A 72,089-nucleotide genomic window follows, 5' to 3' on the forward strand; every position below is an offset into this window, starting at 1 on the left:
TACATAAGTGCACTAGTGTGCCTTTCGTCCCCTGTCCAATTGTCTTTCCTTTATCTCATATATCATATATATTTTCTTCCTTTCATATATCTTCTCCTATATTTTTACATATTATCTTTATATATATATTATTTCATGTCTATTCTCTTCCATATGTATTGTGTATTGGACAAATGAATGAATAAATAAAATAAATAAATAAATAAATCATCATAATCATGTTTAAGATTTAAGCCAGAATTTAACCCAGTATCCACTCTTAACATAAGCTTTGAAGCAGAAAAAGTGGGTCGAGGGCTCCACAATTACTCAGGCTACTGCTCAATGTGATAAACCAGAACAGACTCCCTTTTTGGGGTCCCATTTGTATTAGAGTTGGGGCGACTGGATGGAGGTGAGAGTTTACTTGGCCAAATGCCCTTCCTGACGCCACACAGAGTTGGCAACACACATTTTTTCTTTGTGCATAGAAGAGAAACATCTGCTGCTACCTAAGATTGAACGTTCTGATTTGGAGGCAAGCATCTTCACTATTAGACCACCATACTGTTCAATGTGGTACATTGCAGTGAAGTAATGACTGCATCTCAAACGATCCATCTGTTAAACTACTGAATTTTGCAGATGATACAACAGTGATCGGACTCATTCGAGACAATGATGAATCCGCATACAGACGGGAAGTTGAACAACTATCCTTGTGGTGTGACCAGAACAATCTAGAACTGAACACACTCAAAACCGTAGAAATGGTGGTAGACTTTAAGAGAAACCCTTCCATCCTTCCACCTCTCACAATACTAGACAACACAGTATCAACAGTAGAGACCTTCAAATTTCTAGGTTCTATCATATCTCAAGACCTAAAATGGTCACCTAACATCAAAAACATCATCAAAAAAACACAACAAAGAATGTTCTTTCTGCGCCAGCTCAGGAAGCTCAAACTGCCCAAGGAGCTGCTGATACAGTTCTACAGAGGAATCATTGAGTCTGTCATCTGCACCTCTAAAACTGTGTGGCTTGGTGCTGCAACCCAACAGGATCAACACAGACTTCAGAGGATAATCAGAACTGCAGAAAAAACAATTGCTGCCAATCTGCCTTCCATTGAGGACCTGTATACTGCACGAGTCAAAAAGAGGGCGGGGAAAATATTTACTGACCCCTCACATCCTGGACACAAATTGTTTCAACTCCTACCCTCAAAACGTCGCTACAGAGCACTGCACACCAAGACAACTAAACACAAGAACAGTTTTTTCCCGAACGCCATCACTCTACTAAACAAATAATTCCCTCAACACTGTCAGACTTTCTACTAAATCTGCACTTTTATTCTACTACCGTGTTTCCCCGATAGTAAGACACCCCCGATTGTAAGACGTATCGGGGGTTTCAGGGGGGTCGGCTAATATAAGCCGTACCCCGAAAGTAAGACATATGTCTTACTTTCGGGGAAACACGGGGGTATTGCCGCCTCCCTCTCATCTAGCTGCCTTGCCGCAGTCAGAGCTCCCAGTCGTGCCGCAGCCAGAGCCGCGCTGCTTCGGCCAGGGCCGCTGCCTCGTCCGCCGGGTGGCCCAAGCTCTGGGCGCAGTGCGTCACCGCCAGCTGGCACCAGGCTTCGTAAGGGAGACTCTCCTGGGCGCGCAGCTCCCTCGCCAGCGCCACGAACTGCTCCGACACCTCCGACACATTGGGCTTGCGCAGGAAGCGCTTGCGGAGCTTAGACGACACCAGCCGGTAGCGCGTCAGGAAGTCGCCACTTCGGCCAGGGCCGCTGCCTCGCCCGCCGGGTGGCCCAAGCTCTGGGTGCAGCGCGCCACCGCCAGCTGGCACCAGGCTGCGTAAGGGAGACTCTCCTGGGCGCGCAGCTCCCTCGCCAGCGCCGCGAACTGCTCCGACGCCTCCGACATGTTGGGCTTGTGCAGGAAGCGCTTGCGGAGCTTAGACGACACCAGCCGGTAGCGCGTCAGGAAGTCGCCGCCGGCTCCGGCGCCTGAAGAGGCCTTGCCCGGGCCGAAGCCCGAAGCCGAGCCGGCCCCGGTGCCCCGGACAACATAAGACATACCCCGAAAGTAAGACATAGTGGGGCTTTTGGGGATAAAAAGAAAGTAAGACACTGTCTTACTTTTGAGGAAACACGGTAGTTTTTCTCATAATTCCTTTCACCCATTTCCTCCCATGTTGACTGTATGATTGTAACTTGTTGCTTATATCCCAAGATTTTTATTAATATTGCTTCTTCATTGCTTATTTGACCCCTATGACAATCATTAAGTGTTGTACCACATGATTCTTGACAAATGTATATTTTATTTTATGTACACTGAGAGCATATGCACCAAGACAAATTCCTTGTGTGTCCAATCACACTTGGCCAATAAAAATTCTATTCTATTCTATTCTCACCTTTGTGTATTATGTCTTGAAAGGATGGTGGGTTTTTCTGGTAGTTTATCATCTCCTATAAAAGCTGGCTCTCTGGGCAAGACATCTTGCAGAAGATAAGTCCAGTTAAGGAGCTATCTCTCCCTCCTTGCATCATCATTGTTTAATTAAATTATTCTCCGTTCAAATTCACTTAGGCCAGCACCTTACCTGACAGCTTCCTGCCAAGCTGGGCTCACAGGCTGCCCTACCGTGATGACAAAATCTCCATAGCAACAGGGTATTTGCTGGAGTGACGTGGCTGCTGAACTTGCCTATCAGAGAAATTGATTTGAAAGTGAATCTATAAATATTGCCGTTACTTAGCTGGCCTGCTAAACATCATTCCTTGATTGACACAATAAAGATTAATTAAAGAATTGAACTTGCCTGTCTCGGCTTTACAATCGTTTCCAAAGAAATCTGAAGAGCTTTTCTGTGGCATTTTTTGCTCCAGCAGAAAGATTTACTGTCAAGTTATCCGAGGGTGAAAAATAGTTGCTGCTTATCTCCTTCTGGATTGTTCTTCCATTCTTTAAGTCAGTGTTTCCCAACCTTGGCAACTTGAAGATATCTGGACTTCAACTCCCAGAATTCCCCAGCCAGCATTCGCTGGCTGGGGAATTCTGGGAGTTGAAGTCCAAATATCTTCAAGTTGCCAAGGTTGGGAAACACTGCTTTAAGTTGTGCCTTGCTTTGTATTGAAGCATTATCCCTGCCTAATGCTTCATAATGGTGTGTTCAGTACAGGGGTAAAATCTACTTACTTTCCCTACCGGTTTGGAAGCATACGGGTATTTATTTACTTACTTACTTACTTACTTACTTACTTACTTACTTACTTACTTACTTACTTACTTACTTACTTACTTGTTATTTATTTATTTATTTATTTATTGATTGATTGATTGATTGATTGATTGATTGATTGATTGATTGTTCGGTGCACAGCCCTCTGAGCAAAACCCCTGACTCAAAAATCCTTTATTTTAGGAATACTGTAAATCAAACTCTTTACTGATATAAGCACACATAATGAAAGCAGGTTTTAAAAGACTCGGAGAAGGGAGGATTTTCTTTTTGGGAGCTGAATGTCAGCAAGGTCTGGAAAAAAACGCCAAGCTTAGCCTCATTAGGATTCCAATAGATAACAAAGTCCATTTATCATTTAAGCATATGATTTACGCTCACCAGATTCCTGGCAACCAGCATTCATCTGCGAATGAGTGTTATTGAGGCAGAAATCATGGTTTTAAAGCTTTATTCGAGCACACCCCAAGTTTCACATCTCTTCCATTGAACAATGTTGAATCTCCACACTCCATTTCCCACAATCCTTTGCCTTTATTTAGCCTGTAAGTGACATCACACCTCAAAGAGGCTAAGGCTGTACGCTAATACCTTTTACTATGTAACTCCTCTCACCCTCTCAATAATCTTCTATATTGAAGGTCAATTCATTAATTTTCCACTCTTCACCCTCTGACTGAGACCACTTCCCCAGTGTCACATCAGCCCCCTCTAGTGGTTCCTCAAGCTCACTCAAGTCACTTTCTCCCTCACTCTCACTCTGTCAACCCCCCTGGCCCAGGATATCCAAAGGGGCCTGGCTCATCCTCCTCAGAATCTGACATGACCTGAGGTGGACAAAGAGCATTCACAACATTTATTAATCTAAATTTATATGCTGCCCAACTCCCAAAGGACGTTGGGCAGCATATAAATGGCATATAAATGGGTGGCTTACAACAAGAATATTTTGCCTATTTGCCGATGACTCTAAAGTGTGCAATAGGGTTGATATTCCTGGAGGCGTCTGTAATATGGTAAATAATTTAGCTTTACTAGATAAATGGTGAAAGCAATGGAAACTGCAGTTTAATGTTTCCAAATGTAAAATAATGCACTTGGGGAAAAGGAATCCTCAATCTGAGTATTATATTGGCAGTTCTGTGTTAGCAAATACTTCAGAAGAAAAGGATTTAGGGGTAGTGATTTCTGACAGTCTCAAAATGGGTGAACAGTGCAGTCAGGCGGTAGGGAAAGCAAGTAGGATGCTTGGCTGCATAGCTAGAGGTATAACAAGCAGGAAGAGGGAGATTATGATCCCGCTATATAGAATGCAGGTCTTAAGCATAAAACGTATCAGGAAAGACTTAATGAACTCAATCTGTATAGTCTGGAGGACAGAAGGAAAAGGGTGGACATAATCGAAACATTTAAATATATTAAAGGGTTAAATAAGGTCCAGGAGGGAAGTGTTTTTAATAGGAAAGTGAACACAAGAACAAGGGGACACAATCTGAAGTTAGTTGGGGGAAAGATCAAAAGCAACATGAGAAAATATTATTTTACTGAAAGAGTAGTAGATCCTTGGAACAAACTTCCAGCAGACGTGGTAGATAAATCCACAGTAACTGAATTTAAACATGCCTGGTATAAACATATATCCATCCTCAGATAAAATACAGGAAATAGTATAAGGGCAGACTAGATGGACCATGAGGTCTTTTTCTGCCGTCAGACTTCTATGTTTCTATGTTTCTAATATTATGTAAAAAACAATTTAAGAAATCATTCAAAACCCATTAATAAAAACATCCACACTTTCTGTGGCCGGATCTGGGAGGTGTATAATTTATTCAATGGCCCCAGGCCTGCCGACAGACCCAAGTCCTTAAGGATTTCCGGAAGGCCAGTAAAGTGGGGGCAGTACGGATCTCAGGACATAGTTGTTCCAGAGAACTGGTGCTGCCACAAAGAAGGCCCACCCCCACGGCCTCACCAACCGTCACTGCCTAGCCGACGGAACCTGGAGAAGACCAACTCTGTGAGCCTTTATCAGTCAATTGGCTTTCCACATGCTGTTAAAAAAAGAAAATGACGGCATCTGCCCAGGTGGGTGGAGCCTCACGCTGCCACCGCTACCAGTTCTCTGAACCACCGGCCTCCAATGTTATCAGTACATTTGAGTCAGGCTGAAATGGTAGTATTTCATCCCTGGTTCAGTAGCCAGGGTGACAAATATTTTCTTTTAATTGAATTTATTATTATTATTATTATTATTATTATTATTATTATTATTTATTAGATTTGTATGCCACCCCTCTCCGAAGACTCTGGGCAGCTAACCACAATATAAAAAGACAATGTAAACAAATCTAATATTAAAAACAATCTAAAAAACCCCAATTTAAAAAACCACTCATACATACAAGCATACCATGTATAAATTCTATAAGCCTAGGGGAAGAGAAATTTCAATTCCCCCATGCCTGATGACAGAGGTGGGTTTTAAGGAGCTTGCGAAAGGCAAGGAGGGTGGGGGCAACTCTGATATCTGGGGGGAGCTGGTTCCAGAGGGTCGGGGCCGCCACAGAGAAGGCTCTTCTCCTGGGTCCCGCCAAACGACATTGCTTAGTTGACGGGACCCGGAGAAGGCCAACTCTGTGGGACCTAACCGGACGCTGGGATTCGTGCGGCAGAAGGCGGTCCCGGAGATATTCTGGTCTGATGCCATGAAGGGCTTTATAGGTCATAAACAACAATTTAATGGTTGTTTTAATGTATTATTAATTGGATTCATATTATTGTTCTGTTTTTGTACTTGCTGTGAGCTGCCCCAAGTCCTCGGAGAGGGGCGCATACAAATCCAATTTAAAAAATAAATAAATATGAGAAAAGTACAACTTTAACTAACAGGCTATTTCTGGGGTTTTCTCAAAATTTAAACCCTCCAATTCAAACCAGCTCCTGTCCACGGACTTTAGATCATACTATGGAGAAATAGTTAATAATTATTTCTCCCTGTGGATTTCTCATGTAAATCAAAGGAATTAGGATAGAGGGGTTTGTGTATTAGACCAAACCAAGAGTCTGAACCAATGTTGACTCAGCCTTCCATCCTTCCAAGGTCAGAAAAATGGGGACCCAGATTGTTGGGGGCATTATGCTGACTCTCTGTAAAGCAATTAGAGAGGGCTGTAAAACACTGTGAAGCGGTATAAAAGTTGCTAAATTGCTAAATTCTAAAAGAACAATATTCTCAATAAATATCTAAGTGATTAATTAGGTCATTAAAAATGTAAAGTTTAGTGCCTATTTCATTCCCAACTTCAAATTAGATTAGCGCAGTGCCTCTCTCTCTCTCTCTCTCTCCCTCCCTCTCTCTCTCTCTGTGTCCACATGTGCTGGACTGTCTGTTAAGATCCACAAAAAGGTTCAGAGGGAGCCTTGTCAAGGAAAGAAAGCTCACATCCTCAGCCAACGTCAGAGCAAACAGCCTGTTTTCGCCCACCAAGACACCAATTTAAAGTAATCAGATCACAATTGTTCAGTTTGAATACACTGAAAATTATGTAACTCTAGCACCTGCAGGGCTAAAGCATGGTATTTTATTCAGGAACATTTCTACACAGTTAATTGGCCGTATTTCACCCATGCCACCCTCCCCCCCCCTCAATTGTCTTCCATCAGATCTCAAAGCTAGCACTTAGTTACCATGGTCCCCTATTACCCTGGAAACTGTTAGATACTTCTGTATTTTTAGATTTCACAATTGATTCCTTTTTTGTTTTTTTGTTTTTGACAGAGGATGAATTCAGTTAAAAGCACCACCCTCCCACCTTATCTCAAGAGTCACATTGGGTAGCTGAATGGTATTTGAGGCTGGGTAAGGGAAATAAAGTAAGGAACAATGTTCTAGTCACCTTACAAGAGAAATAAATCTATGCGTGGAGCCCCTCCCTGGAGAGTTTGCATTCAAAAGGCTGACTGGATATTGCAGGGATAAAAAATGTAGGACAATGGGAATGAAAATCTCTTTAAGTAGGCTTAACTGGAGGGTTTTTCATTAACTCCAGCAATAAACTCAAAAAAGATTAAAGGGAAAGCAACTTCATTCTAGGGTTCCTCAATTGACTTTCAAACCACTAATTTTACAAAGGCACAGTTTTCACAAAAATTTCTAATGCTTCTCCTGTAGGGTTATCCAAATTCTTCTCATCTACTTTCTACTTCTACCAGTTGTGGACTTCAGTACTGTGGGTAGACTTTCAGCAATGTGTTATATACTCCCTCTAGTGGAGAAACCCCACCACCACAATTGTATTTTATTTTTAGGTGAAGTGATGAGTCAAGAGCTGCAAAGTGCTGAACTTGTTTTAAGTTATCTAGTATCAACATTTTAAAATTGTATTGTTGAGTTCTACCATATTTCAAGAAGTGGAATTTTTAAAATCTAAAATGGGGTGTTATTTTACCTTAGTTGTATTTGTTTTAAGTCTGATATGAGATTGCTTTGTAAGTGGAATACTGTAAGCTTTTAAAGATTAAAAATATTTTGCTAAATTATGAAGGTAGTCTCTAATCCATTAGAAAATTAAATAGCGTATTTTTCAGTGTATAACACACACCAGTGTATAAGATACACCTAGATTTTAGAGGAAGAAAACAAGGAAAAAAGTATTCTGAACCAAATGCTGCAGTACTATATTGTTTAATAAAATACCAGTTTAACAGAATACTTTTTACAACCAAATATACTGTTTAAAACCATGTACAGTGGTACCTCTACCTAATAACGCCTATACTTAAGAACTTTTCTAGACAAGAACCGGGTGTTCAAGATTTTTTTGTCTCTTCTCAAGAACCATTTTCTACTTAAGAACCCGAGGCCGGAAAAATTTCCAGGACATTTGAGACCGGCACAAAGGCCCAGCCAGTTTCCTGCTATTCCCCCTTTAATCCCAGCCATCTCGGGCTTTTCTGGGCTGCCAGAGGAGCCTTTTGGTGGTGCTTAAGGAGACTTTGGCAGCCCAGAGCGAATGAAGCATTTTTTCTTTCTCTGGGTGCTTGGACAGGGAATAAAGCTCTGCCAGTGGCCAGAGGAAAAAAACATTCCCTTTGCTCTGGTCAGCCCAGAGTAAATGGAGCGTTTTCCTTTCTCTGGACGCTTGGGGAGGGAATAAATCACTTTGTTGTGCTGACTCCCTCGTGCTACTTCCCATACATCTGGCGCGAGGTTGCCTCCCGGAGCATCTGGGTGCGGAAAGGCAAAAGGGGGCGCTTTGCCCCAGCCGGATCAACTTGGCTTCAGCCAAACCGAGGAGTCGCCACAGTGAAGGAAAGATGCTGGCTACAAAGGGAGCAAGCGAGAGGAGAGGGTAAGCCCTTCAGCATGGGAAGGAAGAGGAAGCAGGTAGCAGCAGCAGCAGGAGCAGCTACCTTTCGGTCAAAGGAGCGGGAGGTTCCCCCCTCTTTCCTGCCTGGGTTTCTCTCTCTGGCGCAGTGTATGGGAGGCAGCCTCGCGCCGGGTGTATGGGAGGCACGTGCTCCTCTTCGCCACCTCAGAGTCCCTTTTTTAAAAAGCCTTAAAGTTTTGGATTTTTTTGATTCCCCTCACCTTCTTCCTTCTGCACTGACTGTTCTCCTCCTCTTCTTCCTCCTCCTCCCACCCAAATTCCGAGCTTTTATTTATTTCCTAGTAAGTTTGCATTATTTGCTTTTACATTGATTCCTATGAGAAAAATTGCTTCTATTTACAAACTTTTCTACTTAAGAATCTGGTTACGGAACGAATTAAGTTCTTAAGTAGAGGTACCACTGTATACTTTTTACAAACTTCAAACTTGACAGCTTCAACACTTGTGGACTTCAACTCCCAGAATTCCTCCTTCAGCCATGCTAGCTCAAAAATGGGAGTTGAAGTCCACAAGCCTTAAACTTGCCAGGTTTGAAGACCCTTGCACTCCTAACTCAGGGGTCTTCAAACTTGGAATGTGGTCTTCAAACCTTCACCGAGGCCATGGAGAGGAGACCCACTTTCCCCCAGAGACGGGTGCTTCCCCCATGGCTCAACCGGTCACATCCCTTTGAGGACCAGGGGGAGGTGGGTGTATGGGAAGGTCTCTGGCTCTGACTACCTCTGACTCTCTCACAATGCCCCGAGATTGGGAGTGGTACATAGGATTGTCCTCCTGGCACCCAAGGAGCAGCGCTGCCGATGCGGTGGCTCCTCTCCACGGGCTATTTCCCCGTGCAGGGTTTGGTGTAAGGATGCCACCGAGGGACAAACCGCAAGCGGATGGATCGGCCTGGCCTTCGCCTACATGGAACTTTTCCCTCCGAGCAGATGTGGATGATTCTTATTCACACACACACACATAAACGGATTTTATCTGTTTAGGGATCCGCCGGAGGCCACTCTGCAAATAAAATAGGCTTTTTAACCACACTTCAGAAGCTCAGCACCTGTAAAAACATACCATTGAGGGGTCTTTTTTGGGGGGGTGGAAGACACTGCTTATCCTTGTCTGCAGCCCTAACTAGCCCATGGCTCTTCGGGAAGAATCACAAATTCAGCGACCAGGGGAGACATGATAGCAGTATTCCAATACTTGAGAGGCTGCCACAAAGAGGAGGGGTTCAGGCTGTTCTCCAAAGCACCAGAAAGCCAGACAAGAAGCAACGGATGGAAACTGACCAAAGAGAGATTCAACCTGGAAATAAGGAGGAACGTTTTGATGATTTGCCAGCGGAGGTTGTGAATGCTTCAACACTCAACACTTTCAAGAAGAGATTGGACTGCCATTGGACTGGTGTAGGGTCTCCTGCTCGAGCAGGGGGTTGTACTAGATGACCTACGAGGTCCCTTCCAATTCTAATAAATAAATAAATAAAACCTTATCAAAAGATTGGGTTAAGAACATAGAATAATAGAGTTGGGAGGAAGTTTGGAGGTCTTCCAGTCTAACCCATGCTTGAGCAGGAGACCCTATCCCTGCTTCCAGGCTCTTCTTAAAAGCTTCCAATAATGGAACACCCACAATTTCTGAAGGCAAACCAAGAAACTGGACAAGTGCTACATTCACATGTGAATATATATGTATTTTTGTATACAAGTGCTGCCATGCTTTTGGCTGAGAACTTCAAATAAACGACAATAAATCTGAGTGCATGATGCAATGGGGAGCAGGGATCTGAAAATTTATTAAACTTGAGATAGCATCTCAGATAAGGAGAACTAAGGAAGTCAATTGCAAGTTAATCCTGAAACACCGAGAGGCATCTGTGGATTTCATAGTCTGCTTGAAAATGAAGAAATGGAGACATGCAAATACTGGTACAGGTTGCAAGATATCTGCATGTTGAAAGAAGTGAAATTAGCTGAGGGTAAGAGCATGGTGAAGCAGGAGATAGGATCAAAATGAATTGGTACTGAATGCGAATCAATTGAATACAAAACAGTATGAAGGAAATTGAATGGCGTTTTTGAGAATGATGGGGTTTGAACTGCAAAACAAATATATGAAGAAGAGTAAATGGATCAAGAGGAAAAAGACCGAGAAATTCATAGATGAAAGGAGTTAATAAGGTCCAAAAAAGAAAAAAAAAACCAAGGAAGAAATGTAAAGAACAAGAGACTTTTTGGAGTATTGACATAATGAAAGCAAAGATGGTTTACTAGTAGAGAAGTATGGAGTGCTAAGCTGATATTGATGTAAACTAGATTTACAATGTTTCATGTTCTTGTTCTTATCTCATACTTTTATTTCTTTGGCTTATCATTCTTATACTTTTTTTGCACTCTGCATAACTTTGCATTCCTGAAAATTGTTTCGGCAAAGATAAGATTTATGTGCTATAATAGAATTACCTAGAATATGTTTGTTTTAGAAGTATATTAGAATTAGTTTATATATGAAGAATTATTATGAGAAGAATTTTGAATTTATATTAGAATTAGTTTTAAATATGAAAAGTTTTAAATATGAAAAATTATAATGAGAAGTTTAACAAATTATTTCTTAACATTTACAATAATGAATTGTATTTAAATATGTATTCTCTTTTCTGTATTCAAATTTATACTTTTGAGATAAGCGGGGAAAATACAACCCCACTTTTATGTTAAATGTATGTCTGTCTGTTCGTCTATTTTATGAAAATTAATAAAAATAAGGGGGGGGAAAGGAATAGCAGAACGTGTGTGCAGGTGCGTATATAAATGAATCTAAATTCAAAAATTGAAGTGATCGAGATTATCTTGTATTACAAACCGCAAAATGCAATTTGTTTTTTTTTTAACCACTGAAGTGGAAAACTAAATTCAGTTTGTAGTTGGTGCTGAACATGATAAATGTTTATTATTTGTTCAAAGCCACTTTTTTTGTTGATTTTGCTATTAGATTATTTAAATTTGACTTATCGGCTTGATTTAATGTTTTTAGCTGTTTGTTTCTCTAGCTTTGTACACCACCCAGAGTCCACTAGAGTTGGGTGGCAAGTAAATTTGACAGAGAGAGAGGGAGAGTGGGAGGGGCGGGAGGGAGAGAGAGAGAGGAGGGCAGGGGGAGATGGAGAAGGAAAACAGATTGATAGAAATCTGGCCAAAAGTAAATTAATTGAATCTGTTATATCACCCTTCTCACTGATAGGAACAAATTCACAAAGCGGATTTGATCATTCTTATCAACAATACTACAACAGCCACTTGAGAAAAGATATAGATCCATTATTATTGTAGCAATGGCAAATATAAAAACAAATCCAGAAAAATACTGAAAAATCTGCAGTGTGCTGTGATGATGTTTACATCAAGATGTAGGGTAAGATATGTGCATGATTTTGCACCTCACTTTATAAATTTGTCTAATTGTACAATGTCAACTATGTAAAATTTCCCTCTTTGTAGAAGAACTTACAGGGATCTAATTAGTGAATAAAGTAGAATGTGGGAGGAATTAAATGAGGCACAGACATGATTGCAATAGCAATGCTTAAAACACAGAAAACTGTTCAAGGAAGATTGAAAAGCATTGCCACAAACTAGTTAATAATAGTGCATCAGCTAATACTAAAAGGTAAACCTTACAAACAGGTTATAGAAGGAGACAATAAAACTGGAAGAACAACAAAAAAATGGTCAGAAGCTATGTATGATTGTGAATCTAAAAATATGAAAACAAAGAGGCAATCATTGTTTTTGCTTTGCTGAAACTAATACTTGTTAAAAGGAGTGGAAGGCTTTGATCGTTTAGGCTCACCTGCTATTTTAACATTGTTTGATGACTCCAATAGCCATATTGTAAAGGTCAACTATTCCTTGTATTTTTACGATCCTGAGATTTCTTCGGAGACCCTATTCTGATTCCTCATGGTACATGAGACCAGGTTGAGAAGAGAGCACGGGGGCATATACATTTATCTTTTAAACTATTCTTGTCCCGTTCTCATGTTAGCTTAATAATAAGCTGGTATAAAAAAATACCATCTGGCCTAAAATATTTTAAAAGGATTTAGGCTGCATGCTGTCAGGTCCTCCCATGAGATAATTCTTCCGCAGCTGTACCTTCCCATCTTTTTCCTCCAAGAAAGTGATGACCAATGGCTTTCTTCCCTCCTGGAAGTTTAAACTTGTGCTTGTCTCTCTGTCTCTATGATCAACCCTTCATCCAGACATATTTACTACATACTCTACACACAAACTCCGTACCCACCACAGCCAGTTAAGTTTAATTTATATTTAAAACTCCAAGGAATCAAAATGCACAGGGACAAAGAAAACAACAGCTTTTAAAAGAAAATATTTCATCCAAAATGCTCCAAGTGACACAACATGGAAAAGTGCACTTCGAAGCATAGCAGAGAAAGGCATCCTGAGATCATTTTGAAATGTCATTCATTTCCTGTCCTCCAAAACAGTTCCTTGCCCATTTTGATAATGGGGTAAACCACGCAGGGCAGGTAAAGTCAGTGTCTTTTTGCAACAGTACTTTGTCAAATGCATTCACTAGAAAGTTACTTTTGATATAATTTTGCTCTTTCTTATATAAAGGCTATTTTATCTAGCTTGAACTTTTAGTTTGTCCAGAATCAGACTGCTTTCTCTGAAATGTGTAGCTTTATATGGTTTCTGTCATTTTCTTCACATTATGGAACGTGAACAATATCATAGACTACAGGGCAACTAAATCCAGGGGGATTTGACCAGGCAAAATATATTTGTAAAAAAAAAAGTGTATAACGTATTACCGGTAAATCTCTTTCACAATATAGACAAAGAAAGCTGGACATATTATCTTAGTACATTTTGTTAAATTAACAACTACACATGGACAAGCAAAGGTAGCAGTTACTGAAAACTTAAATGTCCATGCTACAGCTGTATTATCCTGCTTGAACTGGTGTGAAGAAATCTTGGAACTTGGAAAAATAAATCCTTGCAGAAATAGGGATAGCATTGTAAGAAGATGTGATTAAAATCCTATGAATATGTTATTTTACTGTGATTTTTTAAAAATATAATCCATCCAAACAATAGGTGCTGTTGGCCAAATTAAAAATGAAAGAAACAGTTAGGTTATTGGTTCTGCCTCTTGCTTGTCCCTATATCCTACCATATTTTAGGCTCAACCTTTGCAACAAGAAACATATTGGTGTGGTAGCATCTCTACCTGAGATGTGCAGTAAGTTGCATGGCAAGAGGAAGAAGTAATTTAGAGTGCTGGAAGCAGGAATACTGTACTTGATGCATCTCTTTAAACTAAACAGTATTGCTTTGGATAATGAGATAGTCAGCATACAAATAAACAAATAAAATAAAAATGCCTTTTCTCAGGATTGTGTGCGAGTCCCAGAAATGCTACAACCTCTCCATATTTTTGTGATTTAAATCCAGATTTTTCACTGTTCCAAATTGTTTGAGAAATTTTCACTATCCACTGCAGCAAAACATTGTGGGAATGAAAAAGAAAGTTGAGGAAGGAGCCCTTTTAACTGGGTCTTGGGAAGGCAAGTTCCCCAAAATGTTTTGGAAAACAGTATGGGGGGAAATAGTTTGAAATAGTGACATTTTCTTTCAATGTACTGTGGACAAAAACAGCATCTTGAATTCTGATATATTACTTGAAAAGGGACCTTTAAAAAGAAAAAAACCCTGAAATTATATATAGCAACTGGTAGAAGGAAATTGGTGATGTTTTTAACATTTAGAATATGACTTAAAGTATAGAAGAGACAGAGACTGATATATATTTTTATACATTCCATGTTATTTCTGATTCCACTTCCTCATTGCAAATAGTACGGTAGCAGCTTTGATACTTTGAAACATTTGTTCAAATATTGTTCAAATGTATATTGGCTTCAGAGATCCAAGATCTAACATCAAAATTCATCATTTTGGCTCAGAGAAGTTCATATTGATTTCATAGCACGGGTGACTCAAAGTGCACCATTTGTTCTGGAATTCCACAACATATTAGATTCCACTGGCCCCAATATTTTAATTTCAAATTACAATTGCTCGATAGCTGCCATACTCTGTTGGGGACAAAGGAAATTTAGTACAAATATTCTTAACAGTAACAAATAGGCAAAGAAAAAGGGTTTAAAAGGTTTGGAACAGAAGAGAAACAGAATCTAATAAAGTTCTATCAAGTGATTATTACCAAGCCATACAAGAATAAATGGATTAAAGAATTCAAACAAAACGCTTACCAAATGTGGTATAATGTAGTGTATGTGTGTGTGCGTGTGTTATGTTGTGTGTGCGTGTGGGTGTGTGCGCACAATTTCAATTCAAATAATTCAAATAACCATGCAAATAAACATTTTCCAAATACTTTTCTTACTGGGTCTCTACTAACAATGACAATTCATAAAACGATAGAAAGTGATAGAAATAAATCTCATAAACTACCGAGAACCTGTAAAACTCAGTTAAATCATTACTAAAGGTTGACAAATAATATACAGTAGATGGGTGAGTTGCACAGAGGTTCTGACATACATACAGTATAAAGAGTGGTGAAATCCTTTCTTTTACTATCGGTTCTGTGGCCGTGGCTTAGTGGATGTGGTGTGGCTTGGTAGGCGTGGCTTGGTGGGTGTGGCAGAGGGAAAATATTGCAACATTTCCATCCCACCCCACTCTGGGGCCAGCCAGAGGTGGTATTTGCCAGTTCTCCGAACTACTCAAAATCTCCAATACCGGTCCTCCAGAACCATTCACAGCCTGATAGATTTCACCCCGGGTATACAGGTATTAAGTAGGAGTATCCATATTCTGGAATTCCAATTCACATTTTTAATGTGCAAACACAAATTTCAGAATATTTGTTTTAACTATAATTTTTCCTTGGTATCCACATTTTTTTTTTTTAAAAGAAGTCAGTTATGGCAAAAGACTGCCATGAGTGAAAATAGGCATAAGGATGTCTGCCAAAGAAAAGAAGAATTGTCTTTTTAGGAATGCAGTAATTTCACATACAGCAAGAATGGTTTCCTCCCCCAAAAGAGGAAGCAACAGTCTCCTCCTATAAGGCAGCAGGTACATCTCTTTAAAGGTGATACACAAATATTTTTACAGGTGTTCCATGAGTCAGAATAATGATACCAGGAGGAGGAAAAAGATCCCAAAACAATCTTTCCTGGTTTAGTAAACTAATTTGCATTGGACAGAGCAATATCCTAAGGAGTTCACTGCAAGATGGAAGAGACAAGCAGCATCTCCTCCCTAAATCAACAGCTGTGAGGACAGCGAATAGAGAAGAGGTAGCCTTCTTCTTTTTAAGAAGAGGTAAGTTGTCAGACATGATGGGTATGGCAAATACCTATGCAGATGACACCTTGCAAATAGGTGACTATATGGTTGAGAAACTGTAAAGGAAGTGTTTCTCGTTGCTTATTCAACTATGAGACTTGATATAATGGTGTGAAGCAGTTGAGCTGTGTTCTGCTGAGCATTTGCTCAAGAAAAGGAAGACACCGCTTCACCAAAGTTGGCTGTTGATACATTGAGCTATTTGTATCAGCTCATGTAAGCTGACTCATCCTCCAAGTCTAAACAGAACTTGGGAACAAGTAGCTATTATCTCATCTTCTTGGAAATCCCCTTTTATTCCTATGCTTAGTCATATCTGTCCTACGGGAGACTCTCCTCCAATCATTTATTCTGCAAGTTAGATTTCCTTGTTCTACCATGTCCTGTTCAGAAGTAAAGATATTCTTCCTCCTCCCAAAAATGCAGACAGTTGTTGCAGTCAGTTATTCTAAGGAACAGCACATGCAAGATTGCTGAGGAGAAGCAATACTTTTTCATTTTCTTTTTGGTATAACTGTTAGTGCCAGATGCTATGAATCGTCCCATTCAAGTCAAGGGATGGGGGCTAAATTGATTACCGATATCACAAGTCACCTGTTTCCTGGTTCATTCCATGTTCAAGATCTCTTATTTTAAAATGTTAAATATATTCCTAAATGACAAAACGCTGCAAGAGGTAGTACTTCATTCACATTCTCTCTGTCTAAAGGTTATACATACTGATGTATAAGTGGATACTTACTCCAATCTTTGAAAAACTGCTCTCTAAACTCAACAAGTATCTATGCTGAGGACAGTTGGAGAGGTACTAAAAACAATCAATAAAATTTTAAATGAACAATCGAGCTTAGGGTTTCACAAATCCAAATGTTAACAGCAAATAAATAGCTCTTTGCTGCCATCAAGTGCTCTTATAGATTTCTGCAGAACTAATATAATATCCATAATCAAGGTAACATGTTAAAATGCTTGACACACTGTACCTCTTTTTAGCTATTTTCTCTGGCAGAAAACAGAGAAAATGTACACTACCATATTGTGATGATTGCCACAAAGAAAGGAAATTGCTGACATTTCAGTATTAGAAGCCACTATTTTTGTCTCTCCTCCTGAGCTCCCATGAAGATTCAAACAAGTCATTTTATGACTGCAAAAGGATGACTGTAGTGTAATATAAGTGAAAATGTAAATACATAACAATGTAAACCTTGCAATAATTCTGGCTAAAGGAGCTAAATGAACTTGGGAGCACCGATTATGCTGCTGAACACTGGATTTATATATCAACACTGAAAACGAGTGCTTTTTATCAGCTAATGAACTGCTCCAAAATGAAAGATTATGTAAAACTCAAGTCTTGTTTGCCTACAATAACAGTTTGCCCATTTTGTGCTTTACTGAACACTCACAAACGTAAAAACTACTGTTACTAATGTTATGACCAGTTTGACTGAAAGAAAACAAACAAGAAATAATGCAAAAACCTGAATATCACAACAATGGTATTAAAAAAATGTTTCATTCTAAGCACTGTAAGAAAGCACATTTGTTCCTGAAATTGAGATTAAAGCTTTTGTCTATATTTATTCTACCTCATACAAGCAACACTGGTTGAAAATATAAAAGGCAATGAATTCCTGAATAAATATTTGACACTTTCTGGCTTATGTATAAAAGTTTTATACTATAAGTTGTGTGCAGAAATGCTAAAAGTTATTTGTCCTGAACTTCATTACATTTAACTTCACTGCATGGTGCAGAGTTTTAATATTATGAAAGAGGGAAGAAATTACACATACTGGTAATTCCATAAACCTCTATCATTTTCTCCTTGCCATTTTTATAAACCCAAAAACCAATATTGTAATCTTTCCACAGAGGGGAGCTGTTGTCATTTTCTACACCTTTTGTAGTTTTGCAATATCTTTTTATATGCACATATGCTGCAAACAGTGTTTCTATTTTCACTGATTTGTCCAAATAAGTGTGCATACAGTTGTAACATTTAACAAAAATGTATTTAATAGGGCTATGAGGACTTGATTGAAAATATCTCTGATGGAACATTAGATGGCAATAAATTCTAATTATTTGCTGTTCTCCAGTGGCTGGTCAGATTTTTATATTTTAGATCTGGGAGTCCTATATGTAAGGTTCACTCCCAGAATGGATTATTAACAGGTAATCTGTATAACTTTTTCTCATTACAAATAACAACTGCTGGAAAGGGAGATTGATTTGCATTAGGAATCCAATAAAGTTATTCCTTAATTTCCATGCAATAGTCCTACAAAACATTAATCTGAAAGTTTTCACTGATGCTAACTGGAATTTTCCTTTTATATCAAATATTAGCTGGAAAAAGAAAGTTTTTGCTGAATTTCAATGTACAAGGAAAAACTTAAATATTATCCCCCATATGCCCACACCTGATTAGTTCCATTTTCTGTTTCAATTGATACATTAGTTATTAAAAATCAGCAAAATGTTTAATTATATATTTAATACCATATTTTTGATTGTATTCATTCAGAAAAAAGTGAATTTCAAATAAAGAATTTGAATACCAATCTACTCCCCTGAATCATCCTGGGAATGTTGAAAACACAGAAATGAGTAAGAGCCATGTGAAATACACTAACGTTCCTCTCATTTGCAATAGAAGTTCAAATAACATTGATGAAAATCATGGACGTTGTTTTTAATTAGTACAAAAATAAGTTAGAAGAAGCCACATTTTTAGCAGTGACGGGAAGAAAAAAAATACTACGCCAAATATCCAGGAACCACATAACAGAGCTGTCAGATCCTTTAAACTCAAACTGACAACCAAAATGAAAGATCTATTAAGGCTGTAATATATATCTACAAAGCTGAATGCAGGCCAGTAATACTAATGTTCTTGAAAGGTGTCAAAAAATGAGCATCGTACACACGCACACAGACACAGACACAGACACACGGGCAGAGAAAGAGAGAAGGGGAGGAAAGGGAGAAGAAAAGGAAAGAAGGAAGGAAGGAAAAGGAAAGAAGGAAGGAAGGAAGGAAGGAAGGAAGGAAGGAAGGAAGGAAGGAAGGAAGGAAGGAAGGACAAGGACCAGAAGATAGGAGTGGTGATAAATGTGTCAAGTGACAGAAACATCAGGAAAGAGGAGTATGAGATGCTGGAAAAGAACTTGGGCCTGAAAGAGGAACTAGAGAGGATGAGAAAAATAAAGGTCAAAATGGTCCCAAGGGCTGTGAGCAGGGTTGGGTTCTAACTTACCTCATTGCTGATTTTCTTCCTCCCGCACCGCATGGGCGCGCCTTGTGGGCTTACGCATAAGCAGTGCCGAAAAATAATATATATTTATATATATATATTTAAAAGCCTGAAAAAAACCCTGAAAGCAAGATGGCAACGCATGTGCGACGCCGGAAAGTTGGCTTTTGTGCATGCGCAAAAGAAAAAAAAAAACAGAAAAAAAACCTTCCCCCCCCCCCCAAAAGATGGCACCGTCCATGGATCGGCACTGACAGAACTGGTTCTGTGATGTCATCGTGACAGCACCAGAGATTTGCTACTGATTCAGGCAAACTGTTCCGAACCAGGAGGAACCCACCTCTGGCTGTGACTCTTAGGCTCCAACATCAGAGCTCTCTGCCTAATTAGTACAGTGCTGGGAAGAGCTAAGAGACTGCACAGAACCCTTAAATGTCCAAGCCTCTGGTAGAAGACATAAGATTGAGGAAGATGTAGACAATTCATAGGGTGAGAAAGGAAATTCATTCTCATTCTCTCTCTCTCTATGTCACACACACACACACACAAACAAACTAGGCTGCAATGGGAACGTGAACAAATAATGTAAATGACAAGTGTATCCAGGGCAGGCTAATTTAAACATTTGCAGTAGAAGTTTTCTCAAAACTAGACTTGATGGAATGGGGAGAAGGCGAATTTATGACAAGCCTCTTGCAGGAACTTTAATTATCCAGGAAAGTACTGCTAACAGTCACTGCGGAAACAGAGAATGTACAAGAATGATTGCTGTGAACCTAATCCATTAACTTCTGTGCAAATCACTGAGAAAGAATCACGACTTCCAGGAGCAATCTAATATACATGTTGTGAGAAATAAAAGACATGTATAAACAAAAAATATATAATGTAGAAAGAGCAGTTGGATAAAGCTGTGCAACTTTCACTCTGGAAGGGAGCACACCTCCCCCTCTAATACTGCAGAAATATAAAGGTTTTCAGTAGTCAAGTCAGACTCCAACCACACTTCCTTTCCCTATGGAATGGAGTTGTTTCATATCTAAACCCATTGTAAACAGGACAACTCAATAATAATTGCAGAGTGTTGGCAAAGAGCAATCAACTAACTAGAAAGTACAGCAGGCGTCTACATTTTTATTCTCAGCAAAATCAATCTTCCAACTTCTAAAAGGCTAATTTCATATTTAGGGCATCCTTGACAATTTTTTAAAAAAATCTGCTTAATTGTTTGCCAAGTCTTTGGCATTAAACACTGCCAAGGAGGAAAGAGAACAGCAAATACACTGTGAATATTCTCTTTCTCCTTGCGGAAAAAGAACCGACAGATGTCCAAACCAGAAGTTCAGCACAAGTGGAGGGATGTGTAACTGACTGGAAGTAGAATAAAAACAATTTCTTTAAAGGAAATTTCTTTGTAATCTTAATGATCTCTCTGCATCTCATAACAACAATGCAAAACAAAAGAGTTAGTTTAAAGAGGCAACTTTGGAAAGTATACTTACTAGGACACAAGTCCCACTAAACTCAGTATAGATTAATTTGAACAAACATGTTTAAAAATTAGTAAACGTGGTAGCCTGTGCTAGGAAAAAAGTTTTCAAACAACACGCCAACGTGTTATGTTGCATATCTAAAAGTTGTTACTACCACTTAAGATCTTGTGAATAAACCTAATAGGCAAAGATTTGCTTCATCTTTAAAGACTGGTGGCCTTAATGTATACGGTATTCATAAAATGGTGCTAACCTAGTAAAAATCAGAGTTACCAGGATTTATCTAAGTTTCCTAAACTTTATAATCTTAAATTATTGTATTTATGTTAAACTTTATGAAACAGTACATTTTAAGGATTACTTTTGTTGATTTTATTAGAATTCTGTAAGGTCCTTGTTTTTCTCTGTTTGGTTGCTTTCTTGCAGATGTTTTATTACCAATTAGGTACTACCATCATTCTATATAAAATCTGAATTCTTATAATCACCTAACATCAAACTGTACTGTCTCTACCAAGTAAATAACCCAAGTAGAGAACAATGGAAGATTTGGATGGTAGAAAGTAGTAATTCCTGAGAGCTGAGTAGCCACATCCATTGTTTACATTTAGAATAAGTGGAAATGTCCATATCACTTATTACAAAATGTCACTCAGAAAAACTCCAAAAGAATTATTATTTTTGGCCAGCTTGTCTGGATGTACTGATTAACTTCAATTTATAATATGACTGCAAACAAAAGCTGGAATAAATTTATAAATCATTCAGTTTACTATCCACCAACTGCTTTCACATAACCACTTCTTTGAAATAATTCTTACAGAAAACAGACCAATCTATAAAAACTAAAATATCAAGGCAACTCTGAAGAAGGGGTCCAAAGGTTTGATACTTAGATTGTAATTATTCAGGATTCTAACTCTTTGGAGAGAGCGATCCAGGCTCAGCCATTCCTATATGTCCTGCTCCAACCATGATTCACTTAGTTTTGTCATCTTTCCTCTACTTTTAAAAAACATTTTCCCTTTCCAATACTTAACATAAGCAAAGTCACAATAATTCCACCCAAGCAAAAGAGGCTTCTGCATAGAAAGACCAGATACTGGTAGCAAAGCCAGCCACTTTCATTCTCATCACTATTAATCTTTCCCTCAAGTCACTGCAGCCCGCCCCCACCCACCCCCGCCAAGAAATTCTTTGCTAAAACCCACTTCACGGACAGTGAAGATGTTGCATTTACAGCAAAATATCACTTCTCCTTCTTTCTTTTGCCGAAGCAATTTTGAAACGATAGTTTTCAGTACCAGTCACCTTGCTTCGGACACTTCCCAACAATTCCCCATAGCAGCTAAATCATGACAGCAAGTGTGAATCATGACAGCAAGTGCAAATTAGAATTTCAATTGCACCATATTTTTTTTCACCAACCCCTCTGCCAAAAGTGGTTCTAACCCTAATTAAAGAGGTATTCCAGCAAAGAGTTTCTCTACTAGGGTTACACATGGAGAGGGAATCCCAAAACAACAGGCTATATACAGACAGATTAGCATTTTCCATCACAGAGATGAAGAGTATATAATTCCTGAGGATGGCCATCCTCTGATCTGTGTGCCAAATTTCAATCACCATCTCGCCTGGGAATGAGCTCTACAAAGCAGTAGCTGTTATGTACATGGTCTCAGCTCCCATTCCTTGGAGAGTGTCCCTCACAGTGGCAGAAGAGTGCTCTGGGACAGACTTTCAGCTGGATTGTCCTTAGGCTGATTCACCAACAGCAGCGGAGCCTGTAGCTTTCTTCTTGGGACGGGCTTTCACTGCCTTCTGTGCAGGCTGTAGAGCAAGCAAGAGAGGCACAACATTACATTAGTTGCAAAAAGGGTAATTTTGGACCGGGAGTCACTGCTCACAGTCACTCATGCCCTCATCACCTCGAGGCTCGACTACTGTAATGCTCTCTACATGGGGCTACCTTTGAAAAGTGTTTGGAAACTTCAGATCGTGCAGAATGCAGCTGCGAGAGCTATCATGGGCTTTCCTAAATATGCCCATGTCACACCAACACTCCACAGTCTGCATTGGTTGCCGATCAGTTTCCGGTCACAATTCAAAGTGTTGGTTATGACCTATAAAGCCCTTCATGGCACCGGACCAGAATATCTCCGGGACCGCCTTCGGCCGCACGAATCCCAGTGACCAGTTAGGTCCCACAGAGTTGGCCTTCTCCGGGTCCCGTCAACTAAACAATGTCGTTTGGCGGGACCCAGGGGAAGAGCCTTCTCTGTGGCAGCCCCGACCTTTGGAACCAACTCCCCCCAGATATCAGAGTTGCCCCCACCCTCCTAGCCTTTCGTAAGCTCCTTAAAACCCACCTCTGTCGTCAGGCATGGGGGAATTGACATTTTCCCCTCCCCCTAGGCTTATAGAATTTATGCATGGTATGCTAGTATGTATGATTGGTTTCTAAATTGGGGTTTTTAAAATTAACTTAAATATTAGATTTGTTTACATTGTATTATTATTGCTGTGAGCCGCCCCGAGTCTGCGGAGAGGGGGGGCATACAAATCTGATTAATAAATAAATAAATAAATTTTGAAAAAAGAGTTTTGTTTACTGAGATAACGGCTTCAAAAACTGAGCAGTGTTGCTAAAAATGCTGGTTCCTAAATCCTCTGTTTTACTACTAGTAGTACTCTAACAACTGAACTAATGATTGGGATCTCTGGAAGTTATATAACAGCAGTAACAGTTTTCAATAAAAACAGGGGTAAAATTGTATACCTATTTTATTATTGTCAATATTACAGCAATGCAGTTTTTATTAGAGGGATTTTTATTGGGAAGGTGAGATAGAAATATAATAAATATCCGAGCAATCAGCTTTAGCAATTTTAGCATGAAAAGACAAGGATTTAAGGAAAAGGAACCTTTCCTTCCAAACAGCCCTTCAGTTTAGGTAGGAGAACTGCTTCCAAGGACTAAGTGTTTAAATATAGAGACAGAAGGCATGGATGAAGAATACAGATGTTTATCGATTCTGGTTTTGTTTTTAAAATGAGAAGAAGACACTATAATTATTAACTGCAGCTTCTGTTATCAGTCCTGTATTTCTGTGGGGGTTACATTTCAATACTAAATGCTATAATTGTCTCATTAAAGAAAAGGGAGGAGAATTGTTTCCATTTTAATTCTTTAAACTGTCCCTTGAAGTGGCATGGAGACTTAGTAATTCTGTTCTATTTTTTTATCTCCTTTCTCCTGGTGAATTTTAATAATCAGACTGAATTCTGGGTAAACAATTTTAACTGAACAGCCTTAAACACATTAATTGAATTTAATTTCTGTTTCTTTCCTGAAGACAAATTAATTATGCCTAAAAAACCCAGAAGATGAATAAAGTTTCATCCCTAGTTGGATAAGTTAGTCCATTTCCTATAGAAGAACTAGTATGGTTAGTTAAATATCTTAATGACAGTGGTGCTTCTGCAGCCAAGATACTGATCCCCAATATTCTCAGTTCTGATTATATTCAGGTGAGAATTTTTGAGGAGTTTCATCTCCAGAGAGTGGTGAAATTAAAATATTTGGTATCAAGTTAAATCATGCCACGTTACTATTTATAAGGAAATGGCTAACACCCATATCTAGACAGGAATGTTTTTTTTAATCAGAGTGCTTTTGTTTAATTAAATTCTGGCTGAGTGGAAAAATAATGTAAAATAAAAATGAAGGGTGATTTATTGGGAAAGGCAGACACTGCATTAAAGTTGTAGTGGTGAAGTTAAAAAAGGAAAATATACCACAGTGAAGTGTGTATGTTTGTGCATTATATGATTCAAGCATTTCCACCCTTTATATTTTAAGAAGCTGCAATCTACACCTAGAGGATCCATACAACTGCAGGCCATCTCACCTCAGTCTTTATTGTTTTCTTAGGAGCTTTAAGGCTCTGGGTTCGTTTGGGAACTTTGTCTCCCGTATCATCATCAGATGGTTCAGTTCTAGAATCAGACTGTGTTCCATTATGTCTCTGAGTCATAGCCATGTCCTCAGATGAAGAGTAAAAAGCTGCACCTAAGGAGAAAAAATAATAGTGGGACTGCTTCATAAAGGTAAAAAAGATACTCAAGGTAGAGAGGCAAGGAAAAAAACACATGAGTATATTAATATAGTAGGAATTGAACTCAAGGTCATGGGAAATATGAAATTAAATGTATAACTATATTATTATAATCCCATAACTGAAATTCCATTCCTTTATAACAAAAGAGCTGCAGTAGCTTCACAACCCATCTATTCCCTCCACTCCAAGCAGCTTTTCTTTTTCTATACCATTTTATAGTATACTTAAATGAATAGTTACATTTCGGATATGAAAAGCCTATTCATACCTCTATGTAATCAAATTCTCCTGTTTCTACCAAATCCCTTTTTCAAGTCAGGTTCATTGGCTAGATAAAGATCTACAAGGGTTATCTGGAAAGTAAGGTTACGAGCAGTGAAGGGCTACAGACTTTCGTATCCATTTTCCTTCAGCCAAAAAATTCAAAACTCAGCAATCAGTGAGAAAAATCTTGGGCACCCATCGTGCATAAATCTTGGGCACCCATCGTGCATAAATCTTGGGCACACATCGCAGCAGAGTTCATGCCCTTAGCATACCCTTGTAGATGGATAGATGCAAGAATACATGCTATGGTTACTATAAACAAGGAGAAGAAAGCTCCCGTTTTGTATCCTGCTCTCTTTTACATGCGGCTGAGGAGGATGCACTTTAAAAATACAGATGAACAGGTGCCTATCTATCTTTCTATCTCACATTGCTACACCACCCATCTTTACTAAGTGACTCTAGGTAATTTACAATAAAACCACATCTTTTGCCAAATATTTCTAGAATATGAACTTTAAATTAATCCATTCATCCTTTTCATAGACTATACCCAGGTGTGGGCTACTGCCCGGACCGCGGGAGGGGGCGGGGAATGCAACGGGGTAGCGAAAATGGAGCTCCACCCCAGAGCACTCAATTCGCTGTGAAAGATATTGAAACAAAATGCATAAGCCACACCCACAACGTGGTAGTAAAAATTTTGGTAGCCTATCACTGACTATACCTAATGTACAGGGGTGGACATAAAAATGGAAACACTTGCCTTTTGGCATCATAATGTTTGAACATGTTCAAATCAATCAAAACTTGACATATTTTAATGTTTTTGTTTTATTTGATATGTTTTTTTAAACTACCTTTTTTAAACAGAAATTTAAGGAAATTGGTTATAACCTTCTAGAAATGGCAGACCTCTCAGACTTTCAAAGAGGCCAAATTGTCGGTGCCCGAATGGCAGGCGCTAGTGTAACAGAAAGTGCCTGAATGTTTGGCGTTTTAAGAGGTAATATCTCAAAAGTAATGATTGCTTTTGAAAGAGAAGGGAAAACATCCTCAGCCAAGCACAGGTCTGGTTGAAAGTCGAAGTCTTCTGAAAAAGACTGTCGGACTCTAACGCGAATAGTTAGAGCGGATCACAAGACCGCAGCTCCTAAAATCACTGCAGAGCTCAATAGACACGTATAGAACCCAGTTTCCACAAAACCTGTTCGAAGGGAGCTTCACAAATCTGGATTCCACAGAAGAGCTGCAGGGTGTTTCCATTGATTTGTCCACCCCCCTGTAGTTTATGCATATCAAAATCACAAAGAGAGTAATTCAAAATTAATGTATGTTAATAATGAGTTACATGTATTTTATACAAAGGCTCTTATACTTGCATTCATAGAACAATATAAAGTTATTTATAAATTAATATGTAAAAATAAGTCTCTGGTCAATTCATTTTTATAACAGGTACAGATTTTTATTTACCGTATTTTTCAGAGTATAAGACATACCTTTTCCCCCTAAAAGAGGTTGAAAATTTGTGTGCGCCTTATACTCTGAATGTAGCTTTTGCTAAGCTTTTTTTCAGCCCTAACCAGGTGCTAAGGAATGAAGCAATTTTCCCTGCTTCCCTTGCTAAGCAATCTTCCCTTTGCCTGTTTTTTTCACTGCTGCTTCCTCTGACAATCAGATGGGCTTCTGGGATTAGAAGCCTTTTTTCAGCCCTAACAAGGTGCTAAATAGTGAAGTGATCTTCCGTGGTTTGTTAGCAAGCGATCTTCCACTGTTTTCAGTCCTAACATGGTGCGAACAAGTGAAGCGATCTGCTGTGCTTTGCTAGAAAAACAATCTTCCTTTTGCCTGTTTTTCTCATTGTTTCTGTGAAGAGAGAGAAGTGTAGTGTTTTAGAAACTGTTTTTTATCTCCAACCAGGGGATAAAAAGCAAGCGCATGTGCTCCAAACCAGCAAACTAATGTGCTGAAGCTGACCGGTTTAAAGACTAGCCAGGTGAATGCCTGTAGGTAAGATTATTTTTTCCCTATTTTCCTCCCCCCAAACTAAGGTGTGTCTTATACTCCAAAAAATGGTACCTGTTTTCATTTACTGTATTGTATGTTGAATTATCTTTTGCGCGTCCATGGGTTGATTATAAACCACCTTCAGTGTTTAATTTGATCAGACATACAAATCAATAAATTTAATAGAGACTAACTTCACTAACCTGAATCATCAATAGTTTCAAGGTGGCCCTTAGAAGACGTATGCATGTGTGACTCAGGGCTTTGCAAATGCATTGTGTCATCATCTCGAATCAAAGTCAAGTCTTGCATGCTGAAACTCCGAAGTTTTTCAGACAAAACCCCCTGGCCCTTTAAAACACAACTTCTGGTTAAAATTATCCACATGTACTACATCAGAATGCATCTTAAGGGGAACATTGAAGCAACATTTGATGAAAAACTAAATACAAACGCAAGAAAAAGGAACATCAATGACACAATTTTGATAGAAAATGAAATGACTGTCTTTTCTCTAACATGAAGAAACAGCCCAAATAGCTAGCTAACAGTAAGAAAATGAATGCAGTGAAGGGAAATACCAAAATTATCAAGCAAAAGGGAATAAGGCAGATATTAAATAAAGATATAAGGAGTTACCTTTGCAGCTGCAGTAACTGCTGCATTTGCTGCCAGATTTAAACCTCGCTTGCCAACACGCATCATAGTTTCATAACTCTTGTCACGGGCCTGGCTAATATATTCATCTATTTCCTAGGATTGAAGTGAAGTAAGGCTACATTTAGGAATTAGCATTATTCACCTAAAAAATTCTAGCATAAGCTGCATGCATACAAGATTCTAACCCTTCAGCACTGCAATAGAAGGCACATTTTCTGATTTGTCATAATGAATCACCTTCTATCAAAAATAAAATAAATTCTCAAACGTATTAGTAAATATTTCCTGATCAGAATGGGCTACAAATTATCTCTAAATAATATATATCACGGGATAAGAAAAGGTATTTGTAGCATATGAGGAAAATGTTATATATTCCATACTAATTAATAACATACTGTACTGTAGTTTCCTGTATAACAATATATAATTTTATATAGTTTCCTATATAATAATATAGCAGTTTGTCAATGCACACCAAAATTCAGCAGGAAAGGGCCACAGAATACCTCATATTGCTCACTCTGATATTCTGAACAGAGATCATCATATCTGATTACAAGCATATCTATTAGCATGAGATAAAAAGATATCAACTGATATCTGATAAAAAATAAGACAAGCTCCTATGGTATATCAACTGATATACCATAGGAGCTTGTCTTATTTTTATTTTAGACTATCAGTTTGATTAAAGTCCCTTATAAGTACCCAGTATGCATTCTAATAGTATATTAGCTACTGTTTTAAGTGATTGGTGTTTCATGGCTGTTTTTCAGATATTTGATCATTCTTAGTAAAGGTTTCATAAGCTGTGTGGGCACTGGAATTCACTATTGATACTTCAATGATTTTAATGATGAATTTACATGAGCACTTCAAGATAATTTAACCCTATAAAACTAAGAGCCAAGCTAGACATAACTTGGATGCCATTTTTTTTATCCGCAAGCCAATTCTCTTACAAAGAATATAAATTTAAAAGGGCCATTTTTAATTTCAGAAAGAGTATTTGGATGAGGAGAAAAACTACTTCTGCTCTTCTACTCAGATTAATTTATTTAATCTCTCTCTCTCCCTCTCCCCCCCTTCTCTCTCATTAGTAGTGATTCAGGCTGGGAGAAAAGTGCCTGAAGTCAGTGACCAAATATGGTGAGGTAAGACTTCATATTGTACCTACAGAGTTGTGCCACTGTGAATAATCTGTACTCCTAGACATATACTATCTGACAACTGATTCCAAATTTCTGATTCTCCTCAAATTGAAAGGTATTATAAACACATGTAACAGTATGCACATTGACTTTCCATCAACTAGCATAAATATATGACATTATATTATAAATATACAGGATATTGTGCTGCATTCATCATTTGCTCCCTTAACAGAAATTAAAAGTAGAGCTATCTCATCAGACCTTCAGAAACAGAATACTTTTCTGCAGAGTCTATTGGGAAAGCTAGGAAGAAGGATATGTGAGGTGTCATTGAGAGTAAATTTCACTGAGTTTAATTATAAAATGCTTTTTCTGTAGCCTTATATTAAACACATTCTTATTTCTGTGTTATTTCTCCTTTATTTCCTTTCCTCACAATCCCAATATGTCTCCTGCTCCAATTTGTTGTAGATTGCTGGGATATTTTATAGAGCATTGTATGAGATTCTACCAGTGACCGGGGGAGTGTTGGAACCCTTGAAAATCTCTATCATACTACTTTCTTGCACAGAGACATATATGCTGGATGCCAGTTCCTTCACTTTGGCTTGCAGACACTCAGTTCTGGACTTCAACTCATTATTATTAACTTATATTATATTGTGATTTTGATATGCATAAACTACATTAGGCATAGTTTATGAAAAGGATGAATGGATTAATAGGTAGGCAGGCAAAGAGATAGATAACAATATGAACACCAAGACAATTTATCTCATACAAATACTATACATGTTACATATATTGTAGCAGAGTTAATAATATTTATAACCTTAAAAAAAATAACACTTAACAATATTTTACCAGAGAAAACAACAATTGATCCTGGAAATGTTCTTTCAGATCTCCATTTTTTTAAATTTAAAGCTCATATTCTAGAAGTATTTGGCAAAAGATGTGGTTTTATTGTAAACTATCTAGAGTTACTTAGTAAAGATGGGTGGTATAGAAATGTGAGATAGAAAGATAGATAGACGGACAGTATGAAGGACAATTAATCTGGTATTTCAAGTGGAGCCACTGAATGTTTTGTTTAGCACCATTGTGATTTATCTATCTATCTATCCGGTTCAGGAGAACCATTAGTAGACAGGTAGCCCAATTCGTCGAACCGGTAGGACAGCTGGCTGACCATAACCCCGGACCAGTCCCCTAGTCATCACTCACTGGCCCCGCCCTGCCCCATTTCTGCAGAGGCAGACAGACCCACCCTGGCCGAGCAATCACTGTGCCTATTTATTTATTTTTATTTATTTATTTGTTTTGTCTAGTACATAATGTAGGGATGAGTAGAAATAATCATATTAAAATACATGAATAAAAGATAGAAAACATTAGAAGTAATAGAGAAGAAATAATCATTGGAATAATAGAATTCATAATCATGATGCTAGTAAAACATAAAGAGACATTAGGACAGGGGACGAGAGGCACATGGTGCACTTATGCACGCCCCTTACTGACCTCTTAGGAATCTGGAGAGGTCAACAGTGGACAGTCTAAGGGTAAAATTTTGGGGGTTAGCGGATGACACTACAGAGTCTGGTAGTGAGTTCCATGCTTTGACTACTCAATTACTAAAGTCGTACTTTTTGCAGTCGAGTTTGGAGCGATTTACATTAAGTTTGTATCTGTTGTGTGCTCGTGTGTTGTTGTTAAAGCTGAAGTAGTCATTGATAGGGAGGACGTTGTAGGAAATGATTTTATAGGCTATGCTTAGATCATGTTTAAGGCGATGTAGTTCTAAGCTTTCTAGACCCAGGATTGTAAGTCTAGTTTCGTAGGGTATTCTGTTAGAAGTGGAGAAATGGAGAGCTCTTCTGATAAAGTATCTTTGGGCATTTTCAAGGGTGTTCATGTCCGAGATGCGGTGTGGGTTCCAGGCTGATGAGCTGCATTCAAGGATGGGTCCGGTGAACCTTTTGTATGTTCTGGTTAGTAGTGTGAGATTGCCTTGCCCACTTTGCCTCCATTTACTGTGCTTGGAAGAGGCCGCCACTCTCCTTCCCTGCCTGGCTGCACATGTCTACCTGCACCAGCCTGCCCTACCAGAGCTCTACCGCCATTCGCATTTTTCCTCCTCCTGCTGCAAAACGAAAGTAAATGGCGGCAGGTTTGCTTCAGGAGGGGAGGCAGCTCCAGCCAGAAGTAGCAGGAGGGGAAGGTTGTCTTATATGTAAATATGGCGTGAAGGTACAGGGCCGCTTCACTTCTGTACTAAGGTTCTAGCAACCCCCCTCCTCTTCCCCCTCCTTCAGGGTGGCGCCACCAGCGCCACCCTCAAGCTCCGTGCAGAGCGGCCACAGGCGCTTCCGGTATTCTTCGGACAGACAAAAGACACAGTGGCGGCAGCGGAGGACACCTGAGAACCTCCGCCACCGCGTCTTTTGCCTATCTGAAGAATACCAGAAGCGCCTGTGGCCGCCCTGCATGAAGCTTGAAGGGGGCGCTCATGGCTCCATTCTCCCCACCCTGAGAGAAGAGTGCCAGGTCCTAAATGGTAGGGAAAGTGCTTTTGGAGTGCAGGCTCAAACGGGGGGTGCGCAGGGCGGTAGGCGGGAGAAACGGGGCTCCCAGAGAGAGAATCGATCATGCAGGAGGCTTTGAAAGTGGTGCAGACGCCACTTGTGTCCGGGTAGTTGCACCCATCCGGTGCTCTCTCTCTCGCACATACACACACACATAGACGAGGGAGCGGAGGGGAAAGGCGGTGACAGTTGGAGCAAAATAAGGTAGAAACCTATTGTAAAATTCTTCCTCCAGTTTGCCAATCTAACGATTCTTTTTGAAGCAACAAAATGGCAATATGGAAAAATACATTACAGTTTAGTTAGATGTGTTCCAATTCCTAAGATTTTTGTTAGAATGGTCAAAGTTTTTGCTAGATTTTTCTGACCCATTTGACTACATAATGGATAACAATACACATTTAAATTTGAAAAATCCATTCACAATATACATATGCAATAAGAGGTTGAGGGCCTACAGTTTTGTTTGCAAGGTTTCTTCACCTAAGCATTTACATATAGTGTTTTACTCAGGAACCAGCAAATTGGTTCCAAGATCTAAGGGAATTTTTTTGTGTTTGGGGATCCCTTTCACTTCAACAGCCCCCTCCAAATCTCAATAAACACAAATGAAAATGACCTACTAGCAGATCTCCCCTCAGATGCACCAATGAACAAAAATACAATCAGAAGAAGTATAGATAAGGTTCACAGAGAATATGGACTTTTACATGAAACATTCTAAAAGCTGTTCCATTTTTTCAATATTTGTAAAAATGTATTCTTAATACAAATTGCAAAAAGGGTCAAAAATAAAAATAGCCAGAGTATTCTGCTGACACTTCAATTTCTGTGCCAAAATATTTTTATTAATTAATGCAGTATTTTCCCCCTATTCCTTAAGTTTGATTTGTAGTGTTCTGTTATCTGTATTTACTGGCTAATAGTAAAACATTTCATCTAGATGTTTTAGCATCTTTTTGGTTGATAGACATATTGTTCTAAGGGCAGAAACAAAAGTGCTTCTTATCCTTTCTTTAATTTCTTAGGCTTACTACTTTCCTTCTCTGATTTGTGGGACATAGTTTAGAATAGAATAGAATAGAATTCTTTTATTGGCCAAGTGTGGTTGGACACACAAGAAATTTGTCTTTGGTGCATATGCTCTCAGTGTACATAAAAGAAAAGATACACTTGTCAAGAATCATGAGGTACAACACTTAATGATTGTCATAGGGGTCAAATAAGTTGGGTTTGGGTGAAACTTGACTTTGGTCTTCAAACCTGGCAAGTTTAAGGCTTGTGGACTTCAACTCCCATTCATAAGGTAGCATGACTGGTGGAGGAATTCTGGGAGCTGAAGTCCACAAGTCTTGAAGCTGTTAAGTTTATAAAAAGTATTCTGCTACACTGGTATTTTATTAAACAATATAACCCTGACAAGACGGAGTTTGGTATTTTATCAAACTCAACCCTGACAAGACTATGGTTATGGGTTTTGCCTCCCAAGGACAATTCCATCTGTCCGTCCATTATCCTGGGGGGGGATTACTGACCCCCTTGGAGAGGGTCCGCAACTTGGGTGTCCTCCTCGATCCACAGCTAACATTAGAAGACCATCTTTCAGCTGAGGCGAGGGAGGCGTTTGCCCAGGTTCGCCTGGTGTACCAGTTGCGGCCCTATTTGGACAGGGAGTCACTGCTCACAGTCACTCGTGTCCTCATCACCTTGAAGTTTGACTACTGCAACGCTCTCTACATGAGGCTACCTTTGAAAAGTGTTCGAAAACTTCAGATTGTGCAGAATACGGTCGCGAGAGCAATCATGGGCTTTTCCAGATATACCTATGTCTCGTCAACACTCTGTGGCCTGCACTGGCTGCCGATCAGTTTCCGGTCACAATTCAAAGTGTTGATAATGACCTATAAAGCCCTACATGGCATCGGACCAGAATATCTTCAGGACCACCTTCTGCCGCACGAATCCCAGCGACTGATTAGGTCCCACAGAGTTGGCCTTCTCCGGGTCCTGTTGACTAAACAATGCCATCTGGCGGGACCCAGGGGAAGAGCCTTCTCTGTGGTGGCCCCGGCCCTCTGGAATCAACTCCCCCCAGAGATTAGGACTGCCCCCACCCTCCTTGCCTTTCGAAAGCTCCTAAAAACCCACCTATGTCACCAGGCATGGGGAATCTGATACACCCCTTAGCTACTATGGTTGTTTATGTATGGTTTGTTAGGGTGGGTTATTGCTTTTTTTTTATAAGAAGGGGGGTTTAAATTGTTTTTTAACATTAGATTTGTACATTGTGTATTGTTGTTGTGAGCTGCTCCGAGTCCTTGGAGAGGGCCGGCATACAAATCTAATAAATTATTATTATTATTATTATTATTATTATTATTATTATTATTATTATTAATAGTAATAATAGTAATAATAGTAATAATAATAGTAATAATAATTGTTATTATTATTATTATTAATAATAGTAATAATAGTAATAATAATTGTTGTTGTTGTTGTTATTATTATTATTATTATTATTATTTATACTACACCATTTGGTTCAGAATACTTTTTTCCTTGTTTTCCTCCTCTAAAATCTGGGTGTGTCTTATACAGTGAAAAATACAGTACATCCTAGAAAAATAATCAATGAATGAAGCAAATGTGGAACATTTTGGCAAGATCCAGTTATCCTATGAAAGAACCATATTTGCACACATACTGATAAAGTTGTTGATTTATGATTTCCATTTGGTTGGAAGTTTTTTAATCACACGAAATGTTTCTCCTAACAAGTAGTCTTCAAATATGACTGAAGTGGGACACTAGAATTTATACTAGGAAACAGATAGAAGTTCCTAGCATGTACACTCAGTAAAGCAACATGCACAGGCACCTGTATCATTAAAAGTGGCTGTGAAATCCCAATCGTTATCACTCAAATGTGTCAACATATTCTGATCAGATTGCAAGTTTACTCTTGCTCAGTGGGACAACCATTCATTCATTCATTTGTTCATTTGTTCATTCATTCATTCGTTCGTTCGTTCGTTCGTTCGTTCATTCATTCATTCATTCATTCAAGTTTTATAACCTCCCATCTCAATGTAGTGACTCTGGGTATAAAACAAAAGTTACAATATAGTACAAAATTAAATATATACAGTAGCAAAGAAAAATTGTCATCATAGATATTAATATAGCTAGGAAAAGGAACCTTTACATACTCAGGCCTCAGACCCAAGCACAAAGGTCTTACAAAAGGCCAATGGGTTTGGGGTCATCCTCAAGGGTGAAAGGAAAATATTCCAGAGAGTGGGGAACATGGCAGAGAACACATGTCTCCTAGTCCTCACCAGTTGAGTATTCCTTGGCTAATGGGGCCCATAGTATGTCCAACCTGCCACACTTAATTGGATAGGTAGAAGTAGAACCACTGTGAGAAGATGGTCCCTCGGGTGATTTAATCTGATCCCAGGCTAATTCTAGTTGCCCTTTATATTGGCAGAAAAAATATTTTACTATTTTTCTATCAGGTCACATTCAACTGTGATATAAATTTGTTTTAGAAATTATTTTAACAGGAATGGCGTTTGGCATTCTTGCACTTAATTTAGTGTCGAGGAGGAGAAGGAGTGCATATGAAGTACATTTCATTGTACAATAATCTTTCCAACAGACTGCAATCTCCTTCATGCCCATTACTTTGATTAAGAAATCAGGAGGGAATTCTTCCCATCAAGTCTTTTCTGGGTTGATGCTACTTCCATCATTAAATAGGAATCCTGCCATTGAGATATTTTTGAATAAGTTCTGTCCAGGTATTAGCTAGGCAATTTTGAAATGTTATTTATGCTCAGCTCTAGTTGCCATGCATTCAGCATGAATAAACATTGGCATGACTAAATTCAAGGGGTTTTTTCTGCAACAGAACCACACTTGAAATGACTCAATTTTCATGTCTGATAATTGGGCAAGTTGCAGTACCTTCTCCTTATTGGAGAGCGTTGGGTGAACAAACTTCCTGTACAGGACGCTGGATCCCTTGGTATAAGGAGAGAGCAGCCAGATCACAAATGCGATTTTCAGCTCGAAATAAAAGGGAAACCTGAGAGAAATGGAAAAGCTAGAATCAAGCTCAGGTTAGAGTCAGACAAAGGTTGACAGTCCAGAATAGCACAGATGGAATAAGCAAAGGGAGAAAAAATGAACTATGGATAGAATAGAATTATCACCACAAAGGTAGCTGCCTTCTATTTTCCCCATAACAACAACTCTGTGAGGTGGGTAGGACTGAGAGAGAGTGAGTGGCCCCAAGTCACTCAGTGAGCTTTCATACTAAGGGAGGCTTAGAACTTAGTCTCCTGGTTTATAGATCAGTACCTTAACCATTATACTAAACTGGCTGTCATTCTTTTCAAGAACACTTTTTTGAAATCTCATTTAAAATTAATTTTTAATTTTAATAAATACCGTATATACTCGAGTATAAGCCGACCCGAGTATAAGCCGAGGCACCAATTTTTGCCACAAAAAACTGGGAAAACGTATTGACCCGAGTATAAGCCGAGGTTAGAAAATGCAGTGGCTACTGGTAACTTATAAAAATGGAAAACAATAAAATTACATTAATTGAGACATGTTTTAGAATATTTATTTTAAAGAAAACCAGTAAACTAGCTCTGTAAATTTAAAAGAGGGTAAACAAATTAACAATATTAACAATAAATTAAAAAGTAAAAAAAGTAGCTCGATCAGGAACAAAGCTAAAACCTAAGAGTTAAAATCCTTCAAAACTGGATTCCTTCTCATCATTAATTGGATTTACATTATTGTTCTGTTTTTATATATGCTGTGAGCCACCCTGAGTCCTTGGAGAGGGATTGCATACAAATCCAATTAAATAAATAAACAAACAAACAAATTAATAAGTGTATCCAAAGAAGAGCTTCAGCATTAGCTGCTGTGAGGTTATCAGCATAGAAAACCAAATAGATAGATAGATAGATAGATAGATAGATAGATAGATAGAAATAGATACAGATAGATAGATAGATAGATAGATAGAAAGAAAAATAGATAGATAGAAAGATAGAAAAATAGATAGATAGAAATAGATACAGATAGATAGATAGATAGATAGATATAGATAGATAGAAAGATAGATAGACAGACAGACAGACAGACAGATAGAAAAATAGATAGATAGATAGAAATAGATAGATAGATAGATAGATAGATAGAAAGAAAAATAGATAGATAGAAAGATAGAAAAATAGATAGATAGAAATAGATACAGATAGATAGATAGATGATAGATAGATAGATAGATAGATAGACAGATAGATATAGATAGAAAGATAGATAGACAGACAGATAGAAAAATAGATAGATAGATAGATAGAAATAGATACAGATAGATAGATAGATAGAAAAATAGATAGATAGAAAAATAGATAGATAGAAAGATAGACAGATAGAAAAAGAATTCCTGTCTAGCTCTGCCTCATAACACATTATTAGATCCTATCCAAGCAAGGACAGCAACTATCACAAAATACAATTTTTTAAACAGTTTAAATCCTTTCAAAGGAGGGGGAGGAGAATCTGACAGCAGGGGGCCTTTTTAATCCGACTAAGGGCAATGCAGAGAGAGCAAGGAATAGTTACTCACCATTGCTTTTCCCCCCTCTCGGTTGGAGCAAATGGCTGCCTCATTTGCTTGAGCCAGGGAGAGGAACTACGGCATGGGAGAGGGGACAAAAGCTGGTGCCTCCTCGCTCTAGCTCAAGCAATGGCACCCTCGTGTGGTGACTTTGTCAATGACCCGAGTATAAGCCGAGGTTGTGTTTTTCAGCCCATTTTTTGGGCTGAAAAACTCGGCTTATACTCGAGTATATACGGTACTCCAACAGAGCAAACATAGAATTAAACGCCAACGATTGTAGCATACAATATTTTTTCATATAACAAGAAATTATCATCACTGTTGGACTTTATATGACCAGTTCTTGCCTAAAAATCACCCAATATTCTCATCCCAGTACATACCCCAGTGATTCACATCTTTTGAACAAGTTGCCAGTAAGGTGTATTAAACAGAACTATTGGAGTAATAACTCTTTCCTCAATGTGTTTTCAGGGAGCAAATCCCTTGATATTACTTCACAAAGCAGAAGATACTGAGGACTTGCAAAAGTATCAGAAACAACTGTTTCATTCAGAGCCAAAATCCAAATGTTTAAAAATTACTCTTGGAGGAAAGAATAATATGTTATTGCCAACTTCAAACATTTAATTTATGAGACATATCATATCTGATGCAAGAAATGAATATTTAAAATATTCATTTAAAAAAAATAAACTTTAGCAGTCAAGAATGGGAAATAGAATACTAAAATGCCTCACAATATAATTGTCAGTTTTAGATTAGCGATTTAAAAATATTATACCATCAAGTTCCTACCAGTGGTAAATAACTTACCAAGACAGAATGATGTCTGTGAGTGTTTCTGCTGTGGTGAAGAAGGCAAACACAATCCAATACATCATCCATTTAACCTGTAACGCAACCATTGCATTAAAAGTATGCTGGATATTCCTCCTTACCTTATATATACACATGATGTACATAAATCAAATTCAGAACATTTTTTTCTCATAATAAAAACAATTTTTTGCATAAATATCACTTTATAAAAATGATGCTTGTGTAAGCAAAGTTTGTCATGCCTGTTTGTAAGTAGTTTGTTATTTGCTTCAAACATTAAAGCCTGGTAATCAGTATATAATTGATACATTATAATTGGCATATACCGTTTTGTAACTGCTATATTTGCTGCCCAATAGCTTGTTTAATGAGAGGTAACATAGGAAGAAGAGGGTACAGTATTTCATCAAAAGAAATCCATGAAATTTTTCTGCCAATGAAACATTTCCATTTCCCCAAGGATATGGAAATGCTTTTTGCAATCCTGGGCATTTTTTCAAAACGTGTTTAAAAGTTTAGGAGTTTTAAGGAAAATATTTGGGGTTAAAGAAAACGAGAGCTCTCCTAAATAGCGTAATAAGTATTTAGGATGAAAACATATCACCTAAAAGACCCATATCAGCATTATGATTCAACACCACAATTAACAGCTGATAGTGTTTTATTACAACATACTGCATATAATAGATATTTGTTTGTCAGAATCTTGGTCGCAGGCCAGCAAGCAGATGCTAGCTCCCCCTGCTGTTTATTAAATAAGAATGAATGTAAGGGCATAAGCAGAGCCCAGCAGCATCAGGATGTGCGACTGTCTGGTTCAGCATAATGACACAGAACTCATGAACATATTGGAAATTAGACTATGGCCTGCTTTCATTGGCTTGCTAAAATTCCTTTCTCAATGTACAGAATAAAGCATGTTATTATTTTTTAAATTCTGTAGGAATATACTGTATCAAGGCTAGTAATTATCTATAGCAGTACTAAACAAATACCAATAATCTGTCTAGATCTCTTCACAAACATCTAATTGTGTGACTGTTGCAAAGGTGCTTTTTCAAAAGGCAACTGGACTTTATTTGTTTTTGATTGGAGATGTTTCACTTCTCATCCAAGAAAGTTCTTCATTTCTAAATAAATGGTGGAGAGTGGAAGGATTTATATGCCTTGCAGCCATCTGGTTTTAGTATCTTTCTGAGGCACTTGGAGGTTCATCTGGACCCACAGGATCATCTGAATAGTGCAAATGGGTGTGGGGCATTTTTGGAAGGTTGCCTTTGGAAAAAGCAACTTTGGGACAACTATGAACTGGATGACTGAGAATCTCCATAGACATTTAAATATGTGACTGTCATATCTTTGACAGCCACGTATTTGACTGCCTTTCCTTATTTAACTTCACCTGATAAAATTGCAGTTATTAAACTCTTAGCGAAAACAAAATCCAAAAGTGATTTTGAAGGTTTCCAGAAGGATCTCTATAACCTGGGTATGTGTTCAGCCAAATTATTAAGGTACTGTGGTTTAAATGTATGTAAACAGATACACAATTGAGCAAAACAACAACAACCCGATCTTCACATCTACACTGACAGAATCTGACCTGTGTGTAACCAACTAGGAAAAAAATATTGGGACCATACTGAATAACTCAGTGAAGATACTGTGCTGAGTCAGTGTATGTGAAGTATAAGATATGCAAATTCTGAAGAATTGAAAGTAAAAATGTCAATATTGTAATGGTCTTATATAAATCCATGTCTGATTTAGAATACTGTAGATAGGTTTGGTTGTTACAGTTGAAATAGGCTACAATAGAGCTAGAAAAAGTGCAAGAAAGGAATATTTGTCTGTCTCCTAGTTGCAAACATTCCAGTAGAATTTAGTTGGCAGCTGTGAGAAACACTGTGCAGACCTAAGATGGGCCTGGTCTAATCCAGCAGAATTGTTTTTTCTTTCTTATAAACATGTGCTTTAATGTTACAAATAAAAATAATTTTCAACACTGCCATGTCCAACTATTAATCTACATCCCCCTTTACCTATCTCCATTGTAAGTTACTATATAATTTTCTTTCCTAATTAGTTAGAGAGCCTTTTTAGTCTCCTATCAAAAAACCCACAAGGAATCTATTGAAAATATTTTTGAACAGCTGATTCAGACTTGCAAATGCTTCTTCTTACTATAAAAAGACAAAGCCTCCTTCCAATTGAGTTTAACTCCTTGTGACTACATCACAGCATTTTCTTAGCAAGAGTAAAGAGCTTACAATTGCTTTTATTCCAGGATGTTTTTCAACTTTTCAGTCTAGCCTATAGACTTTTAATTCCCTGGTAGGCTCTCATCCAAACAGTATTCAGGCTAGGCCTGCCTACTTCTGAAATCAGGCAAAGTTACTGACATTTTGTAAAGCTGTGAAAACAATTTCATTCCGGCAGGCTTTCAAAGCTCAGTAGTGACTGAGTTTTGATGTTACATGTAGCTTCAAATATAAACTGACTTTGAATTGCTTACATTCCTCTTTACAGTATTACAGAGTAGATGTAAAACAATAACCAAATCATTATAAGATGAAAGTAAATAAGGACTACTATAATTTTCAATAATACCGTAACTATCAATACACTGCCTAGTACCACACTTTCAAGAGCAATTTCCATGCCATTCCCAAAGGCCCTCTGAAAGAGCGAGCTCATTTTTTTTCATCTCTGGAGCTGCACTATTGCCAAGAAGAGAGGTCATCAAGGAGTAGATTTGCCCTTGGGGTCCCTCCGGCCATCTTCCTTATGAAACACATCAGACAGGTAGATTCCATTCACAGAAGGCAATTTTGGGGATCCTCGGTTATTAATACATAAAAATAATATCCATCAAAATGAATTGTATCTGGCAACCAATATAATCCCATATTAGGGGTATACGACAAACTGAAACTGCCCTGCCCTGCCCTGCCCTGCCCTGCCCATCAGATTTATATGCCACCCCTCTCCGAGGACTCGGAGTTGTCAGAGTTACTACACCGTGTAGTTTCTCAATGAACTTCAAGAGCAGCAATATGTATAATAAATAACAGCAATCCAAAAGTGAAGTGATAAAAGCATGAGCATTGCACCAAAGCCTCCCAATTAAGGAATGTCCACTATCTCCTTCCACTTCTCAATCAACAATTCCTACCCTGCCACCATCTTCTGTTCTTTAAGCTTGGTTTCTGTCAACTACAAACTCTCCCAAATTGATCAGATTATCCCATGCAGCTTACAATGCTTTCTGCTCTTTCCACCTGCCAGTTCTTACTTCATGGATACTTAAGTCATAAGGACTGGCTTTAACAACACCCATGATTTGGGGAAGGTTATTAAATGCTGTGTTTGGCATGGTTTCATGTTTTATCATATGGATTGTGGACACCGGTAATTTGTTTCTACTGCCTGTGATTAGAAGCAAACTGAATTAAATGAACTTTCTAGTTTCTGGTACACCATTTCATAAAATTTGGGGTATAGAATATATAAATACAATATATTTTTATATTTATAAAATATACATATTTTATAATAAGTACACAATTTTTGGTGGAAAATATTTTTCACTAAATAATTAAGAGGTTAGTTGAGTGATGCTGAAAAGTTGTTGGTATTCCTAGTCTATAGCAATTTAGGCATAGTTTTGTGTCATTATTCTGGGTAATCAACAGATTTTCTTGCCTAATTCTAGTGGCAGAAATGCATTTCCAACTTTAATCCTTTTAAGTCAGGATCAGAGACATAGGTCTGAACCCTAGTTTAGGGATTGACACAGATGATTATCATTGAGGGATAATCTAGCCTGAAAACTGGACAACTGGTATTAAAGGCAATTTATGGATAGCTATCTTTATTTAGTTTTTGCATTTTTAAGAGCAACCAAAAACATTTACAATGCTCACATTCTTGGCAGGGAATAAATTTAGAACACTGATGGCAGAAAAAGACCTCATGGTCCATCTAGTCTGCCCTTATACTATTTCCTGTATTTTATCTTAGGATGGATATATGTTTATCCCAGGCATGTTTAAATTCAGTTACTGTGGATTTACCAACCACGTCTGCTGGAAGTTTGTTCCAAGGATCTACTACTCTTTCAGATCCTACTCTTTCAGTGAAATAATATTTTCTCATGTTGCTTTTGATCTTTCCCCCATCTAACTTCAGATTGTGTGCCCTTGTTCTTGTGTTCACTTTCCTATTAGAAACACTTCCCTCCTGAACCTTATTTAACCCTTTAACATATTTAAATGTTTCGATCATGTCCCCCCTTTTCCTTCTGTTCTCCAGACTATACAGATTGAGTTCATTAAGTCTTTCCTGATACGTTTTATGCTTAAGACCTTCCACCATTCTTGTAGCCCGTCTTTGGACCCGTTCAATTTTGTCAATATCTTTTTGTAGGTGAGGTCTCCAGAACTGAACACAATATTCCAAATGTGGTCTCACCAGTGCTCTATATAAGGGGATCACAATCTCCCTCTTCCTGCTTGTTATACCTCTAGCTATGCAGCCAAGCATCCTACTTGCTTTTACTACTGCCCGACCACACTGCTCACCCATTTTGAGACTGTTAGAAATCACTACCCCTAAATCCTTCTCTTCTGAAGTTTTTGCTAACTCAGAACTGCCAATGCAATACTCAGATTGAGGATTCCGTTTCCCCAAGTGCATTATTTTACATTTGGAAACATTAAACTGCAGTTTCCATTGCTTTGACCATTTATCTAGTAAAGCTAAATCATTTACCATATTACAGACCCCTCCAGGAATATCAACCCTATTGCACACTTTAGAGTCATCGGCAAATAGGCAAACCTTCCCTACCAAACCTTCCCCTATGTCACTCACAAACATATTAAAAAGAATAGGACCCAGAACAAACCCTTGTGGCACACTGCTTGTAACCTGTCTCTGCTCAGAATACTCACCATTAACAATAACTCTCTGATGTCTATGCTTCAGCCAGCTTGAAATCCACTGAACTATCCAGGGATTAAGTCCAATCTTCACTAATTTATCTATCAGCTCTTTATGTGGAACCGTATCAAAGCCTTTGCTGAAGTCCAGATAGGCAATATCCATGGCACCACCTTGATCCAACACCTTTGTAATTTATTATAGAAAAGGGCTGTTGGTCTTACCCAATATACCTCTTCTCGTTGGGTGGGGCCAGCAGTCAGGATGGGTTGTCCTCATCGACTCAGCGATGAGGACCATGCCTGTCTTTTTTTGCCAGGATCTGCCCTGCTAGGACCCAGCTTTGACAAATCCAAAGACTAGACTTGACATGGCAAAACAAGGTCAATGTATGGTGAACGTAGGCTCAACATCCACCAATGTTTAAATACCAAACTCAAATGCAAGGATGAAGGGGGAAAAATCCAGGAAAAGATCCAAGGAGCGGGCCGAATATTCAATGGCAGGAGTAACTGATAGCTCCACCCTATGAGAAGACGCATATCAGGTAAGACTAATGCCTCTTCTCCTCCATCATGGATAGAGCCAGCAATCAGGATGGGACATACCAAAGCCTCAAGTCCACCTGGGTTGAAACAGTTTGAGAACATCTAGGAAGCCTCCTCAATCACCCTTTGCAGTACTCATCTTCTGAATGTGGGATCCGCCGAAACGTACTTGTCAATTTTGTAGAACTATATAAACTGGGAGGGCAAGGCCCAGGTGGCCACAGGGCACACTTCCTCCAGAGATGACTGAATGGCCCAAGCCATGGAGGAGGCGGCACTGCATGTTGAGTGAGCTGTGATCTCTGCAAGGTGAGGAAGGGAAGACAGCTCGTATGCTTTGGCGATGGTGCCGCGGATCCAGTGGCCAATGGTTGCCAATGACATTTGGACACCCAGGGCCTGTGGAAAGAAAGCAACCAGGAGGACGTCCCTCTTACGGAATGAACAAGTCCTTTCCACATAGATCCAGAGGGCGCTCTGAACATCCAGGGTGTGCCAGAGTTGTTCAGATGGATGTGATGGGTCCGGGCAAAAGGAGGGTAGCACAAGTTTTTGTGCCCGATGAAAAGGAGTATTGACTTTTGGAATAAATGAATTGTAATTCTAATTGTAGAACCATGTGGTCCTGGTGGCAAAGGTCATCCCTAAAAGGTAATGCGGACAGCTCTGATATTCTCTGATCAGATGTAATTGCAACCAGAAAGGATACCCTATACAACAAATGTTGAAGCAAAGCTTCTCATAGCAGTTCATAAGATGGACCTGTGAGGGACTTGAGAACCCTCGGGCCTGAGACTGCATGATAGGTGGCTGCTTGGTGTTGTGATTGATTAGAGCCAAAACTACAGAGCTTGAGGGCTGCCTGGAGGTAAGTGCCATTCCTGAAGGACCCAGAACTGAGCCTAGGGAGGCCTGAGGCCTGAGGCATCCAGAGCCAAGGGGGCATTAGCTACCTTGCCTAAAGAACCAGACACAAGGCCCCATGGGGCATGCTTACTTTCTTAAGCTGCTGTGTCCTTAGAAGAGCGATCATTTTTTTTTTCAGGACCTTATTCTTGTGCCTTTTTCAGTGGCTTTTTAAGGGACATGATAGTGAGAGAAGGAAGTCCCCTTGCCGAAGAGGGGCCTGGAGGTAGGTTGTCCCCCGGGACTGGTCTGTTGGACTTCTTGGTATGCTTGCCACCTGGTTTAGCACCCTAAGAAACTGCCTCCGCCATTATGAACTGGCCTCAGTAGAAATAAAATGGCTGCCCAGAGTGAAAGTTGATTTTGGCGGCAAGCAGAGAAATAATTTTGTGACACCCTCCTAACAAGCTCAAAGGGTTAGAGATGTAGAATAGTTGGCTGGGAGTCTTTCAGCCAAGGGCCTGTGTAATTTTCCTGTTTAGCTCACTGCAAGAGCAAATTAAGCTTCCATTGCTTTTGTTGCTGGGAGAGTTACGAGTCCAAGCTCCAGTGGTGCAGGACTCTCTCAGGCCGTGACTTATGAGGGCGAGAGGAAGCATAACAGGAGGATAGCTAGCCCTTGTGACCATGGAACCCAAGCGCAAAAGCTGATATGGCTTTCGGGTGCGTCTGAACAAGATCTTAGCTCTGTCTGCTACCCAAGAAACAAATGGCATTGCTCATGACTTGACAAGGGTAACTGCCACCTTTAAATTTGGAGCCCAGGGCCCCTTCACACTCACACTGTAAGAAGAGGGGAACAAAATCACCCCAACCCTGCAGACAGTTCATACTTAGTATGTTTTGTAAGTTTTCTATTGTATACTTTCCATAGATTTTCTATTGTACACTTAAGACTTTTCCAAGATGGTAAAGATAATTTTTGATTGGGAGCTGTCCAGAATTTGTTGTGAGATTGGCAGCTGTATATGTTTTAAATAAGTGATTTTCAACCTTTTTTGAGCCATGGCACATTTTTTACATTTACAAAACCCTGGGGCACATTGGGGGGGGGGGGGGGGGCTAAAAAAAGTTTGGACAATTTTTTTTCCTCTCTCTTCCTCCCTTTCGCTCTATTTCTCTCTCCCTCCCTCTTTCTCTCTATTCTTCTTTTTTCTCTCTCCATCCCTCTTTTTTTCTCCCTTCCTTCCTCTTTTTTGCTCTTTCTCCCTCCCTCTCTCTCTTTCTCTCTCCCACTATCCCTTCCTCTCTCTCTCTCTCTTTCTCTTTCTTGCTCTCTCTCTTGTTCTCTTTCTCTCTCTTGCTTTCTTTCTCTCTCGCTCTTTCTTTCTCTCTCTTGTTTTCTTTTTCTCTCTCTTTCTTTCTTTTTCTCTTTCTTTCTTTCTCTCTCTCTTTCTTTCTCTCCCTCTTTCTTTCTTTCTTTCTTTCTCTCTCTCTTTTTCTTTCTCTCTCTCTTTCTTTCTCTCTCTCTTGTATTCTTTCTCTCTCTGAGCTTCGTGGCACACCTGACCATGTCTCACGGCACACTGGTGTGCCGCGGCACACTGGTTGAAAAACACTGTTTTAAATAAATAAATATAATAATTACAGATAGTTTTTCAGGACAGACAGCATACATTAGGTAGCAGAAGCTTACTTTACGTAAGTTCCACTATTATGTTACCTTAGTTTAGCTAAACTACTGGGCTGCCTTAAAGGAAAATGTGCTGTCAGATTCCTTAAGCTTCTTTCTATTACATCTTCTATTAAAAATGCCTACCCTACTCCTACATCTTGAGACAGTTTTTTTTAAAAAAAAAGAAAGCTTCACAAGCAGCGATCAATAACCTGATGATACGCCCAATGTCTAACTTGAGTTTCCTGACTTTATTGTATTCTAATTAATACATTTTACTTTTGTATTTTAGTAGACAATCAACATTTTAAATTATTGTAATTTCCCTGACCAGCTCTTTGAATGGTTGAGTTGGGACAAAAATCTCTATATACATGTACAGTTAGAATCAGGTATAGTAGCTAGTCCCTGAGACAAGAAGTTTTAAAAGGGGATTGGATAAATTCACAGAGGATGGCCTATTAATAGCTACTAGCTTTGATGGCTGTTGCTACTTCTAGAATTATAGGTATCCTTGAATATTAGCTGCATCATACTCCCGAAGAAGTCTCTCCTTCTCCTTCTCTTTTCCCTCCTCCTTCTCCTTCTCTTTCTTCTCCTCCTTCTCCTCTTTAATATTGCAAACAAAGCACAAGTCTACAGGATCTTATTTATCTCCAAAAATGCCTTTACATACTGCGAAGGCCTAAAGTACATGTCTTTTTAGAAAATAAAAATGGGGCATGATTGTAGCTTAATACTTTTTTTGCATGCCTAGAATAAAGGCAATAATCTGTGAATGAAAGCAGAGCTTTGTAGCTTGGAAAGAATGACAGGAAACCTCTCCACTAGTTCATTTCTGATAAATAGATGTTTTGTGCCAGCTTATATTAACAGTGGTTTTATAAAAGGATAAATTTTCCATGAAAGCCATTTTAACTCCCGACAGGGTTTCACAATGTCAAATGGGTCCCTGGTCTAAAAAGATTGGAAATTTTGATTTGGTCCAGAATATTTAGGACTATCTTTCTTTCTCCATATATTGGATGTTTCAATTTTTTTTATAGAACATATGAGCAACCCATAATTTTACTATTATATAGGGCTTTGGAATTCTTTTTTGTGTTAGCTTTAGAACAACCCTGGTTTGGTACCAGTAATATTAAACAGGAAATTGATAGCTTTAAAAGATTTTGGGGGGTGAGTTTGAACAAAACAAAGAGGCTTTTGCAATTTACAGCTCCAGTCAATGGGCACACATTTTTGCAATTCATGATGGTAATATTACCACATCAACAAACCCATTTTGTGACTCTTGTGACAAATAGAAAAGACATTAGTTATTTAAAAGTTTGTATAGTAGGCCTATTCTAAGTAAATAACTAAGGCTTTATAATACCATGACAAAGGCTTTTTCAGCATTTCCTTGGTGGAACAATCTTTGGAAGAAAGAAAATCTTGAGAGTCATACCATTAATTGTTTGAATAAAAAGGTCAAAATATGTTGCTTGACAAATCTTGCTAGTGTATTTGATAGATGTCTTTAATGTTCATTTATTTTAAAATGGCAAAAGCTTGTTAGAGTTATTTTGACCTCTTTTTGATGAAAAACAAATATAGGACAGCTAAATAATGTAAATATCACATAATCAAAGCTGGAATAAACATTCACTTTATAAGAATAATGTTCTACTCCCTAGTTTCCTCTAAGAACAAGCATTACCTTAAGAATTGGAAACATGGGTATCACCAAGAACAAACAAGTGAAGACATTTTGTTATCTCCACCATTTAGTTCTCAGAAAAACATGAATTGAAAATGACTAACATTTGTGAATCACATAAATAGTATAATCCATGCTAGGAAAACAATAATTTCATATGTGCAGTTTATGAAAGCTAATAATGTGAAAGTGGAAATATTTTGCAATTTGTTAACTGCCAAAAGCTGTTCTATGAAGACTTTGAGCCCAGATTTTCAAATGCAGCCAATTGGTTATTTTTTTCTACAATGAATTTTTGTGAAAGTTTCAATTACGTGTATTAAGTAGAGATTTATACGCTACCCAGAGTCATTGAGAATTTGACAAAATGTAAGCTAAATAAAAATAAATAAATAAATAGAGAAAGAAAGAAAGAAAGAAAGAAAGAAAGAAAGAAAGAAAGAAAGAAGCTATTAAAAAGTATACACTGTACTTCATTTTGTATGGCAAAGCATGGGACAACAAAATAAGAAGTGTATATTTAAAAAAGTAGCACTGCTTTTGACACTAATTGCAATCTTTCCTTCTTCCTTTTCCAATTCTTTACCTATTTCTCATTATTCCTGACACATATTCTTTTGCTCTAACTTCCCGATAGAAAAATAACTATTAACCTTTTCATGAATGGCTAAAAGTAATCTAAGGGTGTCCAATACAGTCCAATTAAGAAACCTTCATTTAAAATAAATTTTAGTTTCTTAATTTCATAATTGTCAGATGACACACCCAATGCCAAGTACTTGTGACATGAAAACAATGACAATATCGCTCCAGTGCTACAATAAAAAGAACCACTAAAATTGGCAACAAATCTGAGCATTGTGTTTTCACCAGGAGCGTAAAAAAAGTACTTTTAGTCTCCCATGCTTTGTGCAGATACGGCAGCGACATTGTCATTGTTTTCATGTGCAAAATATAATGTTTAAATTGGCTGAAGCCTGCAAAATACGATGATTTTGAATAGCTAATAGTTTAGGCTAGCTTTAAGTTTTACAACGTTAAAATCACAACTCCCAGAGTCCTCCAGGAGTTGGGCAGCATAAAATAAATAAGTAAATTAAATAAAAAGCAAGAAGCTGAAGAAGCATATGGTGACATCACCAGTTTATCTCATATAGGTGTGTGTGTGTGTGTGCGATATCAGCTGAAGAAGCATATGGTGACATCATCAGCTTATCTCATATGTGTGTGTGTGTTTGTGTGTGTAGTTATCATATGAGAAAAAGTGCTTAAGAACAGGACAAGCATGTCAGTTCTATCCCACAGTACGTTGACACCAAATAAATAAGATCCTTTAAAAAAAACAAACCCTAACATATTAACAGGAATACAAAAAGTGAAATATTTCAGCCCCTTCACAAAAAACTGCCCCATTTTCCCAAACAAGAGACCAACCCTGGATGATTAGCAGGGCAAGATTATAGTCCTTCAAAAATAAACAGGACGGCTGCTTGGCACTTACATATTCTTTCACGTTTTTCGTCTTCACAGCTTTGTAAGAAGAATAGGCAGGGTACAGGGTGCCAAAAACCAGACTGCAACCAAAGTTTCAGAAATAAATAATTTTTTTTAAAAAAATGAATAAAAACGGGGACGGGGGAGGAGAGGAAAAGAGAGGGAGGTTCCAGTTATTCCAGTTATAGTCAGCCCTGAGCGACTTCCAGTCTCTACCCCCCCCCCCACACACACACTCATGCACCTTCACTGGCCCACAAAGCAGGCCGAACAGCGAGGCGCTTTGCTCTCTCTCCCACCTGCTGCACCCACACCATTAATTTTCTTCCTCCTCGCCGCCCTCAGCCAGGCCCGTTAGGCTGCCTCAGCCGACTGTCTTATTTCGCAGCAGTCCCCCCCCCCAGGGGACGAGGGAGCCCCCCGGACGTCAGGCAACGCCCCGTCTGGTTTCTCTGCCCGCCAGGTTCTGGGCGAGGAGCGCTGGTCTCCCGCGCCCCCTCCCCGCAAGCTGCCCCGAGGGAGTGGGGGAGAGAACGAAATGGGGGCGCGCGCTTAAAAAGCCCTGGGGAGGGCGGCACCTGCCTGACCGCGCGAGAGCCCGCTCCCTCCCCCCCGGTTCCCCATCTTCATCCCGTTGCCTGGCAACAGCACCGAGAGGGCCTCCCGCCCAAGCCGCCCTCGCGCTCTCTTACACCACCAGCCGGGAGATGATCCAGGACACCATGGCAAAGCGAGGCCCGGGGCTCTCCTCCGGCGGCGGTAATTAGGAGCTGGCTTTCAGCACCAGCTGCAGCAGCAGCGAAAAGAAAAACGGGGCGCTCTTAAAGGGCAGGTTTGCTGCAGCAAGCGTAGCCCCGCCCCCCGTTCCCTTAAAGGGGAGGGGCCGCCGGGACGTCGGAGGGGGAAAAAGAGCCGCGGACTACATCCCGGGGAGAACTCGGCTGGGTGCGTGAGCGTGCGCGCGCCTCTCTTCTTCCCGGCGGCAGACCCTGAAACTGGGTGGGCCGGGCGGCATTGCGTCAAACGAGGCTCCTTGCTCCGGGGTCTGTCCGCCCTCGTCAAGTCCTCCTTCAGCCCCCGGGAATGGGAGAAGCTTTTACACCACCTGGGTGGCTACGGTACTTGGGAGAGATTCACCCCGGGGCAACATTCGGCAGAGAAAAAAAAGGTCCTTTAATCCCTCAGAGGGATCACCACACCTTTCTACGAGGGTTTTCGTCGCGCGCGATTTGACAAGAAGCCCTCAAAAACTCAGGGGAAGGAGAGGAAATGGCTCTCTTCCCCGAAGTTTCCCTTTCCTGAAGAGAGAGAAACGCGGCAGCGTGCGCACGAAGGGCGCTGTGCTATCAATCTTGCAGTATTTGAAACTTATTTTTACTGACAGGCCGGTCATCAGAAAAAGAACATCTGGCCTAGTTATCACGAATAATAACGAATCATTCGTGGGATGAGGAATGATTATTCATGGTGTTAAGGATTATTAATTCATTTTTATATTGTCTTTTACTATTGTTATTGTAACTTTTTAAATACTGTTTTAAAAATATAGTTATTTTGTAAGCTGCCCGGAGTCCAATTGGAGTTGGGCAGCATATAAACCAGAAATAAATAAAAATTTGGCCCGAATTACTCTTTTTATGGTTGGAATACAACATTCATACAGCAGATGAGGACTATCTCAGCATATTTTGCTGTTCACTCTTGATGTGTGTACAGTATCTTGCCACACCTGAAACTGTGCTAACAAAAATGGAACAGCAGAAAGATGACCAACTGTATTACATCTAGTGAGATTAAAAGATTTAAAAAGCATTGGAACAGGTATGAACAGATTTGCATTGCAGCTGTCTTAATACATTTTTTTTCAGGGATGGTTTCATGCACTTTCTTCTGGAAGTGGGAGAATCAGAACCAAAATCAAACTTCTTGCAGGAGAGAAGATGCCAGCAACCTTAAAAAAGAAACTTTTTATCATTTTGGATCCAGAAAAGGAGTTTTAGCTGAAGGTAATATTGACATCTATTGTTCCAGAGAACCAGATAATTCTGAAATGATAGAATCTAATGTAATCTCATCTAACCTTTTTGCATCCTTGTTTTTCCTGAGCTATGAGAACAGCGTTTACCATTTATTGAGATTTTGATAGCGTTTTGAGTCATGTGTGATATGGTAATAGTGGAAGATCCACAGAAATACAAACAAGGCTTGAATACCTGACTATTTCAATAAAGTTGCAGGTTTGCCTGCTCCCTAAAAAGGATTTCTGATTATGAGAGATATGGAAGGAAAACAATGCACCAGACTTCAGAGTTGCCTTTCTCAAAAGCATGTACAGTATGTATGTAGTTTACAGGGATTTGGGGGATGGAAAGAGAATAGAAAAGAAAAAAAAACCTATTCAAAAGCTGTGAGGGGAGACAGACATGCTTGCTTTTCCTACTTCTATATCTTCCCATGAGCTTCCAGATAGGTACAATATAGATCAAAGACAAGTCTACAGTAAATGACTTTTATTTTTTTAAAAATGAAATAACCGTGAACATATTAACAGGCCTGCAGGTGGCACTACAGTACAGCTGGATAAAAGGTAGATACAGTCCCAATGAACAGTAAAACAATGGAATCCATCAGTTCAATGGTGACAATTCTGAATACAACTCTATCAAGCAGGAACATTTTACTGAAAATATTTCTGGACAAAGCTGATATTGAAAATTATTTCTGGGAAGCAGTAGTCCCAATCTAAAACTGACAACTGGTATTTTACCAGTTTAGGGAGAGATGTACAACACCTCCAAAACATAAAAGTTCTTTTCCCCCCTTTATATCTTTGTATTGGAAGTAAAATTATTTTTAGCTCTCCTCAGGCCAATTGTGCTATTGGGAATTATTTCTAAGAATAATTTCTGGAAAAGTTTTATTGAAAGGAAGACTAAACACAATGTGCCTTTCCTTGTAGTCCAGGAACTGTTGTGGTATTTCAAATTCTAAAAATATCTACTTTCATGAAATACTTTTCACTACAAACCTAGTTTTTCACTAAATACACATTTTTTTAAAAAAGTCCTGGAGCCCTCTGGGAAAATCAGTGGTTTCTCTCTGTGTTTCTGCATTTCTACAGTGTATAAAGAACTCTTAAAGGGAGCATGAAAAACAATTTCTTTTTCCTTAGCTATAGTCAGAGACAGGAGATATCATGTTCATGTTCTTGCAGCCAGGATGCTGGCGTGTGTAATCATTCAGAGCTAGCTATTTAGGTATTCAATAAAATGTCCAACCTTGTATCATTCTTCCTAACTTACTGGAAAGACTAATAAGGTATGAAAGAAGTCACACATTTTTTCTATTCATATGCAGGAACACCACCTGGTTTCCATACAATTTCAATTTGCAAAAGGCCACCAGAAAGAGACTCAGCATCCTTCATTCTTCAGGAATTCTGTATATTATTGTGACCATTTATTACATATTCAAGACCGAGGCAGCATAGAGGCAGTGGCTGGAGAGTGTAACGAATGCCATGGCATCTCTCAGTGAGAGGTCTCAGAGTCCTTCAGAGGCAGCCATGTGCATCCCCTTTCTGTACTGTGAGCAGGGAAAAAAAACCGAAAAAACAAAAACAAAACAACTCTGGGGGAGGGGGGGGGTCAGAATCATCCATTCCTAAGATCTAGCCAGTTTGGATTCATGAGCTTTCAGTGTGCCAACAGCGTCTTTGACTGCATGGTAGATAATGTTCTTCACCTGCAAAGAGAACATAATGAATGAATGTAATGAATAAGACCATAAAGAAGTGTTTCCATCTGCCCCGATACTAATTATCAGAGTTCTTTATCAATTGGCTATAAAGTTTGAACATGTATAAGGAAAGAACGTCAACTAAAGTGATGGAGTTGTCAGTAGAAAGCTTATGTACAAATGATTAGCTGATCTCCTCATTAATATTCATATGCAATTTGTTGATAATATTCTATATAGGCTAAGATCTTTATAAAAGCCATCCTAAACAAGTTGAATTATTTTAATTTCAATATACATATACATGGAAATTGTGATGTTCAACAACAATACATCAATAGTAATGTAATTTTTTTAAAAGTAACTCAAAAATTCTTGAACTCATTCTTTATTAGGAAATTAGAGAACTGCAACCTAAACCTTTAAACCCTGGCATTTCTGAATAAGATTTTGCAACTCCATTCAGCTTGCAAACATCAAACTTCTAAACAGTTTACTATTCTATCTATCTTAAGGGAACTAAAAATGGATAGGAGCTTCTTCCCTATAACTAATGTAGATAAATATACGATATGTGAAGATCCAAGAATATTCCATTTTTAAGTCTCCAAAACTCTCAATACTGTACTACTGTCTCCAATGCTTTCAATAATCTCTGTGTAGAATCTTTAACTTTTAATCAGAGAGACTATTATGAGGACAATATATTGTATTAAATAACATACTGATCTGAAATAAATCTAAAACTGATATAACTATGTCTTAGAATTCATTTACCGTATTTTTCAGAGTATAAGACGCATCTTAGTTTTGGGGAAGCACAAGGAAGAAAAAAATCTGCCTTTGCCTCCCAGCCATTTGCCTCCAAGCAAACAGCACAGATGATATACACTGCTTGTTGTGTATTTTTGTGCATAGATATAGCAAAGAATTGGAGAAATGTACATTATGGCAGTATATTAATGCCAGAAAATTTTCTTAAATGCAGTCACACTAACTACTTCCAATTATTTAAAAAGATCTACTCCAAACATGACTGTGTCAGGTTTAACTCAGCTGCCTTATATTACTACTAAACAGGACACTTACATTTCAGATTACACTTGTACAGTTAAAATTGATGTGGCTTTCTTGAAGTATATATTATTATCTGCTATTTAAATGAAGATAAATAGCACTGTCCCTCTTCAGATCAAGCATTTATTTTAAAAAGCTTCTTCATTTTGTTAAGTTGTCTAAAACAATAATAAAGCACTCTTTAAAAATGTCTAATAATTTGAAAATTCTATTTATATTTATTTAGAGTTATTGACTTATCTCTTTGCATCCAGTTTCAGTAACTGATTAGCACAAGAAAATAAAATCCTGTCTCTGACTCTCCCTCCCAGCAATTTGCCTCCTTGCAGTTTTAGCTTCACTTTCATTTTAGCACGTCGGCCTGCCTGCAGGCTCCATCAGTTGCTGGTTGGGAGGCCGAAACTCAGTTGCTTCTGCTAATCAGGCTCTGGACTGCTTGCTGAGAGGCAGAGGCCAAAGGGTTATAGTGGCTGGGTGGTGCTACATTCAGTGTATAAGACACACCAAAGTTTTCACTTTTGGGTGTGTGTGTGTGTGTGTGTGTGTAAAAAGATGTGTCTTATACTCTGAAAAATACGGTAGTTAATATGGCCATAAAATACCTCTTCTTTCTGTAAAAATTTTAAGTAGTATAATTTATTTTTTGCAATGATATTCCTCTCTTCTTACAAATATGATATTCATCAGAGGTTTTACCAAAAGATTTCCAAATATTTACCTGCAGCTTATCCTCATGGTTTGTGTGAGTATTAGATAGGTGCCTGAATTCTTGAGTCAGACGGAAGCAGTGTTTCACATGTTCTGGAGATACAAAATCTTCTGCCACTTTAATGCAGCTGTACAAATTATGAACCTGAATAAACAAGAAAAACAATTAGGATAGTGTACAACCCCATAACACTAAGAATCCAATATATTCACCACTGCATTTGGTATAAGAAATCTAAATAGAAAAATGCTATTTAGAAGTTCCCATGGACAATTTATGATACTCATGAAAAAAAATCTATTAAAAGAACTTATTATAGTCTTAGACTTATGACCACAACTGGGGGCAGAATCTCAGTTGTTGAACGAAACAATAATTAAGTGACCTGTCAGGTAGACATTTTGCTCAATTACTGCAATCCTGTAACTCCTGGTTGTGCTTGTTAAGCAATCTCGTGAGTTGATACTCTCCTCCCCACTCTGGGACTAAAAATCCTATGGCTGAAAATCGTGCTTGGATTTCAGCACAGTCTTTTTTCCACCAGCCCAGCTTGCAGCCTTTCCTGCCAGCTTCTGTTCTGGTTTCTGGTAGAACTTTAGCTATTAAAAATAACTCTTACTAATGTAGTATTTCGTAAACAAAGAAACTCCATTTTTATTCTCTTCACTTCCGTATTCAAAATACAATTCAGACTAGCACATTCCTTTTCTCCCGTTATCTCTCTTAATTGCATTCCACATACATTCCTTTTAGCCTCCTCCTCACTCAGGAGCTGAACAGAAACACATTTCATTTTAGCACTACAACATTGAAACTCCACCCTTCTTCCCCACTGGCCCCCTGACGTACCAAATACATCACTCCAGTATTTAACCCATTCCTCCCCTTAATATCTTTTTCCTAACACCTGTTCCTTGCGTTTTTGGACCCTTCTGAATTGAGGATTGACCCAGCGAACGTCTGTTTCTTCCTCACTAGATTTTGGACTCATAGCAACATCCTGTGGCTGGCCTCCCACCTGTTCTAATACCTGTAACCCAGGGCCTACCACTAATCCATAAACACTATATCAGAGTCCTCAAGCTCTTCATCATCCTCCAACTGGCCAGGAGTATGTACAACAGCTTCCACACTGACTTTCTGGAGAAGCCATCAGGGAAGACTGTCAATGGTGATCATACCACTATTAAGTGGGAACATTTGCCAAGCACTCAGATTTCAATTGTATGCATGGGTGCTACAATGGTCATAACTTCAGTCACAGGTAATAAAGATCCTTCGTTCAGCATCCTAACTTTGAACTGTCACTGAATGAATGATCATAAGTCAAGAACTGTGCATTAATTACTGGATAGAGATAGTTCTCTCTTAACATTAATTCAATTCAATTCAATTCAATTTATTAGATTTGTATGCCGCCCCCCTCCGAAGACTCGGGGCGGCTCACAACAATAATAAAAACAATATTCCAGCGAAAACAAATCTAATATTAAAAAGCACATAAAACCCTATCATATTTTAAAAAGCAAACAACATATACATATCCAAACATAGATATAAAAAAAAGTCTGGGGGAAAGGTGTCTCAACTCCCCCATGCCTGGCGGTATAGATGGGTCTTGAGTAATTTACGAAAGACAAGGAGTGTGGGGGCAGTTCTAATCTCTGGGGGGAGTTGATTCCAGAGGGCCGGGGCTGCCACAGAGAAGGCTCTTCCCGTAGGGCACGCCAAACAACATTGTTTGGTCGATGGGACCCGGAGAAGGCCAACTCTGTGGGACCTAGTCGGTCATTGGGATTTGTGCGGTAGAAGGCGGTTCCGGAGGTACTCTGGTCCAATGCCATGCAGGGCTTTAAAGGTCATAACCAACACTTTGAATTGTGACCGGAAACCGATCGGCAGCCAATGCAGGCCACGGAGTGTTGCAGAAACGTGGGCGAATCTAGCGAGCCCCACAATGGCATAATTGGGGCCAGAATCTCCATAATTAAGCAAAGTAGTCCTTATTTATTTATTTATTTTTATTATTTAGATTTGTATGCCGCCCCTCTCCGAAGACTCGGGGCGGCTCACAACAGAATAGAACAAATCATAAATAATCAGAAAACTTTAAAATTTATACAAGATTTAAAAGAACCCCATAAACTAACAGACGCACACACAAACATACCATGCATAAATTAAACATGCCCGGGGGAGGTGTTTCAGTTCCCCCATGCCTGACGGCAGAGGTGGGTTTTAAGGAGTTTACGGAAGGCAGGGAGAGTAGGGGCAGTTCTAATCTCTGGGGGGAGTTGGTTCCAGAGAGTCGGTGCCGCCACAGAGAAGGCTCTTCCCCTGGGGCCCGCCAACCGACATTGTTTAGTTGACGGGACCCGGAGAAGGCCCACTCTGTGGGACCTAATTGGTCGCTGGGATTCGTGCGGCAGTAGGCGGTCTCGGAGATATTCTGGTCCAGTGCCATGAAGGGCTTTAAAGGTCATAACCAACACTTTGAATTGTGACCGGAAATTGATCGGCAGCCAATGCAGACTGCGGAGTGATGGTGAAACATGGGCATACCTGGGTAAGCCCATGACTGCTCTCGCAGCTGCATTCTGCACGATCTGAAGTTTCCGAACACTTTTCAAAGGTAGCCCCATGTAGAGAGCATTACAGTAGTCGAACCTCGAGGTGATGAGGGCATGAGTGACTGTGAGCAATGAGTCCCGGTCCAGATAGGGCCGCAACTGGTGCACCAGGCGAACCTGGGCAAACGCCCCCCTCACCACAGCTGAGAGATGGTTTTCTAATGTGAGCTGTGGATCGAGGAGGACGCCCAAGTTGCGGACCCTCTCTGAGGGGGTCAATAATTCCCCCCCCAGGGTGATGGACGGACAGATGGGATTGTCCTTGGGAGGCAGAACCCACAGCCACTCCGTCTTATCCGGGTTGAGTTTGAGTCTGTTGACACCCATCCAGGCCCCAACAGCCTCCAGGCACCGGCACATCACTTCCACCGCTTCGTTGACTGGGCATGGGGTGGAGATGTAAAGCTGGGTATCATCGGCATATTGATGCCGATGATACCCAGTGATTGTGTGGTTTAGTGATGGCGGTTCCAGTAGTCCCGATTGTGGATATTAGATGAGGACAATGCTGTCATTAGGTAAGATCTTCATGCTTCTCCTGCTTTCCTGCTGCCTCCTCCCCAGCCAGGAGTAGATGAGGTTCACTGCCCTGACCTCTGCTTCAATTTCTCCATCTGTCCATCTCACTCCGCCCTCTTGACTGCCTGCCCTCTACTGCTACCACCTTCCCTGCCACCCTCTCTTTTGACATTCACTATCCTCTTTCTGTTGGCCTGTGATCCAGGTGCTCAGGCATGAGGGTGTTCCTAGGACACGTGGTGAATGAGGCAGAGTGGCGGGATCTGTCTGTCAAAAAGAGCTTCCTGGGCCAAACTGGCAGCGGAAGTAAGGTGGCAGCTCCCTGAATGAAGGGGTGACTGTCAGGCAAGGTGGCAAGGCTTTGCAAAGACTTGCACAATATCAATAGTTGTCACCTTTGCCCAGGGAGCTTCTAATTTGCATCTCTGCCATGCCTGATCTGATCCCGCTGCCTCCTCCCTGAGCTGGCTTTACAACTCCCTTCTGAAAATGAGTTTCCACTGCACTTGGAGTGGGCTGCAATCCTGTCTGTTGTGTGGATCTCAGGCCAGCAGTAATAGAAGACAAAGGTCAGCTAGAACTGTACGGATGGCAGGGGAGGCACTGGAGATAAATGCAGAGCAGTCAAAACAGGAGAGGAGATAAATGTGGATAGGTCATCCAAGTGTCAAATTATGTTCACACGTTCATCAAGGTGCTACAGGTGTAACTTTTTAAAATACCAGTTTTCTGCAGAGTGGCCCAAAATTCCACTCACCTGATGTGGAGCCCCTGCCGGAATAAATACAGCATCTCCCAGGAACTGCACAATTGCCCAACCTTGCACTCCATATTCCTCGTACAGCCGTTTACGAAGTATCTGGTCCAGATACCAGCTTTGGTCATGGATTGGATCATGATCAGGAGGATTTTCTTGCCCCTGTTCTTCACCAACCTAGTGCAAATGTATTGGGATTCAATTATTCCACTGGATAGCTAAAAGATCACCACCTACTTGCAAACTATGTCATTTCTGTAATATTAGCCTTGTATGAACAGTTCTATGGCAATGGTGGCAAGGGGAGGGAATCCAATTTTCACACTAAAATTGCTGAATGCATGACCAGATGCCAACATTAGTGTTATAAAGGTAAATTTAAGAGTTGGGTAGATCTCAGAAGTTTAAAATAAATTACTTGGAAAAGCAAAACCGTTTCCAAATTCTCTGTGTGTAATTCCTTACCTTTCGAAGAAGCTCCCTGATTTTTTCAGCATCCTTAGCAGCATAAATATGCCACAGTGCCCCTGGCTTCTCCTTTGCTTCATGGATTCGCTGTTTTGTCACATCATCGGCATCTCCTTCATCTATGGTTTTTAACACCTCTGAAATCCAATTTAACATATAGCTTTTTTATTACGATGTGCAAGAAATAAGCAATTTTGGTATAAATCGTCATACTATAAGCGAGTGCCAGGTATAATCTGTAACTATTTCCTTCTGATTATAGAATACCAATTACCCCATGTACAACTTAATTGTCTTAAGAGAATGAATTTTTTTTAAAGCTGAGGAGCATTCCTGGCTGTTTAGCCCAGAAAAAATGCAATGTATGTGTGTGTGGTTAGGGCATTCTGTTCATGTGCTGCCTTGCTCAATTAGTACTGCAAAGACACATTTTACTTTTTATAATGTTCTTCATGATGCCTGGATAAGTTAGCAATAGGGGCATTGCTTAAAGACAAGTTGATGTGCCTATACAAAACTAAAACATTCCTTGTGACTAGATACTTGTTTGTTCCTTCTATTTGTTCCTGATGATTTTTGTTCACAAGTATTATAAGCAGAAAGAGCAACAAAGGAACAAACAAAAATAAAAGCAAACAGAAATTCAAATTATTCCCTGGAAAAAAAAAACAGCTTAGAAGAAAGCTTACCATCATCATGGGCACCGTCCCCAATAGGAATTCCAACATAGACCATAACATTAACTGCATCTGATACATCTAAATGTAAATTAGTTGTACCAACTCTTCGGTCTTCTGCCGTTATTAGTCCTATGAACAATGCAACAGACAAATAATTTTTATCTTACTGGTTTTAGTATTTTTATCTGTATATAGCAGTCCTGCTTAACTAACTTCCCTATTATGGAATAACAACCCCTTGTTGCTTCATAGATCATTACCTATAGTGCTGAAGGACCTTGCGCATCCCAAAAAATGGTATGAATAAAACTGTGGGGAATCTGTACTCATGCAATAAACACCCGATAGCCAAGTGATAAGACTACACAAAATGCCTGGAGGGGGGAAAATGTCTGAAGCTGAAAACATGCATATCACAGCAATGTGAATGTCAGAGCCATGAACCTCGATGCAATTAGAGCTGAAATACCACGATAGAACACTGATATTCTGGAAATGTGCAAAATGAATTGGATCTGAAATGGATCACTTCCCATTAGAATGCATACAATCTTCTACTGTTGACAAGAAAAATATAGAAGAAATAAAATAGCTATCATGTCACAGCTCCAAAAACCAGTAGACTTCAACTAATATTAAATTAGCAAGCCAACGAACACTACACTGATCTAAATCTACACTCCAATCATTGATGCAGAGAAAAGTGAATAATTATTTGGCCAACTTGCATTTTCTTGTCAACATCACCAAAAAATATCTTATGTTAATTAAACAAGACTGGAATACTAACACTGGAAGTAAAAATAAGCTTTTGGAATAAAGGAAAAATAGTCCTAGAATAAGAAATGAAACAGGAATGGGTGCTGTCAAATCTCTCTCTCTCTCTCTCTCTCTCTCCCAACCACTATAAATGGACATCATCAGATGGCAACACAAAAAACAAATTGATTATATACACAGCAAGCAAAGATTGATGGAAACTCTATATTTAGTCAACAAAAACAAGATTTGCTGCTGACTGCAAGGCAAATCACAATTATTTGCAAAATTAAACTTTAAGAAAAACAAATAAAACCACCAGATTAACAAGAACTCAGCAATTCTTCATATGATGATATGACAAAAATGAATACATTTAATGAATTAACTCTGATAAATAGAGTATCAAGAGAATTAAAGACTAAAGTTTGTGACATCATAAAAGATGAAGCAAACAACAGCAATAAAGCAAACATCCCAAAAAGCAAAAGAAAGCAAACTATCTGACATGCTAAAAATAACTGAAAAAAGACAGAGCTCAGAGGTTAATACAGACAGAGGAAAATTTGCCATTCTAAACATTGCCAAACAATAGCAGATTGAGACAAAGAGTAGTATTTAAATAAGCAAGACAAAGAAATTGAGGTTAACAATCAAACTGAAAGGCCCAAGGAATTAAGAAAATTACCAAAATTGAGAGATCTTCCAGTGTAAGGATGATATAAAAATGACCAAAAGGCAAATAGATATTAAAAAGATATTATATAAATATATGACATAAAACAAATCCCCAGAAATGACATGTATTATATGATCACTGAACTAGAGTCAGATGTTCTGAGAAGTTGATGAGTCCTAGAAAATATTGCTAAAAATAAAGTTGCAAGAGTTGATGAAATATCAGAACTATTTAAAATCTTACCAGATGATTCAGTTGAAGAGGTACAGTACATATTTTGTAAGCCTGTTCAGAAAACATAACAGTAATCAAAGGACTAGAAAAGGTTGATTCAAATTCCAAATATCAAAAAGAGCAATCCTAGATAATGATCAAACTACAGAATAATTGAACTTATTTTATTTCTTTGGACGATAATGCTCAAGACTCTGCAATTTGAACTTCCTTAAAACAAGAACTACCTGATGTACAAATGGGTTCAGAAAAGCCAGGGGCATCTAAGATCACATCGCTAATATCCAATAAAAAAATCAAAAGGTAAGTAAGTTCCAAAAATATATCTATTGTTGCTTTATTGATTGTACAAAGGCTTTTTATTATGTAGATCTTAAATGGAATATGGATGTATTGGGCCATCTCACCTGCCTAATGAAAACTTTCTAGGGTAAAAAGAAGCAACAGTTGAAAAGGATAATGAAGCAAATAAATAATTTAAAATTGGGACTAGATGGACCATGAGGACTTTTTCTGCCGTCAATCTTCTATGTTTCTATGGGACAGGGATGCATCATTTTTTTATATTGTATATATTTAACTTGAAGAAGAAGTTAGGGTTAAAATTGCCGAGAAGAAATTAGAAGTAAAATTGCTGGAAGAAACATTCATAATCTCAAGTATGCAATGGAGGAGAGAAGCACATACGAAATCTTTTACTAAAGATGAAAGAGGAAGTGCAGAAGTTAATTGGGCTTTCACTATTAAAACAACTAAGGATATAGCAGCAACTAGTGTTAATTCCATGCAAAGAAGAGTAGAAGCCAAAGTAGTAATAGGTTTTGCTATCACCAGGCTTAAAAGTTTCAAGAATAGCCACAAAATAAAGAGATGTTTAGGACAAAAACAGATAGTATAGCCAAAAATTCAATTGTAGAGACTATATACTAACTGTACATATTGATTTAGTTTTCCCTGTTGCAGTAAATGGCTGTGAAAGGCTGTGAAGAAAAACGGATTATCACTAAAATGTGATGTTGGAAAAAATTGTTGAGAAAGAAGAATGAAAAAATTTGGTATGGAACAATTGTATTATTTATATTGTATCAGTTATGTTAATTATATAAATGTGTGTAAATGACATTAATTATTTAATGATGTCATTGTCAAAACACCTAAACCGTAGTGAACATTTGGCAGATGGAGCAGCTCTTTGGATACTAGAAGAGATACCACAATCTAATACAGAAAATAATTGGCACACAAGCCCATCATACTTTGAAGCCCAAATACATTTGGAAATTATGGATTCTTTAAGTAGTATGCATGTTTTCATTTTTGCATTAATTTTTAATCCTAAAAATAAATTCTAAACAGATGTGTTTATCAAATTTTGTTGCTTATTTATTCATAGTCATCTCTCACTCCAAATATGCTCACTTTTAGGACTAATAATAGGCATCAAAACTTTTAAATCACACACCATATGCATTATACATTTTGGGGCCTAGATCAGGCCGCACAAAGTAACTTGGCAACCTAGATGCTAGATTCAGTCTTCCATCTCTTTTAGTATATTCTGGAAGCGGAAGATTCTCCATTAAATCTTCAAACCTGAAATAAGCAAATACTGTATTAGACACAAGCATGTATAAAAAAATTAACAATACAATACCCAAATAAACAACCTTTATCTTCAATTATCCGGCAAAAGTAACTTACCTTGTAGGCATCATATCCCTAAAATCCTCTCCTGGAGGCCAATCTTTTAACTTCAGTACCATAGGCTGCCCATCGTCTGCCCTTAGTCGTTCTGCAAAGTAATAATTACATGCAGCTTATTCTTCACTATTTTATTAAATTATAGAATAATATACAAATCCCTCCCCCCTCACTTTCTTTCCCCTTCTCCTAACCAGTGTCCTATTTGCTTTTGTATTTTTGCATTTTATTCGTTAATTTAATAAAATGTTGAGGAATAAAGCTTGTGAGTTCTGTTTTCACTTTTTAAAATGAAGTGCAAGAGTGACTACTTAGATTTGCAACTGTACAGCTGAAGTAACAAATCAGAAAAATGTTAGATTTGAAGCAATTTAGCATTTATTGATTAGTTTATATTGGGCAAGCCAAATCTTTTATAGCACTTTTGTGCACTTGATATAATATTTTGTATAATGCACAGCATATGATGGCAGGATATATGTTCATCAAAATGCCGCCTGATGTTGATGAAAACATTGAATTTGAATATTTATTAATTGGTGTGATTAATGTGAACTGTGAGAAATATAATGTGTATAAGATTTAGTATTGGACCCAATGACAAAATACTACAAAAATTGAATAATGCTTATTAAAAAAAATTAAATCGTTACACAAATTAAACCAACCTTTTCAACATTTAAAATATAAAGAAGGATATTAACATAAAGGAGGAGGTAGGGTGGAAGAGCTGATCTTCATAATAATTAAAAATCATGTACTATTAACAAAAAGCGCTTAGGAAAACTCCATTGGTACAATAATATGTTGTTTTTAAAAAAACCTAAACTGAGAAAATCAGCACATTTTTCACAATGTGTAGGAATTCACAAAAGAGAATGAAAGTCAGAACATGATCTCCATCTATCAGACTCAACTTACTAGAAATGATTTCAAAGCCATCCCAGAAGTCACGCACTTTAACATCTGAGATTATGGCACAATTTCTACAATTGACCAGATCTACATCCTGATCTCCAAATTCTTGACTAAATGCATCTGGTTTCCAAAGTTCAGGTTTCAGTTTCTTATGAACACCAGAAACTAGAACAGGCTGGAAAAGGATAAATAAAATATATAAGGAATTATTTTAATATAAAATCTCTTAAAAATATAGCTGGAAATGAATAAATGTACATAATAAAAAATAATCCAGTAAAAGTCACTGAAACAAAGCTGGTTAAACATACCTCATTGCAACAAAGAGAAAAAAACAACAATTATCATGGACAGCTTTAAGTAATAATTTAAAAAAAAGAAGTTAACATAACTGCTCAATTTCTATTTGTAACTTTTTTTGACTCAAATGAAGAGTTATGCATATTTACAAAACTAAACCAGTTAATTTTCTATGTTAAGAACTACTGCTGCTTAGTGTACAATTAATGAAAGTACATATTTATCTGCACAGTTTAATGAAAAAGTAAAAATACCAATTTTACATGTTTTTCAACTATTTTTAGTAATGGTGAAGTTATGACTTTTACATATGTTGATTGCAACATATGTAAATTCTGAAGTCTAATTTCTGAGTTTATCATGCATTATGCATATGGCATTTTCTAATTATGGACTGACTTTAAGCAAATACATGACTTTTAATTTAAATTTGTGTGCCTTTACTATGTATTTGCTAGTAAACAGTATTTTCACAGCAATTTGCCTTAAGAATAATACATACATTTCCATAATATAAAAAATGATCTGGCTTTTTAAAATTTACCTGTCCTTGTTTCCAACATTCTCTGAAGATCTTCCAGTTGTTCTTGTTGCTAGGGTCATGAAGACATAAAAGTCTTCCATCACAAAGCCAAGAATGAGAAGTATGTGGGTCCAGCACATTTAAACCCATTACCATTTCTTTTACTTCTTTAGGCGTATCAGCTACACTGCTTCCTCGCTTGGCAGCATCAGACATTTTCCTATTTTCCACTACTGATGCAATTATATGATCAAGGAAGTTTGGCAAAGTGGCTTTGCTCTTGGCCCCCTAGAAAACAGAATTCATACAACCACCTAAGTTCTCTGCTAAATTAAGGAATATATCTTTGCCTAGGCCTTAGATCTTTCAACCACTTAAACACTTACAGAAAAATGAACATCTGGCTGAAGGGAAAAACTCTAAACCCTTGGATATGTTAATTGCATTCTCTAATAGTACAAATGAATATTGTACTAATAGGTTTTACTATCCTGTAAGTTGAAACGTATTTATCATCTACGGCAGGCCTGTAAAACTGCCATGCCCACCCTGGCTCTACATAGGTAAAAACATTGCGACACATCATGATCCAGCCCACAACGCAACTAAGTTTGATACCCCTAATCTATGGATTTAAAATATAATATATTCATATTGCAAGACTGCCAGGCATGAATCTCAGTGTAATGTCTTTAAAGAAATTCCCAATACATTATGTTTCTGTGAGTTGAAGAGGTCAAAACCTTACTGCATTCAAGCTATGCCCTTCAAGTGGGCCTGCCTGGTCCAATGGGACTGCTGGATGGAGGTAAGGTGAAGGAATGGCAACCCTTCTAGCAGTCACCTATCTCATAGAGTTCCACCCATTATGGTCCAGTGCCTATTTCAATTAATTTTATTCTCTCATATTGTTTTATTTCATGACATTCTCACTTGCATCTAACTTTCCATTATTAAGTCTTCTACGTCTAACACCACATTCCTTTTAGTTAGACAACTACTTTTTAAAAGAAAAAGTGTTCCTTACTGTGGAAGCTCCAGAAAAAACAGGAGGGAAAGGAATCCCTGCATCGAGTGAGGTCTGAGGCAGCTTTCCAGGCCTAGAGTTAAGCAAATCACGAAGACTGGAACCTTCTGTCTTGTTGCTTGATGCAATTGGACCCAGCAAGAGACTATTAAAAAGCTTTGGAGTTAAAGGTGAGGCTTTTGTGTTGGAATCCAAACCAAAAGGTGATGGAGATTCTTTATTGAGTACTGATCTCAAAGATGCTGGTTCTGAAAAACCATAAAGGACAGCATACAGAAGAAAGAACAATTTTAAAAACAGAAGTACTTCAATAGCATTTTAATAGCACTTGACTACAATTACTCATTAAAAATGCAAGAATAGCATTAATAACTGGCTAGACATCTGTGGGATCTAAATTAGGATGATGGCGGAGAGGAAGGAAGGAGAGGAAAATAGGTTGGGTATGCAGCACGTTGCATGTAACACAGATTCAGCAAGGAAACTACAACATCTAAAGTTTTCAGGCAATCTCAGATCTCACCAAACATAATGCAGTTTTAAAACATTGCAATTGTCGATTAACAAGTCATTCTATGATGAAATCAGGCATTCAACATAATATCAGAATTGGAAAGGACCTTGGAGATCTTAGTCCAACCTCCTGTCCAAACAGGAAGCTCTACACAATTTCAGACAAATGGTTGTTCAATCTCCAACTTCCAATGTTGGAGCTTTCACAACTTCTGGAGGCAAGCTGTTCCACTGGTTAATTGTTCTAACTGTCAGGAAATTTCTCCTTAGTTTTAGGTTGCTTCTCTCCTTGATTAGTTTCCATCCATTGCTTCTTCTCCTGCCTTCAGGTACTTTGGAGAATAGCTTGACTTGCTCTTCTTTGTGGCAGCCCATGAGATATCGGAACACTGGTATCCTGTTACACCCTTTCCTGCAATCGTTTTTCATATATTTTAGCCTTCAGTCCACTAACTATCTTTGTTGCTCTTCTCTGCACTCTTTCTAGAGTCTCAATATCTTTTTATATCATGGTGACTAAAATTGGATGCAACATTCCAGTGTGGTCTTACCAAGGCATTGTGAAGTGATTTTAACACTTGATAACCTTGATTCTATCCCTCTGTTAATGTAGCCATCGAAGCTTTGGTTTGTATGGCCTGAACATAAAATAGGCGTTGATTGCTTACCTGAACGCCTCTTCTCGTACGATGAGCGGGTACAGCAGTCACGTGGGTTGCTCGCTGTCCAATCCGTCGAGGACTGAGCCTAGTCTTTAAAAAGCCTGCTGGATCCACCCCTTCCCCAGAATTCGCAAATCCGTAGACTTAGGCTCGATTGTGGTGGCTCAATAATGTTCAACTCTCATGATAGGGAAAGAACAGGTTAAAGGAATAACCATAGTTAGAAAAAGAAGTACAGGGAGGGAAGTGACTGCTGTACCCGCTCATCGTACAAGAAGAGGCGTTCAGGTAAGCAATCAACGCCTATTCTCCGTACTGAGAGAGCGGGTCCAATAGATGTGTCCCTAGGGAGGGATTAGTTCGCTATCGTGAGAGATAACGGATTGGAGGACTCTTCTGCCGAAGGCAGCATCCACTGAAGCGTAAGAGTTAATTTTGTAATGCCTTATGAAAGAGTTTGGAGATGCCCAGGTGGCTGCTTTGCAGACTTCTTCCAATGGAGCTTGAGTTGCCCATGCAGCAGATGTGGCTGCACTTCTTGTGGAATGTGCTGTGATACTTCCAGGTATGGTGAGGGAAGCTGACTCATAAGCCTTTGAGATAGTCCCTCAGATCCAACGGCCTATTACGGTTGAGGATACCTTGGATCCCATGGATCTGGGATGGTAGGTCATGAATAGAGCTTCAGACCTTCGAATGGGTCTTGTCAGTTGGATGTAGATTCTCAGCACTCTGGTGAGATCTAGGGTGTGCCACCTGACTGCAAGATGATGGTTTTGGTTGGAACAGAATGAGGGCAACACAATGTCCTGGGATCTATGGAACATGGAACTGACCTTAGGTAGAAAGGTGGAGTCCAAACGCAGGACTACTTTGTCCGGATGGAACTGGCATAGATCCTGCCTGATTGAAAGGGCTGCCAATTCTGAGATGCATCGGGCAGATGTTATCGCCACCAGGAATGCTACCTTGTAAGATACGTACCTGAAGGACGCTGATCTTAGTGGTTCGTATGGTGCCTGAGTAAGGGAGTGAATAACCCGCGGTAAGTCCCAGGACGGGTATCTGTGAACTCTGGGAGGTCTGAGGTTCGAAATACCTCTAAGAAATTCGTGAATTTCCGGAAAGGAGCAGAGTGGTTGTCTGTGAGGCCCTGCCAAGACCAAAGATAGGGCTGCCAGGTGACGACGAATGGTGCTGGAAGAAAGGCCTTGCTGGAACCCTCTCATAACGAAAGCTACTATACTGTGGATGGGAAGACACAGGTGGGATAGATCCTCTTGTGAGCACCATTTGTGGAATTTTGACCAGGTATGGTCGTAAATCCTGTTGGTGGACACTCTTCTGGCTTTTAGGATTATTTCTACCATGTCCGGGTCGAATCCTCACAGGTCTAAGTCGCGCCGGATAATAGCCAAGTGGTGAGGTGGAACCACTCCGGTTCTGGATGGAGAGAGGTGCCCTGCTGCAACATATCCTCCGAAACGGGGAGTTGCCAGGGGTCTTGGACGGACAGACGTTGCAGGTCCGCAAACCAGGGCCGGCATGGCCAGAGAGGGCTATTAGAATTACCTGGGCCTTCTCTGGGATCTTGTGGATCACATCTGTGAGAATTGGAATTGGAGGGAAGGCGTATAGCAGACCTCGAGGCCAAGAGATTCTGAGTGCGTTGGTTGCCTCCGCTCCCGGGGATGGGAACCTGGAGAAGAATCGAGGGAGTTGAGCATTGGTTTTGGTCGCAAATAGGTCTAGCGATGGGAGACCGAACCTGAAGCAGATTTGCTGAAACAGAGCTGGATGAAGGCTCCACTCTCCTGGATCTAGAGTCGATCGGGAGAGCCAGTCCGCCTGTACATTGAGGACTCCCGATATGTGGTCGGCTTTTAACGACTGAAGATGCCTCTCTGCCCAAAGACCCAACTTCAGGGCTTCTCTCATCAGGGCCTTGGACCTGGTGCCCCCTTGTCTGCAAATATGACTCTTTGTGGCTATATTGTCCGTAAGAATCAGAACATGTTGATTGATGATGTGCGGTTTGAATTGCTTGAGACACTGCTCTCAATTCCAGCCAGTTGATGGGTCTGGAAGCCTCCTCCGCTGACTATGTGCCTTGGGCTATCAGGCCCTGTGCATGGGCTCCCCAGCCCGATAAGCTGGCATCCGTGTTGATGGTGAATTGGTCTGGACACCTGAAGGGAGATCCCTTGTCCAGAGCGGGGGAGGTCCACCACGTAAGGGATCTTAAAACCGTGGATGGGACGGTGATGAGGCGTATCGAGTTGCTGTTCCCCGATCTCTGGAACGGTAATAGAAGCCATTGGAGGTCCCTGGCATGAAGACGGGCCCAGGGAATAATGCCAATGCAGGATACCATCTTTCCCAGTAGAGAAGACAGGGTAACGATGGAAGTCCTTCTCTGAGATCGTATTTGGGAAATGAGCTCCTTAATATTGACTTTTCTCTCAGTAGAGATAAAAACCTGAGAGAGATCTGAGTTAATGATGGCTCCCAGGTGTTGAATAGAAGTAGACTGATGGAGCTGACTTTTTTGAGATTAATGGAGAAACCATGATCCTGTAGGATAGACATGGTAATATTGAGGTCTGAGCAGGTGCCCTCTTTAGAGGCCCCATGAATTAATATGTCATCCAAATAGCATAGAATGTGAATGGGCGTGGCTCGAATGTGAGCCGCCAGGGTTCCTAGGAGCTTAGTAAAGACTCGAGGAGCCGAGGAGAACCCGAAGGGCATAGCCCTGTATTGGTAGTGCTTGCCCTGGAAGGCAAAGCGTAAAAATTTCCTATGACCTTTGGCAATGGGAATATGAAGATAGGCTTCCGTGAGATCCAGGGAGACCATAAAGTCCCCAGGATGAATAGCGGCTAAGATGGATGACAAAGAGTGCATCTTGAACTTCCTATATTTAATAAACTGGTTCAAATTTTTAAGGTCCAAGATAGCTCTCCACCCTCCAGATGTCTTAGGGACCATGAAGAGGATGAAGTAGAATCCCAGATCTCTTTGGGAAGAGGGAACAGGTTGGATAGCCCTGATAGACAACAGATGTTGAATAGCTTCCTCCATTTGGATACGAGATGGAGAAGACCTGGGGGATGGGCATGAAATAAAACGTTTAGGAGGAAGAGAAATAAACTCCAACTGGAGGCCCCATTCCACAGTAGCAATAACCCAGGGGTCCTTACAGGAATGGCGCCATCTGGAGGAGAACCAAGCCAGGTGCCCCCCTATGGGAATGGAATGAAGCTCACCATCTGGGCTTTCTGAAAGCTCTGGTCAAGGAGGAACCTCTTTGGTAACAGGATCCTCTACCCCTGGGGTTTCTGCCTGCTTAGTAACGAAAACTAGGGGCATACTGACCTGAGTTTCTTTGAAAAGTGAATCCTTGATCCTGTTGACGATTGGGGCATTGAAAGGGTTGAGTTTTGGTGGCCTTCTTGTTGGTGGGCCCCAAAATTTTCTTTTTGTCAGCGGTTTCTGTGAGAAGGGGGTCCAGAAGGTCGCCAAATAGGAGGTCGTGCTTCAAGGGACCCATGGCCAGCTGCCATTTTTGCCTCACACCCTCCTGCCAAGGGCGCAGCCATAGAAGCCTCCTGGCCGTTGTTGATGCCGCTACTGACCTGGCTGCAAATCTTGATGATTGCAGGGTAGCATCCGCTACATATTGGGCCGCTGCAAAAACTTTTTTAAAGTCCTGTTGGCCCCGTAGATCATCAGGGGGAATGTGCTGCTGGAGCTGTTGAAGCCATAAAAGCATAGCTCTAGAAAAGAAAGATGCTGCTGCAGTACTCTTCATAGCCCAGGTATCCGCGAAGAAACATCTCTTGAGCATCTGCTCTAGGCGTTTGTCTTCGGGTCTTAAAACCTCCTCTGCTTCACCTGGCATAGCAGCCGCAGAGTGTAGGGTTTTAACAGGTTCATCAGGTTTAGGGCAGACAAGAAGATCCTCATAAGAAGGGGAAATCTTATATAACTTCTTGTCCTTAGTTGTGGGATTAAAGCTAAAAGCTGGGTGGTCCCACCATAGTTCCCTCTAAGCTGAGCAGTGAGCAATCGCTCACTTAAAAATCATCATCAACTCAGAGTTTTCCAAACCTGCCCAGAAGCCGAGAGGGAAAGAGTGAGAGGGAAGGAGAGAGAGAGGAAGAGAGAGAAACAAATAGAAAAAAGAGAGCAAGGAAAAGAGAAAGAAAAAGAATGGGAGTAAGGAAGAGAGAAAGAAAATCAAAATCTAGTTTGAAACTAGCTCAACTATTTAAGTGGCATTTTGATATTGATAGAGTTGCCCTATTATGAGCTCACTGTTATAGACACACAGTATTTATTTATTTATTTATTTATTTATTATTTCTGTGCCGCCCAGTCCCAAAGGGACTGCCGCTCAGACACTATACTTTTCCGCTCACCCCCCCAAAAAATTAGAGGGAACACTGGGTCCCACTGCTTAAGCAAAGCATCTTTAAACAATTTAGGCATTGGAATGACCTCTTTATCTTCCTGCTCCTCCATATGGTAAATTTTCCTCAGGGGGGTCTGAGAAAGAGCAGACTGTTTATCTTGCCCAGCTAAACCTGTAGAAACTCTTGCTTTGAAAAGAAGAGATTTGAAGAGTTGGAATGGAAAAATTGCAGCCGGGGCTGGAACCTTAACTTGAGATTCCTCATCTTCTGACAGGCGATGAAACGGGTCATCATCATCCTCTACATCCACGTTCTCATCCTGGGAAGAATCCGAATCCTCATTAATTGCAGCTTGGTAGGATGAGAGGGAACCCACGGGCCGGGGGGCGTGTGGAAAGGGACGAGAGTGATAAGGCACATTGATAGCCGAGAGTTTGGCATCAATGGCTTTAGACAGGACAGAAAACATAGATTGAAATTCTGTAGGCAGATTAGT

The 72,089-nt window shown here is 39.3% G+C and overlaps 2 protein-coding genes across 10 annotated transcripts in view; both read right to left on the reverse strand.

Moving 5' to 3' along the window:
- Window positions 1–20,681: 20,681 nt before the first annotated feature.
- Window positions 20,682–50,125, reverse strand: REEP2 (receptor accessory protein 2). Its single transcript, XM_070738801.1, has 8 exons — window positions 49,974–50,125; window positions 49,289–49,361; window positions 38,067–38,143; window positions 35,570–35,690; window positions 27,832–27,945; window positions 27,396–27,543; window positions 24,706–24,866; window positions 20,682–22,624 (listed from the first exon to the last, which is right to left on the reverse strand). Exons 1-8 carry the CDS (start codon window positions 50,003–50,005, stop codon window positions 22,550–22,552), a joined length of 801 nt encoding a protein of 266 aa, XP_070594902.1. The 5' UTR covers window positions 50,006–50,125; the 3' UTR covers window positions 20,682–22,549.
- A 1,651-nt stretch (window positions 50,126–51,776) lies between these two features.
- KDM3B (lysine demethylase 3B) overlaps window positions 51,777–72,089 on the reverse strand; it is a 68,104-nt gene continuing 47,791 nt past the window's right edge. For 5 of the 9 annotated variants that reach the window (XM_070738882.1, XM_070738881.1, XM_070738880.1 and 2 more), the window contains 11 exons: window positions 66,001–66,248; window positions 64,995–65,261; window positions 64,154–64,325; window positions 63,233–63,323; window positions 62,994–63,124; window positions 61,541–61,582; window positions 59,869–59,988; window positions 59,177–59,316; window positions 58,712–58,888; window positions 54,815–54,949; window positions 51,777–53,025 (listed from right to left, as the gene is read on the reverse strand). In XM_070738882.1, coding sequence (XP_070594983.1) covers window positions 52,945–53,025; window positions 54,815–54,949; window positions 58,712–58,888; window positions 59,177–59,316; window positions 59,869–59,988; window positions 61,541–61,582; window positions 62,994–63,124; window positions 63,233–63,323; window positions 64,154–64,325; window positions 64,995–65,261; window positions 66,001–66,248 — 1,604 coding nt within the window. In that variant the 3' untranslated portion in view covers window positions 51,777–52,944. The remainder of the gene's footprint in view (window positions 53,026–54,814; window positions 54,950–58,711; window positions 58,889–59,176; window positions 59,317–59,868; window positions 59,989–61,540; window positions 61,583–62,993; window positions 63,125–63,232; window positions 63,324–64,153; window positions 64,326–64,994; window positions 65,262–66,000; window positions 66,249–72,089) is intronic. The other 4 variants (XM_070738886.1, XM_070738885.1, XM_070738884.1 and 1 more) reach the window with 1 other exon arrangement.

This window comes from Erythrolamprus reginae, chromosome 2 (genome assembly GCF_031021105.1).
Source record: "Erythrolamprus reginae isolate rEryReg1 chromosome 2, rEryReg1.hap1, whole genome shotgun sequence".
Taxonomy (NCBI): Eukaryota; Metazoa; Chordata; class Lepidosauria; order Squamata; family Dipsadidae; genus Erythrolamprus; species Erythrolamprus reginae.

Coding starts and splice junctions, on each gene's coding strand:
- REEP2 (XM_070738801.1), bottom strand. CDS start 50,005: ATGGTGTCCTGGATCATCTCCCGGCTGGTGGT. Junction 27,544..27,831: donor CAGTTACTGCAGCTGCAAAG/GTAACTCCTTAT, acceptor TGTGTTTTAAAG/GGCCAGGGGGTTTTGTCTGA. Junction 24,867..27,395: donor TGAAACTATTGATGATTCAG/GTTAGTGAAGTT, acceptor TTTTCTCCTTAG/GTGCAGCTTTTTACTCTTCA.